At 34.6% G+C, this 66,614-nt stretch overlaps 1 protein-coding gene, 2 long non-coding RNA genes and 3 pseudogenes across 3 annotated transcripts; 3 read left to right on the top strand and 3 right to left on the bottom strand.

The window, feature by feature from the left end:
* The first annotated feature begins 10,505 nt into the window (after positions 1 to 10,505).
* Positions 10,506 to 14,826, top strand: LOC120186430 (annotated as a pseudogene).
* A 607-nt stretch (positions 14,827 to 15,433) lies between these two features.
* On the top strand, positions 15,434 to 22,392 carry LOC120186429 (annotated as a pseudogene).
* A 29,641-nt stretch (positions 22,393 to 52,033) lies between these two features.
* LOC120186435 lies at positions 52,034 to 61,379 on the top strand (annotated as a pseudogene).
* Positions 61,380 to 62,277: 898 nt separating this feature from the next.
* Positions 62,278 to 62,733, bottom strand: LOC120186434. Its single transcript, XR_005522201.1, has 2 exons — positions 62,676 to 62,733; positions 62,278 to 62,586 (listed from the first exon to the last, which is right to left on the bottom strand). It is a non-coding gene; the product is annotated as an uncharacterized LOC120186434 (long non-coding RNA).
* Positions 62,734 to 63,253: 520 nt separating this feature from the next.
* Positions 63,254 to 64,830, bottom strand: LOC120186433. Its single transcript, XR_005522200.1, has 3 exons — positions 64,579 to 64,830; positions 64,384 to 64,458; positions 63,254 to 63,317 (listed from the first exon to the last, which is right to left on the bottom strand). It is a non-coding gene; the product is annotated as an uncharacterized LOC120186433 (long non-coding RNA).
* A 411-nt stretch (positions 64,831 to 65,241) lies between these two features.
* Positions 65,242 to 66,327, bottom strand: LOC120186432. The gene is made up of 2 exons (XM_039190361.1): positions 65,658 to 66,327; positions 65,242 to 65,561 (listed from the first exon to the last, which is right to left on the bottom strand). Exons 1-2 carry the CDS (start codon positions 66,325 to 66,327, stop codon positions 65,242 to 65,244), a joined length of 990 nt encoding a protein of 329 aa, XP_039046292.1.
* Between the last annotated feature and the right edge of the window lie 287 nt (positions 66,328 to 66,614).

Here is a 66,614-nt window from a genome sequence, read left to right as displayed (position 1 = left end):
TATCTAATTAAATGATCTCATCTAATAACTAATAGAATAAAAACTGATTCTATCTAATTAAAACTGATCCTATCTAATATTTAATTTAGATATTCTCGACACCCCCCCTCAAGCTGGAGAATAGATATCGATCATTCCCAGCTTGGACAGAAATCCTTTGAACATCGTAGTAAACAGTCCCTTGGTGAGAACATCGACGAGCTGCTCTGATGATGGAACAAACGGTATGCAGATATCGTCGTTTTCAGCCTCTCCTGATGAAATGTCGATCTATTTCGACATGTTTGGTCCTGTCATGCTGTACAGGATTCTGAGCAATACTGATTGCCGATTTGTTGTCGCAATACAACTTCATCGGTTTATCTCCTTCAACCTTCAGCTCCTCTAAGATCCTCCTAAGCCATAACAACTCACATACTCCTTGCGCCATGGCTCTGAACTCGGCCTCCGCACTGCTTCTAGAGACAACTGGTTGCTTCTTGCTCCTCCAAGTAACTAAGTTGCCCCAGACAAAGGAGCAATAACCGGTAGTAGATCTTCTGTCTGTAGAACTTCCGCCCCAATCAGCATCAGTGAAGATCTCCACTCTTCGACTTCCATTCTTCGAAAACATGATTCCTTTACCATGACTCCCTTTCAAGTAATGAAGAATCCGGTAAACAGCCTTGGAGTGTTTTTCTGAGGGACAATGCATAAACTGACTAACCAAGCTCACAGCAAATGCAATATCTGGTCTCGTATGAGCCAAATAAATCAGTTTCCCCACCAGCTTCTGATACCGATTCTTGTCCACAGGCTCAGCACCATCTTCTTTTTCGAGTTTTGATTCGGATCAATAGGAGTCGCCACTGGTTTACATCCGAGAGTAATCCGGTCTCTTTCAAGATATCGAGGACATATTTCCTTTGCGAGATAATTATACCTTTTGAGGATCTAGCCACCTCCATTCCAAGGAAATATTTGAGTTGTCCTAGATCCTTGACTTCAAACTGGTTGGATAAGAAGTTCTTCAACGACTCCAACTCTACTGTGTCATCTCCTGTGTCATCTCCTGTCAAACAATGTCATCTACATACACAATTAAATAGAAATTTTACCATTATTGTGTTTGTAGAACATAGTATGATCAGACTGGGCCTGAGTGTAATCATGTTGTTTCACAGCTCTCGTGAATCTCTCGAACCAGGCTCTCGGAGATTGTTTCAATCCATAAATGGATTTCTTTAGCTTGCAGACCCTGCCATCCTTCTTCAATTCATCAAAGCCTGGAGGAACTTCCATAAACACCTCTTCCTCTAGCTCACCGTTTAGGAACGCATTCTTCACATCAAACTGTCTGAGAGTCCAATCCAGATTGGCGGCTAGTGAGAGTAGGACACGTACGGTGTTTAGTTTGGCCACAAGTGCGAAGGTCTCCTCGTAGTCAAGGCCGTATGTCTGAGTGAAGCCTCGTGCTACGAGTCTTGCCTTGTATCTCTCGACCGAGCCATCTGCATGGTATTTGATGGTGAACACCCACTTGCTGCCTACAGATCGTTTCCCCTCAGGTAAAGGAGTTAGATCCCACGTGTCATTCTTCTTCAGGGCCTTTAACTCCTCAAAAACTGCCTCTCTCCATCTTGGAACTTCTAGAGCTTCATGTATCGACTTAGGTAGTGCATCATCGATAATCCTGGTGGAAAAAGCTTTGAAATCTGGAGAGAGTTTATTATAAGATAAGAAATTGGATATTCGATGTTTTGTGGTACATGATCTAACACCTTTGCGCAAGGCTATGGGTTTAAAGAATTCTGTAGAAGGCTTTAAATTTGGAGAAGAAATAGGAGAGAGAAGTCGTACCTTGGACCATAGTCGAGTCCGATGGTTGGCATACCTTGGGGGCTGGTGGAACATTACTTGGTCGAGTCATCCGTCTAGAATAAACACGAAGTTCAGTAGGTGGTTCCAAGTTGGTTTCTACCTGAGTCTCACCAGGTTGTGAATTTAAAGGTTGTGAAATCCTAGGATTAGTTACGGAAATATGAATTGGTTCCACTGAGCTATTTACAACCGATTTTGGCAAGGATGTTTGTTCCCAAAAACTCATTTCAGAGTCATTCTCCCTCGGAAGAGAGTTTTTGTCAAAAAAAGGTTGTTTTTCAAAAAACGTGACATCCATACTCACATAATACTTCCCAGATTTAGGATCAAAGCATTTATACCCTTTTTGTGTTGGTGAAAAACCTAGAAATATGCATTTATGTGCTCGGGGATCGAGTTTTCCTCTATTTTGGCCGTGTATATGAACAAAAGCAATGCAACCAAAAATTTTAGGTGTTAAATCAGTGAAAGATCTATTTTCAGGAAACATATTCTTTAGAGCTTGCAAAGGAGTAATATAATTAAGAACTCTTGTAGGCATTCGATTTATCAAATAAGACGCTGTTAAGAGTGCTTCATTCCAAAAACGATTAGGAACATTCATAGCAAACAGTAAAGCCCTAGTCACCTCTAATAAATGCCTATTTTTTCTTTCAGCAACTCCATTTTGTTGGGGAGTATCAACGCAAGAACTGTGATGAATAATTCCTTTTTGTTTCAAAAAATACCTAAGATTGCATTAAAATATTCTCGACCATTATCGGTTCTAAGAACTTGAATATTTGCTTGAAACTGAGTATTGATCAGTGAGTGAAATTTTTTGAAAACACTTGCTGCCTTGGATTTTTCTTTTAGTAAATAAATCCACGTGACTCTAGTGTGATCATCAATGAATGTGATGAACCATCTAGATCCTGAGGCTGTTTTTACTCGTGAAGGGCCCCAAATATCACTATGCACAAGAGAAAAAAGTTTTGATGGCATATACTTTAAAGATGGATAAACAGATCTATGATGTTTTACCAATTCACAAGCTTCACACTGAAAAGAAAAACCGTCCTTTTTTTTGAAAAGATTTGAAAATAAATATTTCAAGTAATTAAAACTAGGATGGCCTAACCTATAATGCCACAACATTATTTCATTCTCACAAGACAAGGTAGTAAAGCATCTCGGTTTCTGAACTTGTTTATCTGAAGGATTGTCCCTGACCAAGTGATAGAGTCCATCAACCTCCTTAGCATTGCCAATCATCTTCCCCGAACAAGGGTCTTGAAATTCAAATCCAGCAAATGTTATTTTAGCAATGCATTTGCAATCATGAATAATACGATTAACAGAGATGAGATTGCAAGAGAGCTTTGGGACATGTAGGACATTTAGTAATGTGAGAGATGGAGAAATAATGATAGAGCCTTTTCCAGCTATAGAGGTTAGGAAGCCATCAGCAATTTTTACCTTCAGATTACCAGATAAAAGAAAATAAGATGAGAATATGGAGGAATTATCGGTCATGTGATCTGTTGCCCCTGAATCTATGATCCAAGGGTTTGATTTAGAACCGGCTATGAAAGTTGTAGGATATGTACCTTTCTGGGCTAATGATGAAGAGGCAATATAAGATGATGGGTTAGGAGTGTTGGATATGGAATGAGAACTCATTAGTTGATACAATTGCTCTAGCTGTTCTTTGCTGAAGGCAGACAGTTCTGAGGCAGGTTTCGGCTCTTCAGAAGCATCTTCAGATGAGGCATGGAATCCCTTTGCATTACGAGAATTTTGATTGGCTGAAAAATTCTCGGCTGGCTTCCCGTGTAGCTTCGAACACTTGGCTTTAGTGTGTCCCGGCTTGTTGCAGTGCTCGCAGATTGGCCGATCTCTGTCGTTCCGACGATCGTTGCGACGTGGTGGCTGACCCGAGAACAAGGCAGAAGACTCGGTGGGATTTGATGAGTGGCCTCCAAGCATGACTGTCCGCCGGCTCTCCTCTCGTCTGACTTCGGAGAAGACTTCTCTTGTGCTTGGTAGTGGTTCACGACCAAGAATGCGCCCTCTGACTTCATCCAATTCCTTGTTAAGGCCGACAAGGAATTAGAAGACGCGTTCTTTTTCCACCATCTTCTGGAATAGAGCCCTGTCCTTAGCACAACTCCATTCGTAGTCGCTGAACATGTCAACCTCTTGCCACAAGGTCTTGAGTTCAGTGTAGTATTGAGTGACAGTTTTTTCTCCTTGTTTTAGCCTCCATAACCGAGTTTTTAGTTCAAACCATTGTCTTGCGTTCCCGAGATCAGAATAGGTCTCGTTCACAGCATTCCAAATGTCATGAGCAGTAGGTAGGAAGAGATAAGTTCTCCCTACACTCGGATCCATGGAATTTATGAGCCAAGACATAATCATCGAGTTTTTTGCCTCCCATCTTTCAGATTCTTCATCTTCTTCGGCAGGTTTCGTAGTGGTACCTGAGAGAGAGCCGAATTTTCCACGGCCACGAATAAACAGTTTCACAGATTGTGACCACTGTAAGAAATTATTTCCATTCAACTTGTGAGAAGTGATGGATATGTTTTGGAAGGATTCAATGTTTAGGGTGATTGAAGGTGAGCGAGTAGAACTCATAGAGTCGATACCAGAGGTATCATCGTAGGGTTTGGCCATTTTGGCTCTGACACCATAAAGACGGAAAAAACTTGTTCCGAATAAATCGTGTTTATTTCTGCTGAATATGGCTGACTTAAATAGAGTTTACAATGTAACAACTTTACATAAAAAGATGCATAAAATTAGCAACAGAATAAAAATGATTCTATCTAATTAAAAATGATCCTATCTAATAACTAATAGAATAAAAAACTGATTCTATCTAATTAAAAATGATCATATCTAATAACTAATAGAATAAAAACTGATTCTATCTAATTAAAACTGATCCTATCTAATATTTAATTTAGATATTCTCGACACCTTCTTCTCAATAACTTGAGCTGACTGAACCTTTGTATCTTATAATGGCCTTCCCATGTATTTTATGTGGGGAAGTTAGTGATTGGCCATTGATTTAGAACTAAACCATGATCCAGACAAATCATCTTATGTCAGGGCGTTGATAGAATTTTTTTAGTTTCATGCGAAATTTTGGATCATTTGGTTTCTTTATCAAGCTTAACAGTGGGGGAACAGATATATAAACAATGGATGTGATTTTAGTCCGTTTTCTCTTTTCTTTGAGTAATGAATGTTTGGTAATGTCAGACGTATTTTTCACAAATACTGTTATGCAGGTAAAGCTTAAAAACATGTTGTACCACACTGCTCGGATTAACTGTCTTGCTTGGTCACCCAGTAGCAGTATGGTTGCTACCGGATCACTCGACACCTGTGTAATAATTTATGAGGTTGACAAGCCTGCATCTAGCCGCATTACCATAAAGGGAGCTCATTTAGGCGGAGTTTATGGATTAGCCTTTACTGATGAATACAGAGTGGTGAGCTCCGGTGAGGATGCATGTGTTCGAGTGTGGAAATTGACCCCCCAATGATGAAGACCAGTGAAGAGATGCCTTGGTCGATCATAGATAAACGGTGAATGTGCTGTATTCTCTCTGAGGTTTTGTTTTTTTTTTTTTTTGTGGAGAGTTTGATCAGCATCAGGTATGCAAACTGAGATGTAGAAGTAGGTGTTGGGTGATTTTGTGACATTACCAGCCTTTCTAGTATGTGTTGTATCTGCAAGCAAGTTTTCGATCTCCAGACTCTCTTGCTGCTTAGTGTGTTGGGGGCATTGATTTCCCCCATGCAAACAAGATGTTTCTCACATCGCATGCTTCATTTGTTATTATCCAGTTAAATTATGGTGAGTGCTTGTTGTATTATACTCTCCTGTTTTCTTTTATTGTTTTGGCATTCTATGTTTAAGTTATGCAGTCTGCTCTTAGTTTTCTACTTTATCCTCTTCTTTTCATGATAAGTCTGCGAGTGAAAGTATAGATTTTTTTCATAAAAATAATATTATGAATAAAATGTTGATATTTTTCAAAGTTAAAACGAGTGGTATTTTTTAAAATGTGATATTAAAGAGGGCATGCTTCAAATTTACATTATTTAAAATAATTATATTTTCAATTGATTTTTATAATGACTATATTTCACCCGCTTCCTATGTGGGTGAAATAATCTATAAAAAAAGTTCTAGAAAGTGCATTGCGCTTTATGTTATGATTATGATTTTGAAATGGTATTAGATTTCACCCACTTGCTATTAATCAAAGGTTTAACAGTATTAGTTAAGGTTAGGGGTGCACAAAAATTCGAATATCCAAATATTCGAAAAAAATATCCGAAATCGGTTTTGGGAAAAATCGGTTTTTTTTTAACCTGATCGGATTTTTTTAAACCGGTTATTTTAACCGGTTTGGAGAAAAAAACCTAGACTGGTTTTTTTACCGGATAAAAAACCGGTTTGAAAAAAACCGGTTAAAAAATCGGTTTTTATCCGGAAAAAAAAATCGGTCTGGATTTAAAAAACTAGCCGTTAATATAGCCGTTGGGGGGGTTTTGTGACCGTTTTGACGGTTTTTTTCTTTAAAAATTACCATTTTACCACCCTAAACATGTATAAATAGGTTGGGGATGTATTTGGTTGATTACAAATTCCTCAAATCTTATTACACCACTTAAACATCTCTCAAATCTTACTTTTGTAATTTTTTGTTCATCATGAGTAACACGGCTGAATCTTCCGTCGGGGGAAACCTTGAAGTCGTGAGAGTGATCGAACACACTCGAAACAAAGACATTTGGGATCACTACGATTTATGTGAGATGTCAAATGGCTCGAGGAGGGCGCGTTGTAAACTTTGTCTAAAGTTTCTTGCATCGGAAGGAAACACAACGTTGAAGAACCATTTGACAAAATCATGCAAGGCACTTCGCTCAAGATCGGATCCTAGTCAATCGAATCTTACACCGCAAGGTGGTGTTTTTGTTTACGACAACGAAAAATTACGAGAAGCGTTTACAAAGTTCGTGATTACAAAGCATTGCCGTTCGACCACTTTGATGATGAATATTTCACGACAACAATTCAACAACTAATGCAACCACGTTATACTCAAGTAAGTCGTACTACCCTTAGAAGAGATGCTATAAAAATGTGGCGTACGGCGAGGGAAAAAATGATTTTAGGATTCCAAGAACACCGTTATGGTGTGTCGCTTACATGTGACGTTTGGAGTTCCCCTCATAATACCGGAAATTCTTTTTTAGCCGTTACGTCACATTGGTTAGATCAAGATAATTGGCAAATGATGAAAAGAACAATCGCGTTTGAATTATTCGGTGAGCCGCATACCGGTGTTAATTTATTTACACTTTTAAAAAGGGTAATTTGTCTTTATAAATTAGAAAATAAAGTATTTTCTATATCCTTTGATAATGCATCGAATAATACAAACGCGGTTCCAAGATTGAAAATATTACTTTCACCGATTTTAGACGGTGCGTTTTTTCATACCCGTTGCGTTGCACACATAATTAATTTATCCGTGCAAGCCGGTTTGGAGGTTATTGAGCCGATTAGATTAGAATTCAAAACAATGATAAAATCGGTTCTTTGTAACAACAACAAAAGACTAAATGATTATAAACGATTTTGTAAGTCCGTTAATAAAAAAGCTTTGGGTCCTAATTTGGATTGTCCAACTCGTTGGAACTCAACTTAGATGATGATGCATACTGCCTTAAGGCAAAGGGAAACATTGCAAACATTTCACGATCGGCTTTTCGATAGGGGTCATGTCCCAAACATTTATCCGGATTCGAGTTGGGAAACTATAGCCAAAATAACCGATTTGCTTGAGGTTTTTAAAAATGCAACAACTTTTTTATCCGGTGTTTATTACCCTACTAGCCCGTTGGTTCTTAATCAAATATTTTTGTTGGCTACCCGACTAAATGACTTTGAATTTGAAACCGAAGTTTTTCAAGAAATTGGCTTTGCAATGAAGGAAAAACTTTTAAATATTTTAAGGAGATTCCCCCCATTTTTACTTGTGCCGCCGCTTTAAACCCAACGTTAAATGTTGGTGGGGTTGAAACACTAATTGAACAAATTGCGTTTGCTTTTAATCTAACCGATGATGAACCCAACTTTGTCCAAAACCAAATAAATTATTTTAACAAATGTTTTCGAGACATGTTTGCAATTTATTTAAATAAATACGGATCAAGTAGTGTAATACACGATCAAATGAGAATGAATGCGGAATCATCTAGTAGACGTCCAAGTAACATAAATTTGAATCTTTTTAACACTCTTGTAAATTCCCAATCCAAACGATCACGTACTACCACCCCAAGTAGCGAGTTGGGAAATTATATGTCATGCGATTTTCTATCAAAAATGACATTTGAAGAGTTTGAAAGTTTGGATATTTTGGCTTGGTGGAAAGAAAAGGAAGCACAATTTCCGATTCTAGCCGCCATGGCCCGTGATTTACTAACCGTCCAAGCTTCTACGGTAGCTTCGGAATCCGCTTTTTCTGTTAGTGGCAGGGTTATATCGCAACGGAGATCAAGACTAAGTCTCGAGTCGGTGGAAGTATGCATTTGTTTAAAGGATTATTTGGATGGAGCGGCTCGTAAGCAACATATCACCACCCTAGAAGATGCAATTGATGCCGATTTGGAAGCAAACTTACACATTGAAGAAGTCGAACTTGGAATATCCCCTCCAAACGAAGAAGGCGAAGATGATGAAGAAGAGATGGCAATGTAGTTTATTTTATAACTTTATTTCAATTATCGTAAACTTTGTTTCAATTATCGAACTTGAAGTTTTTAAGTATTTGAATTTATCGAACTTGGAAGTTTTTAAGTATTTGAATTTATCAAACTTGGAAGTATTTAAGTATTTTAATTATGTTGAGTTAATTAAGTATTTCAATTAAGTATTTGAATTTATCGAACTTGAGGTTTGATGCTTTCTCTTTGATTCTCTCTTGATTCTAGTTGTTTGATGTTTCTTGTCTTTGATCAATGGCTTCTAAGCTTGCTTAAATACACCTTGAATCACTTCTGAACGTTAGTGATAATTAATGAAGATAATATAGCCGTTTAAGTGTGAAAACATTTAATAAAAATGCTTGGAGCGTGGGGGAATCGGTACCCTCTCATAGGGAATCGGTTCCCTAAGTGTAAAATTCAAATATTTCGACCGTTGAATAGGGGGAATCGGTACCCCCTATGGGGGAATCGGTTCCCTCCGAGCATTATGGAAATATCGGAGCTAAACCATTCAGTGAGGAATCGGTACCCCCTTGGGGGGGAATCGGTTCCCTATGAGTAATCTGGAATATTAAAATCGGTTTTTTTATAACCGGTTTTTTAAAAAACCGATTTTTTTAAAATCGAAACCGGTTACACCGGTTAGGATATCCGGCCCTCCAAACCGGTTAAAAACTGAACCGGTTATTTTATAAACCGGTTTTTTTCTATGAGAAAAAACCGGATCGGATAAAAACCGATCCGGATCGGATTGAAATCCGACAAATGTTCATCTCTAGTTAAGGTGGTGTGATGCATATAATAATAGGAATTAATGCATTATTTTTCGAATTGAATAAAAAGCACTTTCCTTTTGACCAAATACAAATTTTTTATGTGATAAAAATAAATATTTATTTGACTTATTCTATAGAAACATGGGTAAAGGAGCACAAATAATTATGTTTTAATTATATGTTGTCGTCATAATGAATTCTATAATTGGCGTAGTAGGTGGACTTTATAATTGGTTGTTTTATTTTAATAGATTGATTGGCTTTATAACTCTACCGCAGGTTGAATTGTATGTTATTTTATCATCAGTTGTATTGCGTAAATTTATGAATTTGAATATCTTTATTTTTGTTTTTGAAAATAGGATTATAATATATTCGTTAACTAAATAAAAGTAACATCAGTGTATAAACTTGAAGAGCAGCCAACGAATATCTTTCAATTTAAATTAATTGTGTATAAACTGTTAAGTTGATAACTGATACGAGGGTTGTTTACGTTTTTATATGGTTGATTTGAAGATTTTTCAATTTGAGAGAGAAAATTTAAGCAAAGAAAGTTAAACAGGTTTGATGTGAAATTAATATCAGATTAACAAACTCTTTAAAGTTGATTGATATCTAATGCTATTCTCTTGCAATATTCACAGTTTTACAAATAGAAATTATATTTTTTAGTCTTCATTAAATGATATTTTTTTAACTATGGGCTTTTATCTCACTTTTATTAAATAAAATAAACAATCGCATAAATTGAATCGCAAAATAAGAATATAATAGAAAAATGGTGGATGATGAAACATATAAACATAATAAAAGAAGCGATGTGAAAGAAAATATTATTTTTACCCTCAATTCCAAAGCTTCATAAACCAAAAAAAAAAAAAAACCGGACACGAACGACTATTAGGATGGCAGAAACGTCAAAGAGTAAAAAGTAAAAGGACAATATCGTCAATGGAGTTAATTTTGTGTTCCCCTTCCTGAAATTTCAAAAGCCTCTCAAAATTTCCGTTTTGGATCCCCGCCTTTCTGAATCTCGTTTTTCCCTCTTCCCCCCCCAACCTCCCTCTTCATAATCATCTCTAAATCTCCATTTCTACATCCAACGGGCTCTTATTCTGCATATCAAAACTTGTTGTTGTGGCGACACGCAACGTTCAGATTCCCTGCGATGGCGACGGCGCGTGCATGAGTTGCAAGGTTACCCCTCCGATGGAGGAAACCATCACTTGCTGCACATGCGCCACTCCTTGGCACGTGGCCTGCTTAGATTCTCCGCCCGAAACCATAGCCTATACTTTGCAATGGCAGTGTCCTGACTGCTCCGGCGACCCTCTTCCCTCGGCCGCTGTCTCCGTAGATGGAAGCTCCGGCAAGCTCTTTGCTGCGATAATTGCAATAGAGGCCGATGAGTCGTTGACGGAGAAGGAGAAGGAGAGGAAGAGGCAAGTTCTGCTCAGTGAGAGAGTTGAAGAAGACGGAGATAAAGGGGAAGGAAAGGAGAAGCAAAAGGAAAGCTCTGTCTTGGATGTTCTTGATGGAAGCATAAACTGCTCGTTTTGCATGCAGCTGCCTGACAGACCTGTTACGGTTCGTTTTCTATTTTTCCTGTTCTTTTTCTATGTTTCCGGGAATCGTTAATTTCCTGCCTATTTCAAGACATTAACTAATTTATCCTATATTTTTCCCTATGTGTTATTTTTTTGTTATTTTTATCATTTACCTTTTTAAAATTTGAAAGCGGTTACTGCATTTAGATACGAGTATTTAGTAGTTTTTGCACTTTTAATATAGTGCATAGCTAACAGCTAAATATAATCTTAGATTTTAACTTCACATCATGTATTATTTGTTTGAAATGTTCGATTGGAAAACTCAATTACCGTTCAGATTTAATATTATTCTTAGTTTGAAAAGGCAAATCTAGTTTTCAGATTACGTAGTGCTGCCGTTTCAAGCAGCATTTCATATTATATTTTTTTATTATCTAGTCTTGTTAGTCTGTTAGTGTGTACTATTGAAACTGGTTTGTTTTGCAATTTGAGTGGATTATATTACATTTTAGAAGGATGAAATATAACTGCCATTTCAATGGGATGATATTATGTTCTTATTTAAAGCCAGTCAAGTGTTTAGATTACTTTTTGATGGACAATTCATTTAGATCACCCCATTAAGGGTGAAATGATTACCTTTAATGAGAATTATATACTGATACAGGTCTTGTTCATGTTGTTTCAGACACCGTGTGGCCACAATTTCTGCCTTAAATGCTTCCAGAAATGGATAGGCCAAGGAAAGCATACTTGTGCAAAATGCCGGTCAACAATTCCTGCTAAAATGGCAAGCCATCCTCGGATTAATTCCACACTTGTATCTGTTATCAGAATGGCAAAGCTATCGAATTCAAATGTTGCAGCTGGGCCTCTAAAAGTTTACCATTTTATACACAACCAAGATCAACCAGACAAGGCTTTCACTACAGAGCGAGCCAAAAAAACTGGGAAAGCAAATGCTGCTAGTGGGAAGATATTTGAGACTGTGCCACCTGATCATTTTGGACCTATCACTGCTGAAAATGACCCAGCTAGAAATCAGGGAGTCCTTGTTGGTGAACGTTGGGAAGACAGGTTAGAATGCCGACAATGGGGTGCTCACCTCCCACATGTTTCTGGTATTGCTGGCCAGTCAAACTATGGTGCACAGTCAGTGGCACTCTCTGGAGGTTATGAGGATGACGGGGATCATGGAGAGTGGTTTCTCTACACTGGAAGGTTTGTTATAAATGTTACTGTCATGCTACCTCTTCATTTGCATCACACTTGCTTATAAAGGATAGTAGATTTGTAAATGTTTGGTTCAGTTTATGTTGATGCTTAGTTAATTAATACTTTATCCAAGAACAATTGATTATATAGGGTCAAGATGACTTAATCTTTTTGCCTTTACCATAGAGTCTACTTGATTTCGTGGAATGAAAGTTGAGAGTGTTAACTCTCTATTGGCTTTTGCTAGGAGCCTAGGAGGCCTGCATGTAAATATTCCTTGTCTTTTCCAAGATTCCATGGGTTCATTGTAATATTTAATGTTGCACATCATAGTGTAGCTAATGACCACAAGATAAGAAAGAATGGTAGATAAGCATGGTTGATGTAGATTCAGTTATTATTTTACATTGAAAGCAGTCACTGTTTTTATGGGTTCTGAAAGAACCTAAGGATCTATCCTGCTGCATATATAGCATTCTGGTATCATTCAAAACTTCTGTCAATAAACCTTTTCCTTGTAAGCTGAAGAAGCTTATCTATTGATGGTTATATATATATATATATAGGAATTTGAAAGTTGTTTGTTTTTATTTATCTTAATGACAGTGGAGGTAGAGATCTTAGTGGAAATAAGCGAACAAGCAAGGAACAGTCATTTGACCAAAAATTTGACATGGTTACCCTGTTCGAGTTGTAAGGCAAGTCATTACTTGAAGATTAACTCTCTTTGTTCCTGTACGTGGTTTTCTTATAATATAGAAGGGGTTTTTGGAACTTAATTAATAAGTTGCATTTTAGTTCAATGGTTTGGGAGGCTATATATTCTTTTTCCTGATTTACCAGGACACGCTGTTTTAGCTAGTTGCTTGAGTCTATAGACTTGATGCAATAGTCTACTTGATTTGGCTTGGTAAAAGCCTGTGTCTTGATATATAGGTCACACAAAGAAAAACGATCTTCATATGCTCTGGAGAGGGGTTAGATATGATGGAGTCTATAGGATTGAAAAATGTTGGCGGAAGGTTGGAATGCAGGTGCCTTGTTTCTACCACCCACATCAAAGTTGTCTGCTACTTTAAGCTTTTGCAACTTAATTTTCTGATATCATTTTCTCATTTAGGGTTTTAAAGTTTGCCGGTATTTGTTTGTAAGATGTGACAATGAGCCTGCCCCATGGGCAAGGTTAGTGCCTCTAATATGATTAATTTGCCTCCAGCCCTCTTTTTTCTTTTCTGCTAAGATTACTTTGAACTTTACTGCAGCGACGAGCATGGGGATAAACCAAGGCCCTTACCAGCTATTCCTGAGCTGAAGAAAGCAATTGATATATTTGAGAGAAAGGAAAGTTCATCATGGGAATTTGAGGTAAGTGATGCAGTTTCTAATGATTAATTTCTTTATTGTAATGTTTAAATTATGAGTGAGGTTTTATCTGGTTGGTAGAAACCACTGATGACATCATTATGAATATATCTTGTGTTGAATAACTTATTTAAGTTTTGGAAACTATAAATATCAATTCATGAAGCAATGTTATTAGTGAACTAGTGAAACTCCTAATCTCCCTTTTGTGTGGTTGATCTATGTCATCATCTACAATCTGATTCCTCTTCCTATAAGCTTTATGTTTTTCTACTATGCTTATGTTCAAAATTCAATCAGGAGGAAGACTGTCGTTGGAAGTGGAAAATATCTCCGCCTCCAAGCAAAAAGCCGGTGAATGCTGCTGACCTAGAAGAAAGGAAAAGGGCAAGGAAGCTTATACGGAGAGCACATAATACAAGCATAAGAGAGAGACTTCTGAAAGGTTTTTCTCATCTCACGAACTATCGTCTTTGACAGTCTTGCCCTATTTTGCATGTTGTACGTTGGCTTGTAACTAAAATGAGATACGGCTTGTTTTGGTTGGGATATGATAAAAACCCCAAAATGCAAATTAGCATAATTCTCCCCCTCCCCCAAGAGAGTTATGTGTTGACTTAATGTTCTTTTACATGCAGAGTTTAGTTGTCAGATCTGTCGGGAAGTTATGAATCTCCCAGTTACAACTCCTTGTGCCCACAACTTCTGCAAGTCTTGTTTTGAAGATGCATTTGCCGGTAAGACAGCCGTAAGAGAGAGGAGCAGAGGTGGTCGGTCACTTAGAGCACAAAAGAATGTCCTGCAGTGCCCTTCTTGCCCAACTAATATCTCTGATTTTCTTCAAAACCTTCAGGTGCGGCATGCATTTGCACTTCTTTCCACCCAATTCCCCCAGTCCAGAAATTGAAAAATAGATTGAGGTTACTTGCTGGATGTATGTAGTAAATTTGAATGTATTTATGAATTAAAATTGTCAGATCAACCGAGAATTGATGGATGTGATTGAGTCATTGAAACAAAAGAGCGAGGAGTAGAATCAGAAGGCCGGTGATGAGTCGAGTGAAGAACAGATGGATGAGTTGGAGGAAAATGGTGATCCACCTGAAAGAAGTAGCAAGAGGATGAAAGTGGATGATGCTGAAGCAGGCGTTAATAAGAATGACTCTCCATCAAGCACCCTCCAGGTGCAATCTTCTGAATGACATGTTTACTGACAACTTTTAATACATAGTTTGAGGTGTGTGTTTTTTTCCAACTAGTTTACTGCGGTGGTTCAATTCAACGACCTTTTTGTTATGCTTGGTTAGGATTAAACTTACGATTGCAAAATTTTCTCCCTCCTTTGCCCACCATTTTTGTTTTAATTTCAGGCCCTTCAATGAAAATCTGACAAGAGCATATTAGTCCACTGTCCACATGGATATTGAAATTTCAATTTGATACAGAAACCAATAACGACTGAGCCCAAAACCCAGCTTGGCATTCAGATCATAGACAATGGCTCTAAATAAAATTGAAAACCCAATGGCCCTAAGTAAAATTGAATGAGACCTTATTTGGTAATTACAACGATTTTCTTATTAAATCTGAAATTGAATTGGGACAGAATTTTAAGAGTCATAAATAGTCAATAAACTAATGATGTTTCGTTCAATTTTTTTTAAATTCAATAATTATTTTGTATTATTTAAAAAATTAGCGATCAAAATAATTATTTAAAAATTAGTGAACTTTATGTGTAATAAAATGATTAAGTCCGTTTAATAACGTTGAAGAGTTAAAGACAAATGTCACCGGGAAAATCCGTTCCTTGAGAGACACGTTGTCGTGCTTGGCAAATACGCGAATAGAATAGAATCACATACATTCTGTGTAAATATATAACCCCACCCAGTTTTGTAGCTTTGTTTTATCTTACGCTACAAAAGCTCCTCCTCTCTTTTCCATTTGCCACAAAACCCTAGCATCTGTATACATTTTCATCTCCCCTCGGTATCCATGGGTATGTCTCTGCATCTCTCTTTCCTTTTCCTTTGTTGATTTTCTGGTTCTATGTTTAGTTTCACTCTCAGTATTGATTTTTTTATTCCTTAATTATCCACCGGTTCCATTTCTCGTTGATGATTGTTTGAGTTTTGATTTGGTTGTTTACAAAAAGTTTGTATGAATTGAATTTGTAGTTCCTCAAGGCGTTTTACGAGATGAGCGTTTTCGTTTTCGGATTATTGGGATGTTTAGGCTTTTAAAGTATGAAATGGATTGAACTTAAGTTGATGAATTAATATTACATCTGCTTGAGTAGGGATATAAATTTGTAAGAAAATTATTTGCAATAATAAACCAACACAAGCCTTAATCTCAATATATTTGGGTGTTAACCGCAAGAACAAAAAGGCCATATCATGATTTATTGCTTCAAATGATATTATTTTTGCTCCCTTCAATTTTTTTACGTGAGCAACATCGATCGGTTTCATCCTTCTAACATGTGCTTCCCTGGGGCTGCGTCTTATGTAGTCAAACTACAACAAACGGATTTATTGTAGACTTTATAAGAAATTTGTTTATAATAATTGTCTTTACTTCTTAACACTCGTTGTGTGGGGCAGTTGTGAACATTGGTAATTATTGGAATTAACGTGTCCAAGATTCTCTGTTTTTTGAATTGATTGGTAGATATTGAGGTTGAGATCGGTGAATTGCAGCTTGACTCTGCAGGTAGTACACTGTTATTATATACGAATTAGAGATTTTTTCCCTCTTCTCTCTCTTCCCTCCTCCTCCTCTTCTTTTTTGAGTTCTATTATTGATTCTTAACAGAAGATAATAATGGTTTGATCAATCCTGAAGATGCAGAATCGGAGGAAGTTGAAATGACAGATAAGGTGGAGAAGGAAGGCTGGTTGTATCCTTGAATTTTGTATTTATGGTGGTCCTTGTCTTGTTATGCTACTGAAGGTAGTTGAGATGAAGAGAATTAGGGAGATTAGAGGAGGCAAGATTGTCATGTGGAAATTCATCTAATAATTTCAATATTAATGTTTTTTTTAGTTATATTTTCTGCTCTCTATAAGATGCTCTGATTATTTTTTATATCCATGAAATTTTTTTGTTTCTCATTCGAGTTTTATTCAGAAAATGATTGATATCTTTGCTGTTGGTTTTCAGGTATGAAGGATGAGGTTCACAGAAAACCTCAGCTCTCAAAAGGTTGTTTTCCTTCTCTCTACCTTCCTGGGTTATGTGTATTGTTTCTTTCACTTCAGTAGTCTAATCGTCAACGTCTCAGTTTTAATTTGGTTTTGCAGTAAAACAAAAGGAAGCAGCTGCTGTGAAGGATGCTAAAGCAGTGGATGAAATGGAAAAAGAGAAGAAGCGCCACTTGAATGTTGTGTTTATTGGTCATGTTGGTAGGTATTACTATTTCATAATTTTGTTAAAGTTGGGTTGCATTACATATTAATTCTATTGTGAGCTTATGCTAAGCTATGGAAACTGTTCAAAACTGCATCACCTCTCAATACCCTTATTTATTATTTGTTTTGTTTCTATTTTATTTGGTTTGTAGATGCCGGTAAGTCAACAACTGGAGGCCAGATACTCTTACTCAGTGGTCAGGTTGATGACCGTACAATCCAGAAGTATGAGAAAGAAGCAAAGGATAAAAGTAGAGAAAGCTGGAGAGCTATAGGCTTGGTTAATAACTTAGGTAGTTTAAATCAGTGCTGTTCCTTTTACATTTTTCTAAAGAGCATGCCAATACTGGGAGTTGGGCTTTTATATAAACTTGTTTGAAGGTATTGCTATATTAGTATACTATGACAATTCCAGTCAGTAACTTCTTTCTCGTTACTGTATCAATTACTGATCAATTGCCTATAGTTGTCCTGCATGAAAAAGGTGAATGGTGAGACGTGAGTTAGCCATTACAGTTATGGAAATGTGGATGTTCTTTTTCCTGCTGGTCCTAATTTACATGTAAAAATTCTAACTCATAAAAGCATGGATTCAAAGTCAATATGCAATCTAGATCAAATGCGGTATTATTACAATTTAACCATGACTTGGTGAGCCTGTCTAGATGCACTATTCTCAAGTAGTTTAAGATTTAATATAGCATTAGCCTGATGTAAAGTGGAGAGAATTATGAGTTGTCTCTAGTGTGTGGCATTTTAAATGATTTTACTCATTGCTCATCCAAGCAAAGGTAAGGTTACATTTAAGATTATATATAGTAAAGATGTAATTTCATGAAGGAAATTATAGTGATTGAATCCATTTTTTGTTGATACTGTTAATCAAATTGGAAACTATTTCCTTTTTCTCTTTTTCTTGGATGCTTTAAGTACTGACTTATTTTGTCTATTTATACCTATTTTTCTTGATTTTGAAGATTAAAGTATATATCAGAATGTCATTTCTATTTTCAATGTGCAAATTCATTTTTGCATTTTCTCTTTTGAGAGTTCTATCAATTTACTAAAATTACTTCCAATAGCCTTGCAGTTTTTTGAATGAAAAAAAAATAGTTCTATTGATGTCAGAATTGTTCACTCTGTCTCTTTTGATATGCATGCACATACCTATACCTAAAATTATCCTAATTCTCTACTTATCATAATGACAAACAAGAATGGCGGACATTTGGAGGATTTTTTAGCTATTCCATTATCTGATTTAACTGTTTTCCATGACTCAGGTATATGGCATATATTATGGACACTAATGAAGAGGAGAGAGTTAATGTATTGTATAACGAGAAAATGCTATTGCAACTTTGAGAATGTGTAGATAGTATTTCTCGATAGATTTTTGTTATACTATCTTCATTTATCCGTGATTAATTTAAACAATTGTTTATCTGAGAGTTAACTAAAACTTGGATTATTTATTGTAGGGTAAAACTGTTGAGGTTGGAAGAGCACATTTTGAAACTGACAACTAGATTTACTATTTTGGATGCACCAGTAAGGAGATTGCTGTGGAACTCTATTGTTATTATTTTTACACTTAAATTTATCCTGTCTTATATTCGCCATTTAATTGATTGTAGGATAGGTTGTTAGCTTTTATTTTACTATTTTATTTTGTAAAATTGAGATATTTTCTGGGACCTTTTTGTGACTTCGTTGGACTGCTTTCTTTAGCACATATTTTACACTTTAGAACACTATTCATAATTTAAAGAGACAAAGCAATACCAAATATGAAGTGTTTCCTCACATGTTTCAATTCATTAAATATTTGTAGCGTGTACTTGCAAGTAATTTACTTATATCTGATCAAGAATGAAGCAGAAAAAAATATATTATTTGCTTCTTCCTTTTTAATTATTAAGACTGACTATAGCTTTGCGTGGACTACTTAGGGTCACAAAAGTTATGTTCCTAATATGATCAGTGGGGCATCCCAAGCTGATATTGGTGTGTTGGTAAGTTAGATCCAGTATCTTTAATGCCTTATATAATATCCAGACTGCGTGTTTTGGATTTTTAAATATCCTCTGTCTCTTGATTAGGTGATTTCTGCTCGCAAAGGGGAATTTGAAACTGGCTATGAGAAGGGTGGGCAGACCTGTGAACATGTTCAATTGGCAAAGACTTTGGGTGTTGCAAAGCTACTTGTAGTAGTTAATAAGATGGATGAGCACACTGTCAACTGGTCTAAAGAAAGGTGTTTTCCATGTCTGTCATTACTATTCTTAGCTTCTTTGCTACCTTTTCTGTGGATTTTCATGTTATTGATAGATGTCTTATTCTTCAGGTATGTTGAAATTGAGTCAAAGATGACACCTTTTCTGAAGTCTTCAGGCTACAATGTGAAGAAAGGTATTTGAAATGTTGTTATTTAAGAGCTTGCAAGTTGCAATATTTTCTTGATGTTTTCAAGCTTGTAGAATTGTTCGTTTATGTCACTGTAATAGTGAGATAAGAACAACTTAACTGTGCAGAGGAACTGGAGAAGCTAACAAATGAACTTTGAGTTTATGTAACACGTATATGGTTAATTATGTGATTGGACTTGTCCTCTACCGTCCAGATTCATATATAGTAGGTTATTTAGTCTGATATGTCAGCACAGAACTCTGCAATTGTCTTATACCTTTTTTTACAATGCTGTTTAGCTAGTCAGCCAAGCTATTGTTTTATCTAATTATGAAGCAAAACACTTGCTGTAAGTTTGTCTAGGAAACTTAGGCTCTATTTGAGAAATTAGAATTTATCAGAATATTTTGGCACTGAAATTATGGACCTAGACACAAATAATTGCTGTTATCTTGCCTAATTTTAAAGTGAGCTTATATCTAATTAGGATTTGTCTCCTTAAATGCCTGATTGACATATCATGCTCTTTCTGTCCTGCTCTTAATAGATTCAGATATACCATGCATGTTTATGTTGGTGAGGATTATATTCCCGCTTTATGGTCTTGATTAATTTGCTGAGCATATAATTAGTTCTTTAAAGCCGGTTATATTTGATTGATTCTTGTTTGAACTTACAGATGTTCAGTTCCTACCAATATCTGGTCCTGTTGGTTTAAACATGAAAATAAGAATGGATAAGAGCATATGTCCTTGGTGGAATGGCCCCTGCCTATTCGAATCCCTTGATCGTATTGAAGTTCCTCTCAGAGATCCCAAAGGTCCATTTAGGTATTGATCTATAGCCTCCTTCCTTGGCAAGACTACTGCCAGCACAAAATTTGTGTTTGGTTCTAGCTCCTGCCATCTTCAACTTACGCACAGCCAAATTCTTGGTATCTTATTGTATGACATATCTGTTGATTTGTTATCAACTCTATAGGATGCCTATAATTGACAAGTTCAAAGACTTGGGAACAGTTGTTATGGGGAAGGTAGAATCTGGAAGTGTGCTTGAGGGCGATTCCTTATTGGTTATGCCAAACAAGGTGCTTTATCTTTGGACCTTTATTATATTTAGGATTATTATTTGATATACTTGGCATCATCTGAACGCTGCTTGTGGAATTATTTTTCTCCATCGGTAGCATATCAAATAATAGCTTTTTAATTTGTGTTTGTTCATAATTCTTCTCTAAAAATTGGGGATTGAGGGTTTTATGCATGTATTGCAGGCTCAAGTGAAAGTTGTAGGTGTATATTGTGATGAAAATAAGGTTAGGTGTGCGGGACCTGGTGAAAATTTATGGATTAGATTATCCGGGATCGAAGAAGAGGACATATTGTCAGGTTTTGTCTTGTCAAGTATTGGTAAGTTTCCCTTGAATGGTGTTTTGGGAGAACTTTTACATTTCCTTTCTATTGTTTGAAGTTGTTTTATTTTTGCATCGGTGTTGGGGCAATTCATAATTCTGACTGCCAGAGGTCTCTCACGGAAGTTGCTCTCAACCTGGCGTTGGGGGCAGCCTACTATCCTACCTCCCTTATCTCATTACATATGGGAATAGGGTCAGCTAATTACAATGTTGGGGCTTAATATTAATTTTGCTTGATGCAGCAAAACCGATACCTGCTGTCACCGAATTTACAGCCCAGCTGCAGATTCTTGAGTTGCTTGAGAATGTATGCATGAATTTCTGTTTTACTTATTCAATAAACTCGATACATTTCAAGCATAATGATTGTGGATGTTCTACTTTTTAGGCTATTTTTACAGCGGGATATAAGGCTGTCTTGTACATTCATTCGATTGTTGAGGAATGCGAGATAGTTGAAATATTACAGCAAATTGATCCGAAGACTAGAAAGCCCATGAAAAAAAGTTCTTTTTGTGAAGAATGGTGCTGTTGTTGTTTGTCGTGTTCAGGTTTGGGATTCTTTTAATACACCAAATTGGGTGTGTTTTTGTCCATCGATTTTTTTTTTCTTCATGAACACAGAAGAGTATCTTTTTATTTTTTTGTAGGAGAGAGGGAGGGGGGTTTAATTAATTGTCAAGGGTATGAAATAGGGTATTGTGGACATTGATCCAAATGATTATCGTCTAGCAGCTCCTGTCTTCCTTCCAAAGGAGAGGAAAATAGAAATAGTAGCATAGACATATTAACATACTAGTTTGACTGATTCTCTACTCTCTTCCCCCCAATGGTGCTTAATTCTTTATTCAATTAATTGAAGAAATTGATCTCCATTTGTGTTGGACTTTATAAATACTCTCTCTTTATTCTTCTTAGGTTAACAACACAATTTGTGTGGAGAAATTCTCAGATTTTCCTCAACTCGGGAGGTTCACTCTTCTCACTGAAGGTAACGAGAAGGTTTTGTTTGTTTGTTGTTTTTCCAAATAAATTATTGCTCTCTTGAAGGGGGCTGTCGGTCTTGAGAATTGTTGTTGTATCCACAGGAAAAACCATCGCAGTGGGAAAAGTCACCGATACTTAAAACAATTTTGGTCTTAGAGGTGGGAGTCATTGCGAATGTGTTATTATTATTTTCCATTCGCTCAAGGGGATTGCACTAACACATATTCCTAATTTACCTTGTTGATAGATACAAACTCGTACGCCTAATCCAATGGCAGCACAGAAGAGCGGAGTTGAGATAGGCTCACCATCACCGGCAACTCGTATGAATAGTTCCTTTAGATATAATCACGTCTGATAATGTAGTAGTAATAGTTGTATTATGGGAAGATGATATGATTACTGATGCTGCTCCGATTATGCTTTTATGGGTAGCAGATGATACGAGGTGGGTGTATAGTATAGCATAGTGTAGTAGTGCTTTCAATAATAACACACCATGGGGCGTGCTAAAATAAACATAAGAAAATCACAGTATGCGTCTACCTCCCAGTTTGTTCCAATGCCAACACAGTTATTCTTACCACATGAAACCAACAAGAAGACATTGTTCCATTTGGAGATTGAGGTGGCCAATGACATGGATTAATCTCTCATTTAAAAATAAAACTAAATAATAAATATTCTTTTCTATATAGATTAATGTAACGCATTATTGGATAACTTTTTTGTTATATTTTAATATCCTATGTAAATACAAATACAGATTTATGATAATAATAATGATAGTGATAATTTATTTTTAACTAATCAATATCTATCATTGAAAAAGCAAAGAAGATGGCCATCATTAAAAATAGGGTAAATTACACGATTATTATTTATACTATTACTACTATTCCACTTTAATATTTAAACTTTGCTTTTTTTAAAATCATACTGAGCATTTAATTAGAAAATAATAATACTTTTTATGAATAATTATTCTAGTTAATGGTATATTTTTTACAAACATATTAAAATAATAATAATAATATTTTTTTAATTAACATCCTAAAAAATAAGTTTAAGAGTTACTTTTACATTTTACATTTGTAGTAGACTCAATTTATCATTTTTGTTCGTATTTCAATTTAACCCTCGAAGTAGTTTAACTACATCATCTAAACACTAAACAATAATAAATATTTTAAACATTGATTCAATTAAATAACTTTGAGGGTTAAATTAATGCGAAAATATCATAAGATCAAAAGTGCTAATTTAATTCTATTATAGGGACAAAAGTAGTGTAACACCCTTAACCTGCATTTATACACGGATACAAGTTAAGGATGTCACAAAGATTCTATACCCTTAACCTGTTTGAAACCGATAAAATTTTGTTACTTCTAAAATTTTCAGATTTATCGTTTATCATATACTATTTAATCACATAAATTCATAATGATATATTTTAATTTCAAATTTACATCCGATCTCGCACAGTACATGGGCAATTTAATACTATTTCATATCATAATTTAAAAATGTCTAATTTAAAATTTAATCGATTAATCTTTGTAATATAATATTTTACTACACTCATACATAACCACTTAGTATGTAACACTCATTTCCCGTATACGTCCCCGTACATGAGTCACAGATGTCACATGACTTTTAAAACATTTTCGTACTTGAAAACCCGTAAAATTTTATTTCTTTAAATAAACAGTTTAATAATATAGTTTATAAAACATTCTTCAACTACTAATATATAAAATAACGTTTAAAAATCCATTAAACAGTAGTTTAAGTTCAAACGTAATATAATACTACAACCAAATACCAAGTATCTTATAAGTGCATCAGAACATATCTAAGTACATGCCAACTAGTAATATCAAAATAAACATCTAGAGATGTCATAATGTTACTAATGAGGCAACCCTGACATGTGATATCAATTGCACTCCTCACTCTGATTCATACAATAAACCTACGCGTGAAAATCATCACACGCTAAGTATTTACTTAGTGAGGTATAATAAAACAAATAAGGCATTTTAAAAACATGAGTAAACTATTATAAGATCAAAATACAATTTATCATATAAAATACATAAACGTATAAAAATTGACTTGATAAGCCAAGTTTCCGTCAAATAACCCGTGAAACAATATTTAGTATGCCCAACATACCTATCAATCGATATATTCAAAAGTACTCATTCATAGCCCAATGTATGTCAAATAAGAATGCAAGGTACTTGAGTTGCACATAAGTGCTAAAAGAAAGTATAGGTACTATACTAATATATTGAAATGACAATTCACAAACTCGTTATTAATACCATGCATGCACACATAGTGTCGAAAGAACACAAATGTACTGATAAGAAAATGCAATGTATGCATTAAACAAAATCAATCGATGACCACACATAGTGCCGAAAGTACACAAAGGTTTTGATACGAAAATGTAACATATGCATTAAACAAAATTGATCGATAACCATCATACTCCAAGTATGTCAAAATGAACCTATGACTCTCAATGCACATACAATAGGCCTTTAAAGCAAATTCGCATATTAAACATTTATTCTGAAACATTGATAGTTGTTAAAACAATATAAAAGTTCGCCATCTATTTTAGGGCAGTTCATACCCTAAAATTTATTCGTAAAAATCATTTTTCATAAACTTTATGAAAATATTTCAAAATACGATAAAACATGCTTTTATAAAAATATTCGAGGTTGATTCATCGTACATCATCCTCATATCATATAAGTACATAATAAATGCACTCACCTGATATGCCTCATTATTATGCCTTACTATCGAAATCTGATTATTCTTGAACTTTTCCTTGCCTTTCAGTTTGCTCGTATCACGAGTTCGATCACAATCTACACGAGAATCCATACAAATCATATACAAATATAGAATACATATTAGTATCCTTACTAACATTTCATACTTGATAATAATACTCCCAAAAGTACTATGATTTTCGAATTCTTCTAAAACTCATCTTAATTTTTCATTTTATTCATATTGAGCTCTTGTCATTAATTCTTCAATTCAAGACTCAAATAAGCCTAATAATTTAAAACACTAAACTTTCATCCCAAATACCTCAACAATGTCATATTTATCATTTAATCCACTAAATTTCTCAATGTTTACCATTTAGCACTCAAACTTTGTCAACTTTCCAAAATTGCTAAATTTCACATTCTAACTTCAATTCCAGTCCCCCAAATAGAAATTTCCAACATAATACAATAATTATTGAACAATTATACAATAACCCACAACCTTTTCATAATTACCAATTTAGTCCCTCGACTTTCACAAAATTACAGATTGGCCCAGAAAAATTTCTAAGGCTTGTAGAACCTTTCTAATATCATTTCTAAGCCACATGAAATTTTTCACAATTTCCCTCCATCATCTTCCTTAAGGTCGAATGGTTTATGTACCCAAGACTAGGTTTTCATGATTTTACTCGATTTTGATTCGATTCAAGCATGAAATAAACCTCAATTCAACCTTATAAAATCTCTACAATCAAAGCCCTAATAAAATTTCATCATAACATAAACTTCCTCTGTAACACCCATACACTGATGCGGGTGATCGGATCCGATGTGTCACATTAGGGCCACCTAAGCAACCCACAGTAAAAATCCCGGAAAAAATTTAAAATTTCTATTAAAACGTGCAAAATCATAAAACAAATTAAAATTAAAATACAAGTTAAGAAAATCATTCATATACTACAAACAAAATTAAAATCATACACGTTTCAAACTCGGATATAAAAACAGAATATAACATGCCCCCTAATCACATAAACCGTACTCTGCAAGAACGCTGGTGGAACTCTAATACTAATGTCAATAGTTGCACTCGATCAATTCTTTTAACCTGAAATAATGAGTAACAGAGTGAGCTTTAGGAAACTCAGTAATACAGAACTACCAAGTGATACTGAAGGACATGCAAATAATAGGCAAGCATAGTTTTCCTTATTGATTCAGACATCTATAGATTTTTGTGATGAGCTGAGGTCCCACTGATATTTCATCGAGTAAAAACTATGAAGATTTTAGTTCATAAGAACATTCAGCGTACCAAGTTTTTAGGAGATTGGAATAGGATGTCTAGTGTGTTCCAACCAAAACCAGTGTAAATGTACAAATATTTTTTTAAACATTGGCAGTTTAAAACATATTTTTAAAACCATAGTAGAACCCTCCAACCGACCAGCTTTATGCAGTTCCCCTAGAACTGCATCCATAAGGACTTACCCTAAGCACACATCAAAGGAGCCACCAGAAGGGAATGACTTGGGGCCTACCCAAGTGTCTCCTTAGGTGATGTGATCTCAATCAGCCCTAACTTTCGTCTTGATTTGATTAAATCATTGAAGCCCACCAAGGTTGATTCAAGGGGATATCTACCTTACTTCATCATATACATGCTTATTTATGTACTATATTTTATCATATGTTTGTATTTACTTCTTGGGATATGCTTATCATATGATATCATTCATTGCATGAATTTGAATAAGTTTTATTTGTTGCATGACATTCATTGCATTTAATAAGTGTGTTGTTCATTTAATCATGCATTGCATTTAAAGCATCTAGTTCATTTAGGGAAGTAGTTCATTTATGCATATTTAGATCATTTAGTAGGCTACTTTATTCATGCATCTAGTTCATTGAATAAAGTTAGTTCATTAATTAAACTAGATCATTCATCAAACTAGTTCATTTATTAATCTAACTCTTAATTGTTTCATGCATGTTTTCAATTAAAGATTGAATAAAGTTTACATTTGTGTCTAGTTGCATGAGAGAAGTTGAACGGTTTCAACAGATACAAGAATATCAATCAGAATGTCTTCTAATTATGGATGCAATACAGATGTTTTTGGGTCCAATTGTACATTATTACTCTATCTTTTATCTTTCCAAAGTCTTTTGAATCACCTCAATCCGATATCGGGAGCTTGAGTTATGATCGATTTACTAAAGACAGTGCATACTGGAATTTTCATTACGGGAATTTTATACAAGGATGATTTGGATAAGTTTGAGCCAAGGAAGAGTCCTTTCATCTTCTACTAAGAGACAAGCAATTTGGTCATCTTAATTCACCAATTCAAGGCATTCAAGGTTGATGTTATCACCCATTAAAGGCCATTCATGTTCAAGCAAGGGGGCATGCAATAACTAGCATTCAAAACTTAGCAATCAAGGCCTTTATCATCTTTTGAAGGCTGATCATATTCTACAAGGGAACAAGCAATGAAGGCTGATTTATTTCATTTAACCACCAAATTAAGTGATAAAATCAGCAAGGAATTTGAAGAGACAAGCTGATTTGGACATGTAGGATGTCCACATTCATCCTATGACTTCATTTATCCTCTTTTCTTCCATTTGCAAGAAAAACAAGGCAGCCCAAGAGTCACCCCTCCTTTTAGGACGAATCTAAGGCTATAATGATCTCAAATTAAAGTTTAATTCATCCATTTTCAATTTTATGGCCAGCCATAGTCATTTAATTGATCATTTAATTGAATTCAATTGTATTTAGGTGATTATTTTATTTTAATTGTAAAAACTCTTCATATGGTGCCTATCAACAATATAAATAGGCATCTCCATAACATTTTTACTTAGAACTTTTTGCATAATAAAATCTTTGAAAGGTTGCTTTCATTTTAGTTCTTGGATTAGAACTCTATCGGTTTCTTGTCAGTCTTGAAGCCTTCCTCCATTTCATTTTATTATAACGTTGGTTCCTAGCTCACCTATAGCTAGTGGCTCACGTTCTATCCTCTTCCACCTCGATTTTATCATATTATATTTTTGGTTCTTAGCTATATATAACTAACGGGTCATAATCATTCCTTTGAATTTCTATCATCCTCCTTGCCTACTACAACCATCCTTCACCGTTTTCATTACATCCATTCAATCGTTATTAGCTCCACATTTCTTTCATTTGCAAACCACTTCAAATTCATCCACATACTTTTCAATTTCATTCTTTATTTGTTTATCTCATATTCACAACGTTAATTTTACACTTTCAGAATCATTTCAAGCACTGCGTAGTTTCTTACTAGAATCACGATCGGATAACAACGTATATCACTCGAAACACATAATCGAGTTCATATCATTAGGTCCATAAGGATTTACCAGCTTGATCAGAGTTGAACCTCAATACTCCAGAATCCTACCCATACAGTATCCAGCATAAATCAGATTTTACAGTAAACTGTAATATTATGATCGTGATCCAGTAAAATTTCATAAGAGTGACAATGAAATAAATCACATAAATGCCCTCAACTGGTATACCATATGTAGTCTCATAATTAACCCTAATGAGTGCCTTGGGGCCTGAGAGCCTACCCAAGAAAATTTCTCGGGACCTCGGAGCCTACCCAAAGGTCACCTTAGGTATGTAAGGATTTACTAGCTTGATCAGACCTGAACCTCCATACTCCAGCCTACCTAGATAATATCCCAATAAAAAAATTCAAGTAGTAACCAGAAGATTCCATGTCCATAATTCAGGAACGATTATATTTTCCAGTGAAAACATGTAATCAGATAACACATTTCAGGTAACCATAGTTCATAAACCATTAGATTTCATGTTCCATAAATCAAGAACGATTGTATTTTCCAATGAAAATCAGAAATCAGAGGCCACATATCATGTAGTCATATTTCATTTAAAAGTAATTCAAAACATTAGTAAATCTGAAATTTTGTAAAATCACGTTTTAAAACAGATAAAACATTTATATGTCACATAAGGAACACATACTAGAGGATCCATATATTCTTCAAAGCTACTTGTTTTTTTAATCAAGTAGGGAACCATGAAACGTTTGTAATTTAATAGGATTTTAGAATCAAGATCCTTATAAAATGGGGTTTGATAGCTAACTGATTCATCATTTATTCGGGAAGTGATTTATCAAGATCATACAATATTCATATATTTACGAAGGCAATTGAGTAATCAGGAAGATATTCAGAGTCTTTTACATCAGATATATTGAAGATTTAGATATAATATGAATGTTCCCATTATTCAGACAAATAGGAGTATTCCAAACATTTTGATTCTTGGAGAATTCTCAGTAACTTAACTCAATAAGGATATAGTGATAGTTTGTGGTATTCCAGATTATGTATTGAATTATCAAGATTTCGAGTCTGATTGAACTACAGATCCTAATACTGCTGTACTTGTCAATTGTTTGGACCGTGATACTTCACTATTATTCACTTCTTATTACTAACTGCTCCAGCTGATCTGATCAATATCAAAATCATCCTTGATCAGTTAATGAGGAGATGAATAGGTATTTCATTGGTATTTATTTCATTTTCACGTTGTAATAGTATCCCAAAATGTCTGATGACTTGAGTCGTGCTCCATAACCTTTAGATGCAATACATCATTTAGGTTCATCGATGTTCCCATAGTCTATCCAACGACATTCATTGAATCCCCTCTGAACTGAAAGCTTACTATCTGTTACTACTTGAGATATCAGTAGGGCCTCCGCTCAGCATAAAAATCTATAGATGTCTGAACCAATAAGAAAATTATGCTTATATGTTATCTGCGTGTTCCTCAACATCTTCTAGTAGTTCTGTATTACCGAGCTTTTCAAAGCTTACTCTGTTACTCACTTTTTTAGGTTAAGAGAATTGAACCAGTGCAACTATCAATGTCAGTAAGGGAGTTCCACCAGCGTTGCTTGCGGAGTATGGTGCTTGTGATTAGGGGGCATGTAACTTGTATTTTGTTTTTATATCCGAGTCTGTAATATGTTTTATTTCTGAATTTTTTTAAAATTTTACTTTTGTGTTTATAAATTGTTTTATGATTTTACACGTTTAAAAGAAATTTTAAATATTCTGAGATTTTTATGGTGGGTTGCTCCAGTGGCCCTAATATGACACATCGGATCGGATTGGGTTGGGTCACCCGTATCAATCTGAGGGGGTTACACAAAACATAGGTTTTTTACGGAGTTATCATATGTACTTAAAAGTGCCTCATATATATATTTGCACTCGAAATTGCCTCATAGAATTGAACTCGAAAATGCCTCGTAGTTTTGCACCGTAGGTGCCATATAAACATGTATCATATAGTCACTCCACCTCATGCACCACAAAGGTACACAAGTCTCATTGAGTGATCAATACAATATTCAATTATGACCCCCCTCAAGCACCACAAAGGTACATGAGTCTCATTGACTGATATGTGCAGTATTCAATTATAACTCCACCTCATGCACCATAAAGGTATATGAGTCTCATTGAGTGATCTATACAATATTCATCAATCAGTCAACCTCGTACATAATTGACTCTCATGTTTTATACATTAGGCTTTTATTTAAATCTTATATCCTATAAAATATTTATAGAAAAATTATCAACTTCATATATTATTTTAACATATATTAATACTTTAAATAACTTAATAACTCATGTTCGTATAAATATTCTAAAAAATATTATTAATGTATATACAATACTAATTTCTTTTACCAAATCGAAACTAACTTTAATTTTATTAAATTATCCTTCTAAGTACCTTAAATAATCATTATTATTATTTTTACAATCATTCACTTAACTTTTCAACATTTCACATTTAACCATTAATAAACTTTTTTTCAATTGTAAATCGAATACTTCATATATAAACACGCGTCTTTCATTTCAGATGGGATGGAATATTATGACATGGAAGAGATTCTCTCAATAATAATGGAAACACTTCCCCTGGAATGAGCCTTTCATTTCGGATGGGATGAAACACTATGACATGGCAAAGATTCTCTGAATAATACTGGAAAACGCTTCCCATGGAATGCACCTTTCATTTCGGATGGGATGAAACACTATGACATGGCAGATATTCTTTGAATAATAATGGAAAATGCTTCCTATATAATGTTTCTTTCATTTCGGATGGGATGAAATACTATGACATGACAGAGATTCTTTGAATAATAATGGAAAACGCTTCTCATAGAAAGTGCCTTTCATTTCGGATATGATGGAACACTATGACATGGCAGAGGTTCTCTAAATAATAATGGAAAATGCTAACCCTAAAACACACCTTTCATTTCGGATGGGATGAAACACTATGACATGACAGAGATTCTTTGAATAATAATGGAAAACGTTTCCCTAGGAACAAGCATTTCATTTCATATGGGATGAAACACTATGATATGACAGAGATTCTCTGAATAATAATGGAAAACACTTCCCCTGTAACGCGCCTTTCATTTAAGATAAGATGCCACACTATAATATGGCAGAGATTCTTTAAATAATAATGGAAAATGTTTCCCCTGAAATGCGTCTTTGATTTCGGATGAGATGGAACACTATGACATGGTAGAGATTCTCTGAATAATTGAAAACATATGACTCATTCAAGATCGGGCACAAAAAAATATATATGTCATTCTATAATAATCGAAAACATTATTTAAAAATAAATTTACTATTGATACATTGAAAGTAACGGAAAGGCATATGGATCATTCACGATTGGGCACAAAAAAGGCATGTGGTACCATACCCATGATTGGAGAAGCATAAGACAAATACCAATAGCAATCTTCTTATAATTCGTAGCCCGACACATTTTTCTAAACAAAAATACAACACTGCAAACCCCTAACTCAATATGTCGACTACTTCAAAATCGATCAGGTGCCTCAACCACATACAATGGACCTCATTTCGAGATTTGTCAGACATCAATATACCTCTAATGAGTTGTAATATATATGTCTGGGCAAATATTTTTTCCTCGTCCTCCGAACAATTCCGCGCAACTCTTTAAATTCACTTTTCAGTCACCCTAATGTTATTCAGCCACCTTTGAAACTGGGCGGGCAACTTCAAAGATACTCCCTGCATAAACCCCCAAATCATCATCTGCCACACCACAAATGGCAGTTCCATCGACCGGGAGCCTCAGTTGTATTGAAACATCCTCTAGCGTAATGGTAGACTCCTCACATGGTAGATAGAACTTGTGTATCTATGGCTTTCATCTCTCAATTAGTGCAGAAATCAGGGTGGATTCAAGTTTACAACCTACTTCAATTTTTGCTAAGTAACTGAATCCAGCCATAGACAAATATGTCCAGATACGCCTCGGTGTTTTCATCTTCTTGTTGCGAATAAAAATTTCTAATATACGATCATTTTCCTAACAAATAAATTCTAACCATTAAAATTTGAACTACTATTTCAAAATTATTTAAATAAATTGAAATAAATAAATTCTAATAATTTAAATAATATATAAGCGATTTCATAATATTCCTAAATTTAAAAAGAATATAGTTTTGTATTCTCACTGTATCAGCAAAATGACTCGAACTATGACCAACATCCAATCGCAAAAACATGTCCTCCATTTTTTTCTGCAATTAATAAATATTAACTAAATAAGTTTACAATTAAATAAAATAATTAATTGCTTAAATAATAAAAAAATTAATGAGTAAAAAAATAAATTATAAAAACAAATATACCTTACTAGATTGAAAATAGATAGGAATGCGATATATTTAGGTGTGATTTATGTGAGTTGGGGAATGGGGCGTATATAGGCAGTCGGTTGGGAAAATAGGAGGGAGAACTTGGTGAGAAATCGGGGCGGGAGGGGGAAGGTGCGCTCCTAGGGATGTGCCTTCCAGGGGTATCGGCAGTTTTATCGGGTGTCAGCAGTTTTCGGCTAAGGCGCTTCCTACCAACATCGCCTTCCTCCTAAAGCGTTTTTCATCAAACGCATCTCCTTCTCTTATGTGTTAGATCAAGCAATATTTAGGATACGGTGATTGATAGGTAATATTTTATTTATACAGGGATTTTTTGGTCAAAAAGTCGGATTTGAGAGATAAAGAAGCATTTTTTAGAGTTAGGTTTTTGAAATGAAAAAAAAAGTTATATATTTAATAAAAAATAATTAAATATAAATATTAATAATATTTTTTTAAATTTTTATTCTTAAAAAATTCTGACGTGGTAGTGCCATATCATCATGTACCATGACATGGACAACCACGTCAACTTTCCATCTACGTGTGCGTGCTTCGTCAACATCAGGCGTTGACCGTCAGTTGACTAACGATTTTCATCCACCGTCAGTGATTTAAATAGCGGTCGGATAACGGTATCGCGGTTGCGGCAACATCTGATACCGCTATCGTGGAAACTAGTGGTGTGAAAGCGGAATCACACCAATAACGGTAGATCACAGTCGTAATTTAACGGATAACGACCAATCGCGGCAATAGCAGACCACTATTCTACTATTTTTCCTCTATTTCATTTTAAAAAAAAAAATAAGTTTTTGTTAAAAAAATCAACTAATTTAGAAAAAATCACGAATGTGATATCCGCAATGGCTGCAATAGCATCCATTATATCTGCAACCGCAATAAATGCAACACGACCGAAAATACGGCCGCAACCGCAATTTAAATCTATGTCGACCATAGATTGTTTTGACCCAAAACTAAACGTTGAGTAATCAAATATTTAAAAAAATAAAAAGGAGAAATTTGACAATACTATCAAATATTAAAATTATTTTGTTGCATTATGCCGAGTAAAAAATATAAATAAGATAAACTCCGCCTGTATCAAATTATGATATATACGATGAAACCAATATATTTGAAGCAGTTTTTCAAAAGCAAAGATAATTTGCAACATAAAAGAAAAGACTTGCAAAGTGTCCAACCCAATATATTGCATCAATTCCTACTGCCAAAAGAAACAGAGAGAGAAAAAAGTGTTGCATGTGTAGTTCTTTTCCAGAGTTTGTCCTCGCAAGCTTAGGATTCATTGCTTCGCCATTGCATGATGGGTTGATAAACTGAGGTTGAAGGCTTCAACTTGGCATCAGATGCTAACATGTCTTTCCTTGGGAACAAAGCAAAGCTAAAATACCCCAGAACAATCTCATCTTCTTCTTCGTCAAAGGGAAGTAGTACGTTCAAATGCAGAGACAACTTAATAGAGTTGGCTTGCAGTGCTTGTTTTTTCTGCATTTTTTGCCCTCTTTCGGTTTTGTGGTGTTGTGCCAAGTTACCATGTAAGCTTGCTAGGTTTGCCGTGAAGTGGGCTTGTTGCAGCAGATCAGATAACAAGGTTTCTGCCGAATACTCTTCGTTTTCCGACATGGACGATCCGGATGATATTCCACCATGTAAATCACCTTTTTACTCCTTTCATCCTTTCTGTTGTGCTTGTGCAAAGACTAGGCTTAGGTATAGCTAGGGCCTAGGAGATGCATGTAATTGTTCAAAACTTTGATTCACATGCCCGTACGCTAGCATACTTGATTAGAGACAGTAAATAGTTCCCATGATCGGTCATTGGGATCGTTTTTCTAAGACAATACTGATCAGAGTTGCAGGTGTAAATAGAGCTATCGATTGACATGACTTGAAAGAAAAGAAATCGCAAAAGAACAATGAAAATATAGTAAATCATAACCCATTATATTAACATCAAATTTTCATGCTCTTTGCCAAACATTCTATGTTAAGACCATGCTTCCTTACAATTTAAAGATTTTAGATCCTAAATTTTGTATCATTACAGTAAATCATTTGCCTGATAAAAAAATCTTATTGTTTATTTATGAGGAACAATAAAAGATTTTAATAATCGCCGACGAGAATATTCTAGCTTTGGTATTTGTCTTTGAGATATAATTTGTATGTATGCAGAATGGTGTGGTGCTGATCTTGTAACGAGATATCAACATGTAGAACACTAATTCCAACTTTGACCTAATAAATGGCAACATGTTTCATGCACACAACTGGATTTTAGAGTATAGTCCCATTTTATCATCATACGACAAATTTTCATAAAAAGAATTAAGATTTGGAAATCAAAATCAATAAATAAATAGAATCAATAAAATGTGAATAAAAATAAAATTAGTTCAATATTTTATTGGATCAGAGAAATTATAAGAACATTAATAATAATAAAAACCTTAATGTGACAAACCTAATGACCTGCCGCTCCTTGTCCTTTATATGTAAGTATGAAAATATAATCGAAGCATTTATTGAAAATAATTAGTGAGTGGTATATGTTGAAGTTAGTTATTTTTTTAAGATCCCATATGAGTATAATAAGTAATAGCATTAATAAGAGGGGAATGTGGTGCACAAATGAAAAAGTGAGCGAAACTCGCGACGGACACACGAATTTGCTGCCAACTCCACTCGCTTCATGAATATGACATTCAAAAAGCCATCTACTTCTTTAAACCTACCATTAATTTGTTCATTAAGCAATCAAGTCCGAACAAGCCATTGTTACCTTTTAAAAACACTTAATTCATTAATTAATATGTGTATGGTAAAGTAGTATTTTATGATAAACTCTGATTAATTGAACTTTAAGAAGACATGTAAATCTAATAATTATTAGTAAAATATTGTTGGGTCCTCACCTCAAGAACACTTGAAAGTTTCTTTTTTCCTAATGCATACTACTATCATCTAAATAATTATTATACATTTAAAAAGCTGGGGAAAAAAGGTGAACACTTTTTCCTTTTCCAGGAATTCTGTCCATTTGAAACAAATAATTTAAAAAGCTCTACACTTCTCCCTCCATTCATATCATGTTCATGATGTCGATCGAAATTTAAAAATAATGTAACTTTTTTTTATTATAATTTGGATCGATATTAAAATTTAATTTTCATAATAAGTGTTTCAAAAGATTTAAAGGGTGAAAATATATTTTCAATAGAAAAATTTAATTGTATACAAATTTAAATTTTTTTAGAGAAAATCGGTTACACTCAGTATTTCTCAATCCATCCCTACATAAAATATACAATTTTATACTCTGTTCTTTAAAAAATAATTAAAATATGCATTATTTGCATTTGCCACATACTTGATTACCCATGCCAGCAAGTATTAAGAGAAATTGGTTTCAATTCAATTTTTCATGTGGAAACTTGAATTAGAATTATTAATTGTTATTTGGAGAAATAAAATAAAATCAAAGAAAATTAAACATATAGTCAAAGCACTCCATGTCGTGCTGTGTATCTTTTATTGATCGGGGAATGATGGAAAGTGTCGATATGAACACAACACATATGACTAAATATACTAAATAATTAAACACCAATATAAAATAAATTCGAACATCTGTAAAAGTATATGTTTATTGTTCTAATCCATGTTTATATGATATTATTCTATAACAAAGATCATGTCGATTGACTTTAGTGAAAAAATAAAATATTATTTTTTTGAAAATTTAAATTCAAACATTTGTAAAATATATACAGATAAAAAAATATATTTTATAATCACTTTAAAACTTAATATTCAATAAAAATACTATTAGAAAACTTGATTCCACAATCCACACCTTTACATATTGGAACAACCTTTTTTTCATTCTTTTCCCTCACCTTATCCTTATGTGGTCTCATGATTCATGGTAAGAAAAAACCATTTACCTGCTGTTTAAGAAAAAAGGATAGAAATAAATAAAAATATTAAAGAAGCCTCTAGGTTTAAACATCGGCCTCTCATTTCATCCCACGTGGAGACACTCACGTGACCCAGGAAAAGACTTATACAAGCGTCCAGCGTGGTGGTTAGCGCCACGTGGCTCCAAGGAGGGCCCCCATACCACATTCTTATCACACCCCGGTCTCAAACATGAAACATGTAACAGCCTGCCTCGAGCCTTTCCTTGGGTCGTTCTGCGGTGCGGCGCCTAAAAAACGGCTAATATACGACGTGACCGGTTAAACAAGTGACCGGTTAAAATTTAGACCGGTTATGTTATATTATTTAACCGGAAATATTATAAAGTACAATAACATACTAGGTAGCGCTTATATAATGTAATAGGTAGCGCTTATATTTACCTATTTTATAAGTAAACCAGTATATTTATACCGATAGCATTGCAAATTTACCTATTACATTATATTATATTGAAAGTGTCCATACTTTTTATAAAAAGGATCGATACTTTAACAGTGTTTCATGTTTTCCACCTACAATATTGATTTAATAATTTCATTTGCACAAAAAATTATTTGATTGTTTTGATATTTTATAAAATATTATTTAGAATTTTTAATTTAATAATAATATATACCGTAACGTAAAAAATAAATCATTAGACGCCTATAATTACTAAATTAATATCTTAAAACTCACTCAAAAGATAACCTTAAATTAATGTTTTCCACAGTGAAAAAAGTATGGACACTTTTATAAAAAGGATAGACACTTTACAATATAACCACTACCTATTGCTTGGCATCATATGAGATTTGGATTTTGATTTCCTTTTGCTTGGCACCAAATGAGCTTTGGATTTTGATGAGCATCGGAAGTATTTCAGACTTATGATTTGGGTGGTACTCAACTTATGATTTTAGTTGCTATTTGTTACATTTCTTGTATACCACCCAGATCATACGCCCGAAACGTTTCTGACGCTTTAAAGTTGACCAAAAATAAAATGGTCGGGATTTCCCTCGCGTTATACGTTGGAAAAAAAACAATGGAAATTAGGAATAATCAATGATAACATGCATATTGGCTTGGGCTAATATTTATAGTGGAGCCGAAATATATATTGAAATTCAAACTCAAATTGAAATTTAAATTCAAACTCCAATTACATATGAATGAATTTGAAATGCAGTGTTAAATTGAACATGAAAATTGCATAATTGATTCATACTGTTCAAGTAACATGCTTTATGAACCATCAAGCTAAAAGACAATATTGATTGAGTTCAAAGCTGAGTTGTGAGTTGATGGAGTTGTCACACTTGTCACATGGTTGGAATAAAGTACTCACATGCGAGATAGATACCTATTACATTATATAAACGATACCTATTACATTATATAAGGGCTACCTACATCATATGTTTACCTATTATATTGAAAGTGTCCATACTTTTTATAAAAAGGATCGATACTTTTTTTAAAACTTATGTAATTTATGTTTCAATTTTTTTAACAGTGTTTCATGTTTTCCACCTACAATATTGATTTAATAATTTCATTTGCACAAAAAATTATTTGATTGTTTTTATATTTTATAAAATATTATTTAGAATTTTAAATTTAATAATAATATATACCGTAACGTAAAAAATAAATCATTAGACGCCTATAATTACTAAATTAATATCTTAAAACTCACTCAAAAGATAACCTTAAATTAATGTTTTCCACAGTGAAAAAAGTATGGACACTTTTATAAAAAGGATAGACACTTTACAATATAACCATTACCTATTACATTATATAAACGATACCTATTACATTATATAAGGGCTACCTATTACATCATATGTTTACCTATTATATTGAAAGTGTCCATACTTTTTATAAAAAGGATCGATACTTTTTTAAAACTTATGTAATTTATGTTTCAATTTTTTTAACAGTGTTTCATGTTTTCCACCTACAATATTGATTTAATAATTTCATTTGCACAAAAATTATTTGATTGTTTTTATATTTTATAAAATATTATTTAGAATTTTTAATTTAATAATAATATATACCGTAACGTAAAAAATAAATCATTAGACGCCTATAATTACTAAATTAATATCTTAAAACTCACTCAAAAGATAACCTTAAATTAATGTTTTCCACAGTGAAAAAGTATGGACACTTTTATAAAAAGGATAGACACTTTACAATATAACCATTACCTATTACATTATATAAACGATACCTATTACATTATATAAGGGCTACCTATTACATCATATGTTTACCTATTATATTGAAAGTGTCCATACTTTTTATAAAAATGATCGATACTTTTTTTAAAACTTATGTAATTTATGTTTCAATTTTTTTAACAGTGTTTCATGTTTTCCACCTACAATATTGATTTAATAATTTCATTTGCACAAAAAATTATTTGATTGTTTTGATATTTTATAAAATATTATTTAGAATTTTTAATTTAATAATAATATATACCGTAACGTAAAAAATAAATCATTAGACGCCTATAATTACTAAATTAATATCTTAAAACTCACTCAAAAGATAACCTTAAATTAATGTTTTCCACAGTGAAAAAACTATGGACACTTTTATAAAAAGGATAGACACTTTACAATATAACCATTACCTATTACATTATATAAACGATACATATTACATTATATAAGGGCTACCTATTACATCATATGTTACCTATTATTGAAAGTGTCCATACTTTTATAAAAAGGATCGATACTTTTTTATAACTTATGTAATTTATGTTTCAATTTTTTTAACAGTGTACTGCGAATTTAAAATGATAATATACTTGTAGTTATTGTACATACCTAAATATGTACTGCGAATTTAATGTTGTACCCACCCTTTAACTACAGAAACATGTTCAAAATGAACCTTCGTTTACATATCCATCAACTCCTGGAGCACTGAACTTGCACAACAAAATTTTTGCCATGGATAATACTGATGTAGACAATGTTAAGCCAACCGAGGAATGCCATGAAGTACATAATGTTGATGAATCTGACAGATTGGTTGGTCAGCTCTTCTGTTCACGTGATCAAGCTTGGCACTTTTACAAGGGATTCGCACGGGAACATGGGTTTAGTGCACGTAAGGGAACAACACGGCTTGACGTGGAAGGGAATGTGAAGACACAAGAATTTTGTTGTTCCAAAGAAGGGTTTCGAGTATCAAAAGTCAATACTGTTGATCGTCAACGTGCTCATACGCCAGTCACAAGAACAGGATGTAAGGCTAGAGTCGTAGTTACAGCAACAAATACAAACGATCAGTGGGTTATAAGTAAGTCTGATCAGAAACATAATCATGCATTGTGCACATCTGCTATGACACCATTTATGCGTTCTAATCGAGCTGTAAGTAAGGCTGATATCGATGAGGCAACAACATTGAAAGAGGTCGGTGTTGGCACGTCACAAGTAATGAACTATTTAACGCAGCAGGCAGGGGCTATCATAATGTTGGATTTACACATAAAGACCTCTACAATGCACTTCAAAGAGGTAAAGCAAAGGAAATCGTCGATGGGGATGTGAATGCGCTTATTGCCTACTTTGATTATAAGAAACATGATGATCCCGGGTTTTTTATGACATACTCGGTAGACGAATCGGGGGCATTGTATAATCTTATTTGGTCGGATTCTACATCGAGATCGGATTACACATGCTTCGGTGATGTAATTGCGTTCGACACAACGTACAAAGATAATTTGTATGGTCGACCAATTATGCCTATTGTTGGTGTCAATCATCACCATAACACAATTGTGTTTGCCACTGCCATAATCGCTGACGAAACGTCTCAATCTTTCGAGTGGGTGCTACAGAATTTTTTAGAAGCCATGATGAATAAATCACCTATTTCTGTTGTAACCGATGGGGATAGGGCAATGCAGAGGGCTATCAATCTGTTATCCCTTATGCTAAGCACAGATTATGTTCTTGGCATCTTTCTCGCAATGCACAAGCTAACATTGGTGACCCAAAGTTTACAGCAGCATTCTCAAAATGCATGGCTTCCTGGTGGACAACCAAGGAATTTGATATTCAATGGCGTTCGATTGTTTCAGAATTCAACGTCCAAAAGCATCCATGGGTGATTGAGAAGGGAAATACACGACACTTATGGCACAAGCATATCTAACCGGTCATTTCTTTGCCAATATCGCTCAACACAAAGGTGCGAGTCTATGAATGCTTCACTAGCTATTGCACTGAAACACAAGAAGACATATTTAGATGTTGTTCGTGCAATTGAAGATGGAATTAGAATGCGTATGAACGAGTTGAAAGCGGATTACTTAAGTTCCCATACGAAGCCCTTCCAGATCACAAAACTGGTCGACCTTGAAAGCCATGCCGCTGCGATTTTTACCCGCGAATCTTTTCGTGTGTTCCAAGATGAACTTACACGGGAGACATTGTACCGGATTGAGGCAGAGATTAAGTCCTTATCAGATGAATGTCAACATTATATTTTGTCAAGTACGCAGAAAAAAATAGGAAATTTGAAATTAGTTTTGATTCTCGTACGAAAACTCTAATTTGCTCCTGCAAAAAATTCGAGACCGTTGGACTTCCGTGTCGCCATCAACTTCACATTTTGAAGCAATTGGACTACACATATTTGCCCGGGACTTTGATTCAAAGTAGGTGGACTAATGATGCGAAGGCTTCTGCACCAGCTATGTTGATTTGAATGTGTCTCCAGAAGTGATGCAAATGGCAAGGTTCGCTGCTCTACGTTCAACGTCAAGTAGGTATGCTACATTGCATCAAAGACAGACGAGTCTTTCAAAACCGCAAGAGATGAGATGAAAAAACTAATAGAAGAATTAGAAAACTCGTTTGGTTTGAATCATTCAGTCAACCAGAGCATTGTAGTAAACAATGTTCGTGACCCTCAACGAAAACAACGCAAGCGAAAAGAAGTGCCGAAGAACAAGGTCGAGAAGCAAATTAGGCGATGTGGGTACTGCAACGGTGAGGGGCATAACAAACTAACATGTCCTCAAGTCAAGCTTAGTTTGAGTACAAGCACACACACATCAACTGATTTTTTCGAAGACGGAATGGAATGACAACGATCTCCATATAATATCGTAAGTATCAACATCACTCCTATTGTATGTACATATAAATATTTTGAATGAAGGAAGAAAAACCGCGTTACTTCAAATTACCGACACTTTTTTAAATGGTATGGACATAAAGTACCGACACAATATTATAAGTATCGATATAGGTTGTAGACCTATTCGCTCATAAAACCGGTATTTATACCGGTTATATTACAAAATTATCTATTACATTATATTATGGGTTCCGATGTGTAAAATGTCGACACTTTTTTAAATCGTATCGACACATTTTTCTTCCAATATGGACATAAAGTACCGACACAATATTAAAAGTGTCGATATAGGTTGTAGACCTATTCGCGCATAAGACCGGTATATTTATACCGGTTATATTACAAAATTATCTATTACATTATAATTATGGGTTCCGATGTGTAAAATGTCGACACTTTTTTAAATTGTATCGACACATTTTTCTTCCAATATGGACATAAAGTACCGACACAATATTAAAAGTGTCGATATAGGTTGTAGACCTATTCGCGCATAAGACCGGTATATTTATACCGGTTATATTACAAAATTATCTATTACATTATAATTATGGGTTCCGATGTGTAAAATGTCGACACTTTTTTAAATCGTATCGACACATTTTTCTTCCAATATGGACATAAAGTACCGACACAATATTAAAAGTGTCGATATAGGTTGTAGACCTATTCGCGCATAAGACCGGTATATTTATACCGGTTATATTACAAAATTATCTATTTTATTATAATATGTTGAAAGTGTCCATACTTTTTATAAAAAGGATCGAAACTTTTTTTAAAGATATGTAATTTATGTTTCAATATTTTTTAGTATGTTTCATGTTTTCCACCTACAATATTAATTTAATAATTTCATTTGCACAAAAATTAGTTGATTGTGTTGATATTTATAAAATAATATTAAGAATTTTAATTTAACAATAATATATACCGTAACGTAAAAAATTAATCATTAGACGCCTATAATTACTAAATTAATATCTTAAAACTCACTCAAATGTATATGTACACATAGAAGCAAATATGGAATAATTAATGAAAATATACATACAATATAATCACACCAAAATTTAAATACAAGAATGTTCAAATAATGTACCGACAAACAAAATTAATCGATGAAAAAGGGTTGTTTCTAACGAAGTCCGGAACATTAGAGGCCTTCAACAAATTTTCCAAATACTCTCGTATGTTTCCGCTTTTTCTGAGGACATACATAAATAATTTCAATTATCAAACTAATGAGGTGCAATTTTACTAACATAAATTAAATTCGCATAAGCATGAATAAATTTGTGTCATACCTAGAGCTTTGTCGTTCGAATGGGAAGCAGCGTCAAAGGTATGTGGACATATGTAATTGTATTTCTATAAACACATAAGTTGTTAAAATAATCAATGTCTGAACACCTGTTCAACTGATCAGAAACATATTGCATAAATGCAACCTACCGGATTATAAATCATTTTTTCCGCTGAATCATCGACCAAAAGTGTATTTAGCTCGTTAAAATCTGGACACGCGTTCCAACATCATTGAGATCTTTACAATAGGTAACAGAATCGTATGTTTTGCATTTTTTTGATCCTGTTCACAAACAGTCGAACATAAATATGTAGGAATCATAGACAAGGAAAAGTCAGCAAACTGTAATGACATTCATCTTACCCACACGAATAGAAAATGCTCGGAAAATACAGGTAGTTTCTCAAGTACACGGTCGACGTTATGCCTGAGATTGTAATCAAGTTTGAATGTTAACATTCAAATGTATATTAACGATTTTGACTACAGTAATTCATTGCCTCAAACATGTTCTAACCTCATCTTTGAAGACCAAAGGGCAACAACAAAATTGTCGACACAAAATTGCATAAATTCAAATAATCCTCTTCTGAGGACAACATCTACAACATGAAGAAAATGAGATTAAGTTCTACGCTTATATGTTAAAATAATGGATACAAAAGAATAGAATTAAAACATGCCGGCAGTCTTGGGATGTAGGCAAGGACACCATTGAGATCAAAAATTAAAAGTTTTCTTGAAGGCGGCGTTGCAGACACGATATACTTGTTTGGATCATCATCTTCATCATCATCATCATCATCGTCATCATCTTCATCGCCAGCTTCATCGTCATCATCATCATCATCGTCATCCATCGTCAGCTTCATCTTCTGCGACCGATTGGTTGTCCACATCTGTTAAAAGAAAATAAAATAAAGTTCAGAACGTGTAATGTTAAGAAACATAGATAATGAATTACCTAACTCGTTTGATGTCGTTGACGTAATTCGTTACGCAACATGGAGACTTCACGTTGCAATGATGAAATATCGGATCGCATTCCACTCACAAGGGAATCAATATGCTCCCGAAAATTGACCATGTATTCCATCACGGTCTTAATTGTGACATCCTCTGCAACTGTTGCTTCTTCCATCATTGCGTCTCCACTTGGTTGCTCTTCTTCATGGCCAACGGGTCCATTTCCTCCCTCTCTTGATCTAATCCGACCTCCTTGACACGCTTCCAACCGAGTTTTCAACAAAATCATATCCCGCTTTTTTAATAAATACCATGTCAATCTTGCGGGTTAATCGAACAGGGGCGTCATGCGAAAAATCAACTTCCTTCTTCTTCAACAGATGGGTGATGACACATCCATATGGTAGTGTAGTTGAAATTGTTGCTCCCTTTGTGACCATATATACAATTGTATTAAATATGAGTTTTGCAATGTTTGGAGCCGTTTTGGATTTATACTTTGCTATCCACCAATAATCGCTGTCTCGAAGCGTTGAATGTTTTCCCCCACTAGGCCGGATATACCATGTGAGCATTTTGTGAAACACTCTCGACTCTACATCGAGGTGAATTGGGCTATTTCTAGTAACCCGTTTAATTGTAGACCAATCTACACCATTTTCATCTGAATCCCCTGTATTCGCTACACCTAACCCTCCGCAATAGTTTCTGGAGATATATATATCCTTCCCCATGAATGTGTATTAATTCCTATTATATTAGTCTTATTAGGCTCGTGCTGTAAGGAAGCATTGTTGTAGAAGACTCTAACTAGGTTGGGATAATATCTTGGTTCTACACCAAGGAATTCAAGCCAACCCCAAGATGTAAATGTGGATTTAAAACTAAATGCATATTTATCATCAAACAAGAAACCCAGGTCAATGACACGTTCGGGACGAATCTTCCTTACTTTAAAACTCGTCTGCCATCTTTGTTTCTCCATGTCGGATCTAAAGTTCAGAGTTTCGAAGGACCTGATTTCCTCAGAAGAATCGTTTGTTACAGAAGGAGGTGGTTGAGAAGAACTGGGTTGAGAAGAGCTTTGAGAAAGACCTCGCTTCTGACGCTGACGTTTTGGAGCCATTTTGGTTGGATGCTACCCCTATTACAATGGAACACAAACACATTCAGGATAAAAACTCCAATATAGAAATCAATCAAACCCATAAAATATCGATAAATTTACCTGAATATCTGATCGTCACTTATGATAACGGTAGAAGGAAGAAAGAGGAGAGGAAGATCTGCCTGCTTGCATTTATGTTTAGGGTTTCTCGATTAAGAGTACTATATAAACGGTGGATAACACTTGATATTTAAATTAGTATCGACACAAAATATATTAGTGTCGACACATTATTTAGACATATTCTCTCATAAAACCGGTATTATTGTACCGGTTAGATTGAAAAATTACATATTACATTATACTTTTGGGTTCGATGATTTTGGGATCGACACGTTTTATATATGGATCGACACTTTATGGGTGCACCTTGTTTTTTATTCATTCTGGGAAAAAAATATCGACACAAACTATATTAGTGTCGACACATTATTTAGACATATTCTCTCATAAAACCGGTACAATTGTACCGGTTAGATTGAAAATTACATATTACATTATACTTTTGGGTTCGATGATTTTGGGATCGACACTTTTTATATATGGATCGACACTTTATGGGTGCACCTTGTTTTTTATTCATTCTGGAAAAAAAATATCGACACAAACTATATTAGTGTCGACACATTATTTAGACTTATTCTCTCATAAAACCGGTATAATTGTACCGGTTAGATTAAAAAATTACATATTACATTATACTTTTGGGTTCGATGATTTGGGATCGACACTTTTTATATATGGATCGACACTTTATTGATGCACCTTGTTTTTAATTCATTCTGGAAAAAAATATCGACACAAACTATATTAGTGTCGACACATTATTTAGACTTATTCTCTCATAAAACCGGTATAATTGTACCGGTTAGATTAAAAAATTACATATTACATTATACTTTTGGGTTCGATGATTTTGGGATCGACACTTTTTATATATGGATCGACACTTTATTGATGCACCTTGTTTTTAATTCATTCTGGAAAAAAATATCGACACAACTATATTAGTGTCGACACATTATTTAGACTTATTCTCTCATAAAACCGGTATAATTGTACCGGTTAGATTAAAAAATTACATATTACATTATACTTTTGGGTTCGATGATTTTGGGATCGACACTTTTTTATATATGGATCGACACTTTATGGGTGCACCTGTTTTTAATTCATTATGGGAAAAAATATCGACACAAACTATATTAGTGTCGACACATTATTTAGACTTATTCTCTCATAAAACCGGTATAATTGTACCGGTTAGATTGAAAATTACATATTACATTATACTTTTGGGTTCGATGATTTTGGGATCGACACTTTTTATATGGATCGACACTTTATTGATGCACCTTGTTTTTAATTCATTCTGGAAAACAAATATCGACACAAACTATATTAGTGTCGACACATTATTTAGACTTATTCTCTCATAAAACCGGTATAATTGTACCGGTTAGATTAAAAATTACATATTACATTATACTTTTGGGTTCGATGATTTTGGGATCGACACTTTTTATATATGGATCGACACTTTATTGATGCACCTTGTTTTTAATTCATTCTGGAAAAAAATATCGACACAAACTATATTAGTATCGACATGACCCTTAACGTGTATAAGAAACATGTACAACAACATACTGCTAACTTTTCTCATCTCATTCATAATTATATTCACATAAAAAAATATAAATCGTATACAAAATTATAAATCTTATACAAAATTAACTCGACATTTACATCATTGCATCCTTTTGTTATTCTTATGTAATATTGCGGCTTTTGTTATCTCCTGTCTTCGTTCATTTGATTGTGGCTTACGAGATCATTTAATACTCGCGATCGATCCCAGTCTCCAACAACCTATATTCAAATTGTCAGAACGTTAAGTATTGTCAACTACAGCATTCAATCTACGACTTTTAACAATTTTACCACAAACAATTTTTTCTATCCACTTACAAAATCACCAGTTGCCCCTGTAGAACCGATCGATTCCATCCACATCATCACATACATGCCGCAATCATATCTGTTACAAAATTTGAAACCACACATGTCAATTATGATGAATACTGCATAAATTAAGCTTTCTATTTGTGATAACATCTCATACCCATTCAATTGCTTATTCTTCTTATGCTCCACAAATTTGAAGTTTTTCAAGGGATACTTTCCTAGAGATCCACATGACTCAACCCAAATGCGTTTCTTATTATAAGAATCTAATATTTTAATCTGCATTAAATAGAAGAAGTTATGCACCAAAAAAATTATGCATATAATTTACATAATGTCCTTTCATACATACATACATACCAATCTCTTAGCATCCTTCACTCTCTGTTTAGCTGCTTCAGTTGTAAACATACTATCATATATTGTTACAACATGATCTACCATATCCAACACCAACAGATACCAGTGTGAATTATGGTAGTTTATTGTGATCATTATCTGCAACAATTTCACACCCAATTTGACAAAATTCAACATTCTATATCCGAAAACATCATTGCAATTGGTATGGTGTCTTACCTTCTCACAGTCGGTGAATTTCACATAGTTATCCAATATGACACCCCAGAAGGTAGAAATATTCTCAACACTTTCTTTATTGTTGGCTTCCAACGCCTGTTGCTGTAATTACGCAACAAACATTATTAATTTTACCGTCTATAACACTACTTTTCAATATTTATTAATTTAACTCACCACTAAGAGGTATGGAAGGTACCATCCTCCGGTGTGACTTTTGAGAATCGTAGCATATGGTCCAGGCGAGCAAATCGATAACCTAACAAAATTAATTACACAATCAGAACATATTCAATAAGTTTTATTTATTTTCTACTTTCTACTTACCACACCGCCAACCCATTCTGTAGGCTTCAACGTTGCAACGTCGTATACAGTAGTGAATTGATTTCCCATTGATATTACAGAATATCTGTATGAATCATTAGGATTAATATCTTGTCATGAAATATTTAAATATCACTCACAAAACAATATATTTCACTTACCCCGATTCTAACTCGCTATTCCATAAATAATCACAATTGCAGCTCGATGTCATCAATTCCGGTTGGAATGTCCGCTTTTTCAACCTACAATTTTGCATACAAATTTTTGTCACAACAACATAATAAAAATCAAATTAAGTATTCTTTTATTAAACTTACCTTCTGCTTCTTCTTCTGGGGTGCAGGACATTCCGAATCCAAACTGCTGCTATGACACTCTCCGGTGTATAAAGCACATTGGGCCTCTCCTTCCTCCTCATTTCTTCCATCTCTTCTTCTTCCTCCTCCCTCTTTTCTTCTTCATATTTTTTCAGTTCATCGTACTTTTTTTCTACATAGCTCTTCATATCTTTATTTCACCCTTCAATTGAGCTCCTTCATCCGAGTATTTATCACCACCCCCTTCACCCCCGTAAGTTCACTCCTCAAATCAACAACCTCCTTCACCACTCCCTCAAATTTTTCTCCCGTCACCATCTTAATATCACCCCTTAACACCGAAACTTCTTTCACCACTTCACCCCTCAACACCTCTACTTCTTTCACCACTCCATCTATTTTTCCTTCCACTACCCCCTTATGCCTCTCGAGTTTCTCTACGACTTGATCAAGTTTCTCTTCGACTCTTGATTGTCTTTGCATGATTTCAAATTGGATTTTTTTGATATCAGCCAATTCAGACATCAAAATGTCGAAGTTACTCTGTTTTGCTTCACCGTCGTCCCACTCACCTTCATCCCCCAATACAACCATCCCTCCTTTCTTCTCCTCTGCCTCCACTGCCTCCTCTACATCCTTGCCAATAACCTTCAAAAATTAAATTACATATTAAGACATTGATTATATTCTTAATATTTAATTACATTTATTACCATTTCTTGCTTCTTCCCTCTATCCAACTTCAACTTCACCATCACTCTAACCACCTCTTCCTTCCCCCATGCACGGATGCGTGCCACTCCGGTTCTTTCATAAGCCGGCACTGCCTCACAGCCCGACCAAAATCGAACAGTGCAACCTGCATTTATAATAAAATTAGAATTTTTATATAAAAACACAAAAAGTGATTCAACTCATTTACCTCTAAGATTGCTATGCACCCTTTGAGGTATCTCTGCTGCCCTTTTTAAAGGTGATAATTGATTCAATCAATCTCGAATGGATATATTCAGCCCAATTGAATTCACCCTTCAAGCCTTCATCGCAAATGAGCTTCATATATTCCTTGTTCGTTGACGTATCACCCGTTGGACAAAGAATATACCGACAAGGTACAATAGAACTCGGGCCTTCAGCTCATCCCCCAAGTAAGATCCACTTTTGATATCCTCTTCAACTTCAGTATATGTCACCTTATGATTCAAACCATATTTGGAGGCAAGTGCTTTCCAGTTCTTACTCCTACAGACTTCTATAACACTTTTGCCTTTGTTTTGTACCCCCAATACGGCTGCAGCAGTCGATACCCCCAGAGGGAATGAATAATCACCATACTTAGCCATACATTGACTGACGTCAAATTGTGCCATCAAGGATCGACACAATTCCCTCCGAATAGGTCGATCCCTTACTCCGATCAACGATCCAAAACCTATTTCTCCCAGCACATTCAACTGACCCTTCTCCTTAAGGTGTTTAATTAATAAATTCACCCTTTTAATGCTGCATCTTGTCGACACTTCCTACATTTTTTAACAATATATAATGTTATAGTTCTTATATATTTGTATCAACGTATTTACAAGTTTAATGAATACCTTATTTTCGGGGGCTTTCCTCCGTTCTTTGTATTCTTTACTATCATTCCTTGACTGTGTGATGTAAGGTTCCTTTTCAGCATCACTCATTGAATTCCATTTGGACCTCACATCTTTTTTCACCTAATATTAAACATAAACGTTTCTTAATCAATACATTAACACTAATACAATACTACTCAATGTCAATTTCATTTTACATACCGAACCGCTCTGTGTGCCATCTCCCTTCATCCTTTTGCATTCGGCCATACTGTTAACATTTAAAATTTGTAATCAATTTAAAGTTTATCGATACTTTAATCCAATTACCATTTCAACAATAATAACAAAAAGACATTGATACTTACTAGAAGTACATATATCCACCCTTTGGTTGCTTTCGAGTCTCGGCCTCAATTTCAAAGTCATCTGCTCCACCAACAATTTTCCAACCCATTGACTCCATTTTTCCTTCATATATCAGTTTACGCAAATCAAATTATTTTGTTACATACACTTTTCAATATACAAATATAGATAACTACTCTTGTGGTAAAACGGTTTTCTTCAAAAGAATTTGAATGGCCACACCAAAATGTGTCGGCACATTTATACAACCTATAATATCATTTTCTACCTATAATATTTAATAAAAGTATCGACATTTATCGTTTTCCTTGAATATCTATTTCTACCTGCAATCGGTCCCAAATGCTTCCTTACTCCAAAACCCCAAACAACACATAAAAAACCCTATCGCGATTACTGTAATAATAAAAAATTAGGGTTTCGACAACATACTTTCGATTCGACTGCAGCAACAAACAAACAAACTTCGCTTTAGAAACGCCTTCTGAAATGCAGCAACAATTACTCTTCGATTTCAAAAACTCGTCCGTTCTATCTATTTTCAGAGGATATTTAGCTTATTTTTCATCGGATATGTTATTTATATTTAATCGATACAAATACAAAAGTGTCGATACTTTTATGTCAGGTGTCGATACTTTCGAAAGGATAATTACCTATTTCTTGAAAGTGTCGATAATTTATTACACGTACTTACGAAAGTATCGACACTTTCAATATATCCGGTATCATTTTACCGTTTTTATCATTTTGATACCGGTTTTATCATATTTTACCTGTTATATCGTTGTGGATCGATATTTTTTTTTAAAGTATCGACACATTATATGCGCTATAACTGCTTCTCTTTTAAATTCACAAGTGTCGATCCTTATATAACGTATCGACACTTTTAATTTTACCGGTTTTATCATTTTGTTACCGGTTTTATCATATTTTACCTGGTATATCGTTTTGGATCGATATATTTCTTAAAAGTATCGACACTTTTTAGGATTTAAAACTGCTTTTAAAGTTATGTAATTTATGTTTCAATTTATTTAATAGTGTTTTATGTTTTCCACCTACAATATTAATTTATAATTTAATTTACACAAATTTTATTTGATTGTTTTGATATTTTATAAAATATTATTTAGAATTTAAATTTAACAATATTAACCAAATATAATAATAAATATGTTTTCAACAGTGAAATAAGTATGGACACTTTTATAAAAATGATATATACTTTTTTGAAAGTTATGTAATTTATGTTTCAATTTTTTTAATAGTGTTTCATGTTTTCCACCTACAATTTAATTTAATAATTTCATTTACACAAAAAATTATTTGATTGTTTTGATATTTTATAAAATATTATTTAGATTTTAAATTTAACAATATTAACTAAAGATAATAATAAAATATTTTCACAGTGAAATAAGTATGGACACTTTTATAAAAAGGATAGATAATTTACAATATAACAGGTAAAAATTGACAAAACCAGATTCATTATGACAAACCGGTAAAATTTACTTGATATGTTAAAAGTATGGACACTTTTATAAAAAGGATAGATACTTACCGATAACCAAAGTTTACCGGTTACCAAATTTTTTAATAGTTTTTCATATTTTCTACCTAAAACATTATTAGTTGTCAACATAATAGGTAACGCTAAACCGAATTTATTAAATACATTTTAATGTATCCGGTAATACTGTATATTAACCGTATATTAACCCGCCTTTCCTGAGACATTCCCCCTTTCCTTCCCTCCATCTGCCGTTGAAAATCTCAACCAAAGTAGTACCAAACAAAACCAATACTAAATATTATACACACAGGAAAAATAAATAACTACAGAAAAGGAAATCGAAGCCGAAGGGAGAAGAAACGGGGAAATTCAAAGGAGCCGATAGTTTTGAAATGGCGGTTTCTTTACCTGAATTGCCGAGCAGGGAGGAGCCGGTTGTGGTTTCTACAAGCACGTTGAAACCGAGGCTTCCCTTTGGGGGCTTGTCGGAGGAGAGTGAAGAGAATGCTCCGATTTTGATATTCTTGTTGTTCCATAAGGCGGTGCGGAATGAGCTGGATGCGCTCCACCGATTGGCTTTGGCGTTTGCTACTGGGAACAGTGTCGATATTCAATCGCTGTTTCAGCGGTACGGTTTCTTTAGATCGATTTATAAGCAACACTCTGTTGCCGAAGATGAGGTACTCTTTTTTTTTTTTGCTTCATTTTGTTACTATTTTCGTATGTTATAGTTCTTTCTTCGAGGGAGTTTTAAAATTTGAACAATTAGATTTTTTTTTATTTTGAATATGGTGAACCATAAATAGTGTTTATAATCCTTCGAACTTATGTCTTTACACGCTTAAGTATGTATGCATATGACTGCCTGTTTAAATATAGTTCCATTTTAAGCTCTTGATTTCAATGTTTTCGAGCTAATTTTTGTTCATTTTGTTTCTTGGTTACTAGAAATTAGGAAGGAATTGATCATTTTAGTTCGATATTTTTTCTTTTGTTTCGAATTGGAGTGCATTGATGGCATTTCAGTCTTTTTTAGAAATGAAAAGGGAAAATATTATATTTCAATTTATACCAGCTAGGCTCTATTTATATGCAATTTGACTATAGATTGGAGGTTGCTTATGAAACTCATTTTTGTCTTATGGAATTTTAATTTTTTTTAGTATTGCTTTTCCTGTATATTTCTCTAATTTCATAACAAGTGTTTCTGCTTCTATTCAGAAGAGCGTTCTTGTAGATAAATTAATGGGGAAAAATCCTTGGTGGAATACCTTTTCACTCGTTATGAAATGTTTCAATATATATATATATATATATAACATTGTTTCAGTTTCAGTTTTAATAACTTAAGTAAAAAAAATGTTGAAACTGAAATTTCTGGTAACCCCTGTTTGCATTTTGTTTTTGATACAAGTAACAGGATGCTCTTCTGATGTTATCAGGCAATAAACATGAACACAATTGTTTAATACTATCAACTGTCAGCTGAATTTATAAGATTTCAATTTCGAGTCCTGGCAGCTGTACATCTTTATTACCCAACCTTATTGGTTCTACTATGCCAGAATTTTTGACATCTTGACTTGAAATGCAGGTTATTTTTCCAGCCCTAGATGTACGTGTGAAAAATGTAGCAAAAACTTACTCCCTTGAACACAAGGGAGAGAGCAATCTTTTTGATCATCTGTTTGAGCTTCTAAACTCTTATATGGAAGATGATGAGAGTTTCCCGAAGGAGTTAGCTTCCTGTACAGGGGCCCTTCGAACATCAATTAGTCAGCATATGGCCAAAGAAGAGGAGCAGGTATGAGCTTATTTAGTGCTGCTTTCCTATTTCATAATTTATTCAATGTATTGAACAAATTCTTTGCTAAAAGTACTCTAGATTTAAATAAGATAAAATATCCATGTCTTTCTTTCCTGCTTGATAACTGCTTTTCATGTGATTCACTTTCATAAAAAACTAGGTTAAGCATTGTTGTTTTAACCCATAAAGTCAGCTTCTTTTAATGTCAGAGAGAATACAGTGCTCAATATAAGATTTTTCATATACTAGACATTTCATCTATTTTCAATTAACTGACGCAGCTTTCTTTTCATTGTGTTCTGAATTCTCCTTTATTATAAACAATATTAGGCTCTCTCTCAATTTTGGTTTTTAACTTGGTAGCTTATCTCATTTAATTACTTCCGACCCTTGTTTTCGATGTTTTATTGATGGATTTTGATATTATTTAACAATTTGAGGCATGACTTGGTAAACTTGTTCAAAGATGCATTCACTTATATATAAAGAATCCACTTAGTAGAATTAATAATTGCCCAAGCTATGTGAATACGATGCCAGTTTGATATTATAAATCTTTTTGCTTCAAAAAAACCTTAATTTTAAACAAATTCAAGTCTGTACCTGTAGACATTCCTTTATAATCTAAAACTATTTCTGTCAACGTGACTTATCAGTCTTCTCTCTTTAATGCTTTAATCTTCAATTCAGAAGACAACATGTTCTAAGGCTGTATTTTCAGATTACAAGGTATTCTCTTTGAATATTACAGGTTTTTCCCTTGCTTATTGAAAAGTTCTCTCTTGAAGAGCAATCATCTCTAGTTTGGCAGTTTTTATGCAGCATTCCTGTGAATATGGTGGCAGAGTTCCTTCCATGGCTTTCATCTTTTCTTTCACCAGATGAATTTCAGGACATGTAGAAATGCTTAAGCAAAATAGTTCCAGAAGAAAAGCTTCTGCAGCAGGCAAGATTTCTATTTTCAACAGCCCTCTGTTTATTTTGGACAATTCTGTTATGAGCTTATTAATTCCTTTAGTTCTGAAGGTCATCTTCACGTGGATGGAAGGGAGAAATGGTGCCGACTTATTACTGCTAGATTCTGCTAATGGCAAAAGCCAGTCATTGGACAGTAGAATATGTCCTTGTGAGTTATCCAAGGCAGGGAAAAGAAAATATTTGGAGCCTGACAATAATCTTTCAGAGATGGATGGCACACATCCAATTAACGAAATATTGCTTTGGCATAATGCTATTAAAAGGGAGTTGAATGAGATAGCTGAGGAGGCTAGGAAAATTCAACTTTCTGGGAATTTCATTGATCTTTCAATCTTTAATGAACGATTGCAATTTATTGCTGAGGTTTGCATCTTTCACAGGTATTTGTCTCTTGTTGCTTTATACCACTGGGTCTGACTTTCTACGGTTGCTCCTCTGAGAAGTTATCTCAAGCATCCAGCCCATCATGCCTTGAAAGTTATGGCTTCCTTTGATTTAACATATATTTCTTTGTAAACTCATTTATCATTTTATTGAAAATGACATTAAATATTATAGAAAATAATTTCTCATTGTATGGAAACGATCTTGAAAGAGAAACCTTAAAGCAATGGCACCCTTCATACTGGCTCTGTTCTCAAAGTTTGTCAAATTTTCTCAGTCTTTTTTATTTTCTATGAATGAGAATGGACTAAAGAAACAAAAAAAATGTTCACTCCCTAGTGCTTGTACCGAATTATGGCTGTTAATTCTAGGAGACACTTATGAATTTTAAAATATTCTGATGTATATGTTTTGATATCATGACCCTCTGATTCTGTAAAGACGCTAGTTTTGTTGTATATTTGTGCGCTTATATTTCAAGCAGGAAATTGATGATTGGATTGCTGCTATTTTGAAGTATTGCAGAGGACAATGTAATATTCTCAGCAGTTGATGAAAAGTTGTCTTTACCCAGGTGCATGCTGAAGAAGAAAGCCAATTCAATGACTTTAGGTGTTTGATTGAAACTATTCAAAATGCAGGAGCAGCTTTTACTTCTGCTGCTGAATTTTATTCCAAGTTATGCTAGCATGCTGATCAAATAATGGATACTATATTGATCCATTTCCATAATGAGGAAGTTCAGGTGAGTTTCTGTTTAGGTTTGTAAGATGCTTTGAATAAACTGTTGCCTTTATCCTTTTTTTATAATGAACCACATCAACAAGGAAGGAGAAAGTGTTGTTCTGTTTTTTATTTCTTCTTTTTTATTGGGAGTTGGGGGGTGGGGGGCAGTTGGACTATGATGTTAATAAACGCTTAACATTTCACTGTCCATTAAGTATCGAAGTTTGGAACTGAAGCTCCATGTTTCCGTTAGCTGTGATTTATTAAATCGCTTTGTGCATGTGTAGAAACCTGTGCTACTGAAACAATCCTTCAATATGTGATTGTTTCTAATATATTCTTGTTGATTGCTAGGTTCTTCCAATTGCGCGAAAGAACTTTAGTTTCAAAAGGCAGCGTGAACTTTTGTACCAAAGCTTGTGTATAATGCCCTTGAGATTGATTGAGCGTGTATTGCCATGGCTGGTTGGGTCATTAACAGATAATGAAGCCCGAAATTTCCTGAAATATAGGTAGTACTTTCATGCTCCATGACTCCATTCTAACTCAGTGATACTTCTTTGATTCAGCTCCAGCAACAGATACTGCTTTGATGACAATTTTTTCTGGTTGGGCTTTCAAGGGTCGTAACCAAGGCATGTGTTTGTCTCCAAATGGAAATGGTTGTTGTGTTAAATGGTTCACTGAGATTGGAGTAGATTTTGTTCAGTCATGTTGTGCATGCTCTTCTTCCTTGTGCATGAATGAACCCTGTTCATCAATTCTTGGAGATGAAGTCAAGAGGCCAGTCAAAAGAAGTGTTTCTGATTCATGCAAAACAGGCGATACCTCTGACCGGTCAGTTAGTGTCCATGCCCATGAACAATCTTGTATTGAAAGGTCTTGTTGTGTTCCTGGTTTAGGAGTAAATAATAATAATTTGGGGATAAGTTCTCTTTTAACGGCCAAGTCTCCGAGATCTTTGTCTTTTAGCTCCTCCACTCCATCTCTTAATTCCAGTCTTTTTGTCTGGGAAATAGATAATAATTTTTTAGACATTGGCTCAGCAGAACGACCAATTGATACTATTTTCAAATTTCATAAAGCCATCAGGAAAGACTTGGAATATCTGGATGTTGAATCTGGAAAGCTCAGTGATTGTGATGAGTCATTACTTAGGCGGTTTATTGGAAGATTTCATCTATTGTGGGGTTTATACAGAGCTCATAGTAACGCCGAGGATGATATTGTTTTCCCATCTTTGGAGTCTAAAGAGACACTTTATAATGTCAGTCACTCATATACCCTGGATCATAAGCAGGAGGAAAAATTGTTTGAAGACATTAACAATGTTCTTTCTGAACTTTCACACCTTCATGAAAGCTTTACCAAAGGTCATGTGACAACTGATACTAGCATTGAACTTTCTGGTGCCTGCGATGCTGATTATCTGAGAAAATATAATGATCTGGCTACTAAGCTTCAGGGGATGTGCAAATCCATCAGAGTTACCCTGGATCATCATATTTTTCGGGAGGAACTTGAACTTTGGCCGTTATTTGGTAAACATTTTTCATTGGAGGAACAAGACAAACTAGTTTGGCGCATAATTGGAACCACAGGTGCTGAAGTGCTTCAATCAATGCTGCCGTGGGTAACTGCAGCCCTTACTCAGGAGGAGCAAAATAAAATGGACACTTGGAAGCAAGCTACCAAAAACACAATGTTCAATGAGTGGCTTAATGAATGCTGGAAAAAGCCTTCTGAATCGCCCTTGCAGAATGAAATATCAAAAACTTGAATTTCTCTAAAAGGTATTTGGTAATAACATGCATTTGGTTTGAACATTGTTGCATGGAACAGTTTAATTATTTCTCCAATATTCTGCACTAGATAATGATTTTCAAGACAGCCTGGAACAATGTGATCAAATGTTTAAGCCTGGGTGGAAAGATATTTTCCGAATGAATCAAAATGAGCTCGAATCAGAGATCAGAAAGGTTTATCGGGACTCAACTCTGGATCCTAGGAGAAAAGCATATCTTGTTCAAAACCTTTTAACTAGGTTTGTTCCATGATAGTAATCTCCTTTGTCAGTATTTGGTTCCCAAGGATAGTGGCATTAGATTATGTGTTCTAGCCTTCTGCTTCCTTTTTGTGGTTCAACTTTTTTTTTTTTTTGTATTTTTCACGTGAGTGCTTAATAACCATTCACTTAATTGTTTGTTTTAGCCGTTGGATAGCTGCTCAGCAGAAGTTGCCCCAAGCAGAATCTACCGAAGCATTTAACGGTGAAGATGTGTTGGGATGTTCCCCATCATTTCGTGATCCAGAAAACAAATATTTGGGTGTGAACACTATAAAAGAAACTGCAAACTCCGTGCCGCTTGCTGTGGGAAGTTGTTTGTTTGCAGATTTTGCCATGACAAAGTGAGCGATCATTCGATGGATAGGTAAGTTCAAATAAATTTCTTTAATTTGAGTTTAGAGTTCTGTACGTATGATTCTTTTTTTCTCTAACATTTCAGGAAAGCAACCTTAGAGATGATGTGCATGAGATGCCTCAAGATTCAACCTGTTGGGCCAATTTGTGCTACACCTTCGTGCAATGGACTTTCAATGGCAAAGTATTATTGTAGTATATGCAAGTTTTTCGATGATGAAAGGTATATGCCCTTCTTGGCACTTTTCAACTTGCAGCAAACATCTTTCCTCCGTCTGAATTTAATTTTAACTCTTCTCATCATCTCAGATATTCAACTCTAGAGCCTGTGATTACCTTTTAATTTGTTTTAAACCACATTTATCCTTTTGAAGATCAGCTGATTATTTTTTAATCCCCTTTATTGAAGCTCTTAGAAACCCCTATGTTGTGTTTATGACATCTCTATTACCCTTTTTGATGACCAATAACCATTTTGCTCTCATATCAGTTACGTTTTACATGAAATCATGGGCATTGGCACCAGTGTGTCCAATGACATGACTTTATGATGCCTAGAATGGTAAGCAAAGTTTTTTTTTTTGATCCCTTCATAATTGCCGAACACCAAAAAAGGTATTTAGCAAAAAAGTGGAAGGAGGAAAAGAGTACCTCAAAATTTTATTGATAAAAGGGCTAAAATCACCCCAAAATTACAGTCACCAATTATCAAAACCTTAACAACCATATCTGTAACAAACCAAGATACATCACAAACTACCCTATAGTTACCCTATCCCCATTTTAGCTAATTCACCCGCTTCCCAATTTGCACTTCTATTAACAACCCTTAGGAGGATTTCATCCATAGTAACTGCCGAAGCGATCTCTTTAACAATTGTTTCATAAAATGGAGGGTACACTGAAAGATTCTTAACCAAACACCAGTTGTTAGACCTCGAGAAAAGAGAGAGACCATCTTTGACTGCCTTTAGTTCAGCCAAAGCCGGGGGACTGGTCCAATGGGTTCCGAGAAAGATTCGATTATCCGGCCACTAGAGTCCCTCATCAAACCCCCAATACCACGCTTACTCCAGTCCCTATTCACAGCTCCATCCACGTTCATCTTTAGGAAACCAGCCGGTGGAGGTGACCAGGACCATGATGCCTCTAAGGACTGATGTAACCTCCTTGTAACAGTACAGGAATCTGCTAAAGATGGATCACCAATCAAGGAATCTATAGGAATCATAGATTGAGGGTGCTTAGCTGGAAACCAGGATGCAAGGCGAAATCTCGAAAGGAAAAAGAGGTGTGAAACATCAGCAGTCCCATTCTCAGAGACAACAGAATTTCTAAATTTCCAGATTGACCCAACAGTAACTCCTGGAATAAGAGACCAGATACGTGAATTCGGAACAAGGTCATTCCAGGCTGACAATAGAGTATATAGATCCATGGGAAGCAAAGTTATAGTAGCATAACAACCTTAAACACCGTTATAGCGCCTGAGGCAATATGAGGAGTTATTTCTTTAATCTGGAAAGATGCAAGATTCTTCCTGTTTTCGTCTTCAATTTCTCCCATGGGAAGCAAAGTTATAGTAGCATTACAACCTTAAAACCGTTATAGCGCCTGAGGCAATATGAGGAGTTATTTCTTTAGTCTGGAAAGATGCAAGATTCTTCCTGTTTCCGTCTTCATTTTCTCTTCAGCGAATTCGTAAATTGTTCTGTATTTCTTATTTTTCTGTCCAGCTGTGTTGCATTGTCTCTTTATTTTGGCTTGAAGTACGTGTATCCAGAAGCCGCATCTGACACATCTTTAGATTTGAGTATTTGGATGTCCCTCTAAAGATCCTCCAAATATCTAGAAAAACTTTTTCAAATTGAAGATGCCAATGTTGGTTTCTGATACTTGTACCTCAGTCCCAGAAACATAGTTGTCCACAATTTTCTCCTTTCCTTTCCCTTAGCACCCATAAACTGTAAAAGCCTTTGCATTGCACTCCAATCTGATAATACCACGACTTTCTCTTCTGCCTTCATTAATTTGGAAATACTAAAGAACAATCAATTGGCTTAGGTTTTCAGTGGAAGAGATGGTGCTTATCCTTGGTCTATCCTAATCTTCTTCTGCTGCAGGAATGTTATCATTGTCCATTTTGCAATCTATGCCGTGTTGGGAAAGGACTTGGTATTGATTTTTTTCATTGCATGACATGCAATTGTTGCCTCGGGACAAAGTTAGTGAATCACAAGTGCCTGGAGAAAAGTTTAGAATCGAATTGCCTTATCTGTTGTGATTTTTTGTTCACATCAAGTGCTCCAGTCAGAGCTTTACCTTGCGGCCATTACATGCATTCAGCTTGTTTTCAGGTTCTTGGCTTTCCTTAGCTCGTATTCCCCATACCCATTTTCATTTCTCTGTTTCCTTTATGTATAATTATCCTGTGAAGGAATACTGGAGAATTGGTTCTTTGCTAACCTCACATTCTTTTTCTTTGTTAGGCATATACTTGCAGTCATTACACCTGTCCACTCTGCAGTAAATCCTTGGGAGATATGGCGGTAAAAGAACTTTCTTGCACCCTAGTTTCTTAGGGCTTCTATATACGGTGAATATATCAATATATGATATCAGTAAATGTTCATAAAAAGAATTGAACGTGAAAACTAATTGCAGAATGAAAGGAAGTGATTTCTTCATCTGTTTTTTCCTAATACCTTTTAGAGAGGATAGTATGAATTCATTTATTTGAATACAATACCTAAACTACCTAGACCACTCCTAACCCATAAATAGTAGGACAATGCTTGAACCCATGTCCTATTGCAACAACAACAATGCCAACCAAGCTAAGACACAGTCGGCAGGAATTCATTTATTTGGGGAAAAAAAGTTCATTTCAGGTTGATAGATGAATCGCTTGTGAAAACTTTTTACAATTGCTGGTTAAGAATATGAAAGAAAAGTGTATAGATATTAAGATTCGTATTCTAGAGTTTGTGGATGTTACCGTTTAAAACTACAGAATGAACTAACTGGACTAAGTTCCGGATTTTATCTTAACCAATATCTTTATACGACATTAATTTGCTCACATCAAAGGCATATGCAATCCACAGGATATACTCTGCAACGATTGCGACCAAAAGGGCAAGGCTCGGTTCCATTGGCTGTATCACAAATGTGGATATTGTGGATCATACAACACTCGAGTGATCAAGTCCCAGGCGCCAACATCAGACCACTTCCGCACAACAATGAGAGGTTTCGCTTCTTTTCCCAAAGATGTATAGATGTTAGTTTGTAAATAACTTTGTATAGGCAATTATGTTTTCTTCACCCCAATTATAGCTACTTTCCTTTCCTTCACTACGAATAATACACAAGCAATGAGTCCTTTTGGCCCAACCTTGGGTTTTTTTTTTTTGTTGCTTTCTTTGGGGCTTGTCAAAGAGCATCCGGACGCTGATAGACGTTGAAAAGTTAGATATGTTCAAGACTTCTGCTATTTATCTTGATTCAGTTATAAAAAAGGTGCAGCGTGTTTAAGAAAAAAATTAAGGGACCAGTTAGTCTATACACTGTTCCATAATTATGATTCCTCCGGTTTGTATGTATGAAGCTCATCAATCGCATAAAATATATCCATTCTTGATAATAACTTGGATTTACTGCTTTCCTTCAGTTCGTCAACATGAGCTATAACAATAGAGGAACGCAGATCATACTGTTTTATAACCCCGACTATTTAATCGACTTGATTCTCTAGAATGATCTTCGTGACCTTTATTGTTCCCGTTACTATGGTTTATATGCAAATTTACTTTCAATTCTGTTGAATCCAGCATGAGAATTTTCAGCCACTAAAGGAAATTACGAGCAAGTAATGTTTGGTTTTTCTTTTACAGTGGACAGTCAACTCATCTTCAGCGAATAAACGAACACACAAAAATCGAATTCCACAGGTCATTAGTGATTCAACTATTCAATCTAAAAGAGGAACTGACTAATTGTCTATATATATAAAAAAAGGCTATTGCCTACTGACCTTCCTCTTGGCACATGCGGGACTATATTACCGAAACCTATACTGATTGCATTCACCCGCAAAATTGACACATGCACCAAATTATCCTTGAGAACGTTTATCCTTTATTGCTCTCAAGTTTAGAAACGATTTCCGAAGAGAGAAGAGCATATACATCTAAAAGAAAATCAGGGTTAGAAAAACTCCAATTCAACTTCAAATGAATCAGAAACTCTCTTGTTGAATACAAATTACTTGTACACAGTGTTTCTTAAATGTCTCCTTTCCTTTTAAACACGCATCTTCTTTTTACACTTAACTGCAACTCTTATTGCAAATTTGGTAATGGTAGAAATCAACCATTGCACATGTTCCTCGAGATGCCATGGTTGTGATCATCGAAGATCAATGACGTCAAAGTTCAAATCGGGATTCATATACACATCTGTACAGGCATTGTAAATGGGTCCACCATGAGGAGGTTGAACATGTGGATGAAAGCCACGTTTCTGGCACTGCCGGATGACAGACATACCACCCGGAGTTGTCAAACGGAAAATGCCATGTTTTCTGCACTTGGAATGATGAAATGTTAACAATAACTGAACATATAGAAAAGCATAAAGATTTAATTAATCATATCGTAATATGCTTCTCACCTCGAAGAATCTCTTGGTGCCATTACGATTGCTACAGATTCCGGCAACATAATCTAGAGATGCAAAAATAATCATCTCAGAATGTTTAAAGAACAATAAGGAAATGCTAAAATAAAAATTATCATATTTGTGTACAACAAACTCTGAATTTTAGGTTAGTGTGAAGAACAAGAGTAAGACTTTTGGGACGGAGAAAGAAAACACGAAAAGAAAGAAAATTCTATCATGGAAAGAAGAGAAAGTGGAAAGGGAAAAGATATTTATTTTACTGCCGCACACAGTATGTCATTTTTATGACATGAACATGCCATGTCACCAAAATTATACGTACATACTCCGACATGAATTCATTAGATACTAACAGTTGAGTGACCATAAAAACTTAAATGTTACAAACTAAAATTAAATTTCATAATTGCTTGATGTCAACCAAAGATGGGTAACTATTTGTGTATTTATCCTTTAAATTAATGCCAAAATGACATTAGCAGTCACCTAAATGAAATTAAAACAAAAAAATTACAAATGGCTCAATTTATAACGGGCACTAGTTTTATACTGATACAAAGAGGCACATCCCTGGTATGAGTAGTGGGTGTGAAGATCAATTGATGACATGAAACATGATTGTGTAGGATGTGTCTGGGGATTCAAACATATTATTAGCCACCCCCTCAAACATAAAAAAATTGGCAAATTATGAAAAAGGAACATATTTGGCAACTGTCTTGCAATGTATGGTGTCCTATACAGTATACACATATCTAGGACAAAAGATCTTGATTAAATGAGCGTGGAAACAAAGACAGATTTCATTTGTTTACCATACCCCTGGTAATGTCAGAAAGAAACACAACAGAATAAACCATATTTGGGTTCAACAATCATATTTTGATAGTGCTGGCATGTTTAAGGTACTACAATTTTCATGTCTTAAACCTTTTAAATACGCTTACCTCAATTATGACATGTTTCACATATTTAATTGATTGCACATCATGTTACCGTGTTGACCACATAATATGACATTATATTTAAAAAAAATAACATTTATAATAGTAGATGTTGATAGACATCATTAGAAGATTTTTTACTCATTTTATTGACACTTATTATGTTATAGCTATTATCTTCAAATTTGAAGTTTAGAATGATGATTTCTTACAAGAAAATTAAGAGTTGAATAGTGCCAAGGCAGCCCAGGAAAGCTGAGTCTCTTTTGTTTCAGTTGGGCTTGGTTGGCTTTATCTATTTCTTTTTGTTGACTACAAATAAAGGTCCAACCAAGCCTTCTTTGCGGGATGGAAATCATCATGGTCATAGTAGAATTTCACGTTAGTCTTACCCTAAACAATCATCAAAAGCTCACTTGTGCACTCATGAAAAAACATTTTGCAAAAGTATACATTTTTAGATTATGTATGAATTGTCATCCAAGCAGCGCCTACTTTGTAAAATATAAATAGCTTCCAAGAATAGAGAACTTAGGAAAAATAAACAAGGGTCCATCAAGCCTTTCCAAGAAAAAATAGGTTATCAAATTCACTCATCAACAAAAATGTGCAGATCTCACCTATGTTCCAACTCAAGACATTTAACAATTGAGTTCGAAATTTTGTTCAAGTTAGCATTAAGGTACCAATCCATTTGTTGTAACCGAGCAGATGTTTAAATACGAGGTCAAGGGAGTAAATTATTGAAAACTTACATGAATCCACCCCAGGGGGAATAGAGATTTCTTATCCTGTACATCAAATATTTCCTCCTCATTTGTTGTTTGGCACTGATAAAAAGGAAGTGCAATAAAAGGAATCACATAACCTGCTAAATAAGAGTAAAAGAGAGAAATTTTGATCGATGACAGAAATTTGAAGTTAGATAATCCTAAATGAGACAACCATACCGAGTCGGATGTTGATTCCTGTTTTGGAATAATAAGTGCTGTAACATAGAACTTTCTCTTTTTCTGCAGATTAGTATCACAATAAAATTTCTGTATCACATTATATCTAAACTAATGAAAGGTCTTAAGGCATCAGTAGGGCTGAGCAAAAAACCCAACCAAACAGACAACCGAACCTAACAGAAATGTTTGGACTGTTTATAGGATACAAGTTTAAAAACAGTGGTTACCCGAACGAAACCGACTTCAATTTTTATTTAATTTACAACTAAATTTTATTTTTTATAATGGAAAATAATTTTTTTATTTCAAATAATGAAAATAAATTACAAACACTATATAATAATTATTTTTTTGATAGAAATAGAAGGACTCATTAAAAACCCCCTTCTTGATTGAAAGAACTTTTAAAGAAGCTCCTCAATCAGCGGAAGAGAGAAAAAAGTGCCTTAAAATTTATTAAACCATAATAAATTACATAAAATACAACCAAGGGATATTTCCCAAAAAACCAAACACGAAAAACTACCCAAACAGCCCTGTACAACTCAATAAAGGCCTCTACTCTTTCTGGCCTGAACCGATCTAGCACCTCTACTAAAAAGTGACACACTAAACTCCAGGAAACCAACACGAAACATTCACACACTATACTTTAAGCAATCAACCAATCCCCTCCTTAGCTAGCTTGTCAGCTTCCACATTGCAACTTCTAGGAATCCATCTCAGAACAATATCCTTAGCCGAAATGGATGCCCCAATTTCCTCCACCATAGAACTAAAAAAAACTGGTGTAGTGTTCTGATTAGAAGTCCAGTCCACTGCTGATTTACAGTCACTTTCAATAATTAATTTCCCCTTGTTAGCCCATTTCGATGAAAAGAAAAACACAATCCCTTCCTTAATAGCTTTCAACTCTGCTAAAGTAGGAGTTCCAGGCCCTACCGGTATTGAGAAAGTGGCTAAGGTAATAGCGTTAGAATCTTTCAAAATACCACCAATACCACCTTACAACCTATCCCCTCTTACCGCCCCATCAACGTTTAGTTTGAACATATCTAGCGGCGGTGGAGTCCAACAAATAGTCTTCTCCAGAACATGAGAATACTGACACTTATCAGCAATTATAGGGTCCCCAACTAAGATATCCGAGTTGATACGAACCAAAGGGTATTTAGCTAAAAACCATTTTGCCAATCTAAATCTGGTGAGGAAGAACAAAGAAGAAGTGTCGACCTTCCAATTTTCAAAAACAACCAAATTCCTAACCTTCCATATTGACCATAAGACAACCCGCGGGATGAACTTCCAAATACAAGAATTCTTCCTTAGAAACGACCAAGAGCCTAGAATTGAAATGGGGTCTTGAGATAGAGCAGTAGAAATTTCCCATAGCCTAAGGAATTTGGTCCATAACTCCCCTACAACCACACAAGAGAAGAAAAGGTGTCCGACAGATTCCTCGTGCAAATGACACAGTGGACAAAGACCGTCTTCCACAGGAATACCTCTCTTCTTCAACTCCTCTCTAACTGCCACTTTACCATGACAAAGCTGCCAAAGAAACGTTTCCACTCTTGGAGGAGCCAAACCATTCCAAACCCACTTATTCCACTCGAACGTAGCTTCTGAACTGCTACAAAAAGACATCCTACATGACTTGACCGAAAATAGACCATCTCCTTTCCCCGACCACCCAAGAAAGTCATCCACAAAATCCGACAAAGTTACATTTTCAATCAAGGACATTAATGCAATCCACTGATCCAGTTCCCAATCAAGTAAATACCTTCTTAACTGAATGTTCCATACCCAAACATTCTGCTTAAAACCACCAAACTCAGCTACTGTCCCCTCTTATTAACCGATAAGGCAAAAATTCGTGGAAATTGTGATTTTAAGGTTGATTCATTAATCCACACATCATACCAAAAAACTATCGATCTGCCATTACCAAGATGAATCTTCAAATAAAAAAAGTCTAAACCAAAAAATAATATAGAAAAACCAAAATTTGAGCTGAAGAGTCCAAAAAA

This window comes from Hibiscus syriacus, unplaced genomic scaffold, assembly GCF_006381635.1.
Source record: "Hibiscus syriacus cultivar Baekdansim isolate YM2019G1 unplaced genomic scaffold, ASM638163v2 tig00113411_pilon, whole genome shotgun sequence".
Classification (NCBI taxonomy): domain Eukaryota; kingdom Viridiplantae; phylum Streptophyta; class Magnoliopsida; order Malvales; family Malvaceae; genus Hibiscus; species Hibiscus syriacus.
This window is presented reverse-complemented; position numbering and strand designations above follow the sequence as displayed.

Excerpts from the sequence above, each read along its gene's own strand:
- LOC120186432 (XM_039190361.1), bottom strand. The coding sequence starts at position 66,327 with ATGTCCTTGATTGAAAATGTAACTTTGTCGGATTTTGTGGATGACTTT. Across the intron at positions 65,562-65,657 it reads TGTTCTGGAGAAGACTATTT|ATTCTAACGCTATTACCTTA; the intron begins GTTGGACTCCAC and ends GTATTTTGAAAG.